Source organism: Eriocheir sinensis, chromosome 13 (genome assembly GCF_024679095.1).
Source record: "Eriocheir sinensis breed Jianghai 21 chromosome 13, ASM2467909v1, whole genome shotgun sequence".
In the NCBI taxonomy this organism is placed as follows: domain Eukaryota; kingdom Metazoa; phylum Arthropoda; class Malacostraca; order Decapoda; family Varunidae; genus Eriocheir; species Eriocheir sinensis.
The window spans coordinates 14,477,779-14,549,547 of NC_066521.1; the positions used below are offsets into that span (position 1 = coordinate 14,477,779).

General features: G+C 44.0%; 2 protein-coding genes across 2 annotated transcripts in view; both read left to right on the forward strand.

Moving 5' to 3' along the window:
- The first annotated feature begins 17,180 nt into the window (after nt 1-17,180).
- On the forward strand, nt 17,181-45,588 carry LOC126998050 (uncharacterized). Its single transcript, XM_050859367.1, has 7 exons — nt 17,181-17,311; nt 40,116-40,239; nt 41,010-41,103; nt 41,811-42,256; nt 42,911-43,140; nt 43,962-44,100; nt 44,701-45,588. Exons 2-7 carry the CDS (start codon nt 40,116-40,118, stop codon nt 44,712-44,714), a joined length of 1,047 nt encoding a protein of 348 aa, XP_050715324.1. The 5' UTR covers nt 17,181-17,311; the 3' UTR covers nt 44,715-45,588.
- A 24,007-nt stretch (nt 45,589-69,595) lies between these two features.
- Nucleotides 69,596-71,769, forward strand: part of LOC126998051 (mucin-22-like) — an 8,787-nt gene continuing 6,613 nt past the window's right edge. The window contains exon 1 of the mRNA XM_050859369.1: nt 69,596-71,769. This exon is cut by the window's right edge and continues 18 nt beyond it. Within this exon, the coding sequence (XP_050715326.1) occupies nt 71,571-71,769 (199 nt within the window). The 5' untranslated portion in view covers nt 69,596-71,570.

Consider the following 71,769-nt stretch of genomic DNA (forward strand, 5'->3'; position numbering starts at 1 on the left):
CGATATAAAAGCAAGTCCACCTGCCAATCACGCGCCCATTAAGCCAGCCAGGTGAGCGTGTGGTTACCTGGCATCCCGCGGGGCGAGGTTTCTCTTCTGAGGCGGAGCAGCGAGAGAGGGCGAGGCGAGGAGAGGGGAGGCGAGGAGAGGCTTTTCCAGGATGAGATCAGTGGTTTTTGGATCACAGGGTCAAGGGGAGGAGGAGGAGGAGGAGGAGGAGGGGGGAGTGGAAAGAAGGAATGAGGAAGACAACGAGGAGATGTGGTTACAAGAATAAGTATGTAGGATGAGGAGAAAGAGGAAGGAGGAGGAAAGTACAAGAAGAATAAGTAGTAGTAGTAGTAGTAGTAGTAGTAGTAGGAGGAGGAGGAGGAGGACACAAGAAAAATTCGAAGAGGAGGAGGAGGAGGGGAATAAGAAACCAGGAAGAGGAGAAGTAGCGAGGTAACAGGGTAAGGGAAAGGAGAAAAAAGAGAAAGAAAAAAATACGAAGTTACAAGAAAGTGGGAAAAGATCTGACATCAAGATAAAGGGAAGTACAGGACGGACGAAGAGAAAGAAAGAGGAGACAAAGGAGGAGGAGGAACAGGGAAGAGAAGAGAAGGGTATGGCTGATAAAGGCGGAACAAAGATAGGTAAGAAAAGAGAAGGAAAGCGAAGGGAAGGGGAGGTAAAGGGCAGGAAGAAAAGGGAAGAGAGGAGAACGAAAGAAAAGGAAAGGGAAGGGAACGGAGGGGAGGGAAGGAGAAAGATGGAGGGGAGGGGAAGGAAAAGGAAGGGAAGGGAATTAAGGGAAGGAAGGGAAAAGGAAAGGGGATGGAAGGGGAAGGAAGGGAAGAGAAAGGGATGGGAAGGACAAAACAGGGGAGGGTAGGGAAGAGAAGGTAAGGTAAGGGAAGGTAAGGGAAGGGGAGGGAAGGGAGGGGAATGGAAGGGGAGGGAAGGGAAGGGAAGGGGAAGGAAGGGAAGGGGAGGGAAGGGAAGGGGAGGGAAGGGAAAGGAACGAAAGGGAAGGGGAGGAAATGGGAGGGAAGTGGAGGTGAGGGAAGGGGAGGGGAGGGAAGGGAAGTGGAGGGAAGGGGAGGGAAGGAGAGGGAAGGGGAGGGAAGGAAAGGGAAGGGGAGGAAATGGGAGGAAAGTGGAGGTTATCGTAGGAGAAGAGTTGTAAGTAAAGGGAGAGAAAGGATGCGAAGGGAATGGGATACAAGAGAAGGCGAAGGAGAGGTAAGGAGTAGGATGGGGAGGGGAGGGAAGGGGAGGAAATGGAAGGAAAATGGACGTTATGGTTATAGAAGAGTTGTAAGTAAGGGGAGGGAAAGGATGCGAACGGGATGAGATACAAGAGGAGGCGAAGGAGAGGCAAGGAGTAGGATGGGGAGGGGAGGGAAGGGGAGGAAATGGAAGGAAAATGGACGTTATGGTTATAGAAGAGTTGTAAGTAAGGGGAGGGAAAGGATGCGAACGGGATGAGATACAAGAGGAGGCGAAGGAGAGGCAAGGAGTAGGATGGGGAGGGGAGGGGAGGGGAGGGACGAAGGATGAGGCCGCTTGCAACTCCTGTGACTGCAAGGAAAATTATTACTAATGGCTCGACTCCCTTACACGGCCCAGGTGAGTCTCCTTAATAAGCCGCCTGCCGCGCCGCCCCCCTCAGCAGGACAGGTAAATTTAATGTCCATTTAAACCAGCAAGACCAGCAGGTAAGTTTGCAGGTGAACTTCAGATTATTATTTATTAAGGTGTTTATCCAGGTAGCTATATCACCTGTACTTTTTTATTTATAACTTAATGCTTCTCTAATGCTCTCCGTCTCTCCCCTTCCCTTTTCATCCCTTCCCTTCTCTTAATTCCTTTTCTCCCCTATCTTTTTCTCTGTTCCTCCCTGACCTGTTATACCATTTCCTTCTCTTCCCTTTCCTTCTTGCCATACGAGGAAAGACTCAAACAGTTAAACTTGCATTCTCTAGAAAGGCGAAGGGTGCGTGGAGACATGATCGAGGTTTATAAATGGATGAAGGGCTTTAATAAGGGGGATATTCATAAGGTTTTGTTGGTAAGAGAACCGGGTAGGACACGAAGTAATGGGTTTAAACTGGATAAATTCAGATTCAACAAGGACATAGGCAAAAATTGGTTTACTAACAGAGTGGTGGATGAGTGGAATAGGCTTAGCAGTCATGTGGTGAGTGCCAATACAATTGTCACATTCAAAAATAGACTAGATAAATTCATGGACAGCGATATTAGGTGGGGTTAGATACACGGGAGCTTAGGTTCAAAGGAGCTGCCTTGTACAGGCCTACCGACCACTTGCAGACCCCTACGTTCTTATGTTCTTATCTTCTTTATTCCTCCTCCTAAGCCTATCTAACCTAATAGGAGAAACGTGCAAGAATAATAATAAAGTAGAAACATGGAGAAGAGGAAACAAGAAGAAAGAAGAAAAGTAAGAGAAAGAAAAGAAGTAACATGAAAGAAGGAGAAGAAAGAAGAAAAGAAAGTATTACAAGAAACGTGAAAAAAACTAGAAAGAATAGACGTGATAGAGAAATCGTGAAAGAAGAACAAATAAAGTATGAAAGAAGAAACGAGTAAGAATTCATATTAAACTTAAATATTCTCCTCCTTCTCAGTATAACGCAAAAAGGAAAAAAGAGAAAAGAAACTTGGATATTTCAGTGGCAAACTCCCTCGCCTTTTGCTAATCATACGGAGAGTAATGGCGATGAAAGATTAATCTGACGTGGAGAGGAGGAGGAGGAGGAGGAGGAGGAGGAAGGCGATTAGTAGTGAAGGAAGAAGGGGAAGTCTTGAAGTGATTGAGGAAGAGATGAAGGAGGAAAAAATGAAGTGAGTGGAAGACAAAATGGTGAGAAGGAGGAGGAGGAGGAGGAGAAGGAGGAGGGTGAAAAGAAGTGGAGGGAGAAGGGAGGAAAGTCTTGAAGCGATTGAGGAAGGGATGAAGAAGAAAGAAGTGGATTGGGTGGAAGAGAAAATGGAGGAGAAGTAAACGGTTCGAGGAGGAGGAAGAAAATGAGGAGGAGGAAGAGGAGGAAGAGGAAGGCGAAAAGAAGTGGAGGGAGAAGCGTTTGAGGAAAGGTGGGAGGAAGACAAGATGATACTGGACTAAATGGTTGAAGGAGGAGGAGGAGGAGGAATAGGAGGAGGAAGAAGAGGAAGAGGAAGAAGAAGGAAGCGGACAGAGAGGGAGAAGACAAAATGGTGAGGGACTAAACGTCTGAAGGAGGAGGAGGAGGAACAAGAAGATGAGGAGGAGGAAGAGGAGGAAGAGAAAGAGGAAATGAAGTGAGGAAGGGATGAAGAAGGAAGTGGAGAGAGAAGGAGATGACAAAATGGTAAGGGACTAAACGGTTGGAGAAGAAGAAGGCATAAGAAGAGTAGGAGGAAGAAGAGGAAGAAGAGGAGGAGGAAGAAGAGGGAGGAGGAGAGTATTCAACCAGCACCTTCAATTAAAGACTGGAAGCGGTGGCGGTGAAAATGAAGGAAGATGAGAGGGGAGACGCGCCACTCCCTTCACACAACCTCTCATTTCCCCTCCTCTTCCTCCTCCTCTCCTCCTCTTCTCCTCTCTCTCTCTTCCTCCTCCCTTCGCCTCTGGATTCGCAATCATTTAGTCTTCCCCGTTTGTCCAGTTTTCTCTGATTGCATTCAACTATTTTTTTTTCTAAGATTCTTCATTGTCTTTTTTTTTATCGATAATGATGTTTGTCTTTTTTTGTTTTCAAACGACACGAGATCCGTTACTTTTTTTTATTTGTTTACGTAGCTTGTTTTCTTCTTCTGTAGCTCTGTAATTGTATGTTACTTTCTACTACTACTACTACTACTACTACTACTACTACTACTACTACTACTACTACTACTACTACTACTACTACTACTACTACTACTACTACTACTACTACTACTACTACTGACTGGAAAGAGAGAGAAAAAAAGAAAGAATACGAATCAAAAGTCAAATAAAATAATATACGAAGGAAATAAGATAAAAGTTAATGAACAGGAAAATCAAGAAAGAGAGAGACAACAAAGAAAAGGAATAAAAATGGAGGAAAAGAGAAGGAAAAGACAGAAAAAAACATAGAAATACCTAACCATTTCTTTCTTTACAGACTAATACAAAAAAATTATTAATACTGGACCAACATAATTCTCCTAGTGTCCGCCATTAACTGTTGTCTGTGTCTGTCTGTGTGTCTGTCCGCGTCCGCACCGCTGGTCGTTTGGGGGTTCAGTGACCTCGTATACAAGCAGAGATGACCTACTGCTATTGTGTTCCTCCTCTCCTCTTCTTCCTCCTCTTCCTTCCTTGTCTCCTCCTCTTCCATTTTCTCCTCCTCTTTACTTCGTCTTTTTTTTTCGCTTCTTGTCCTCATTTTGCTCTTGCCAACAACGAGCGGAGGTGGGAAAACTATTCTTTTTTTTCTTTTCCAATTTATTTTCTCATTTTCTTCTCACTTTCAGCTTTTTCTTTATCATATCCCTTTTTTTTCTTACTACTATTGCTACTTTTATATTCAGTTTATTTTCTCTATCATCATCTTTATCTTCTTATTTATCATTTATTTATTTCTCTTACTACTACTACTACTACTACTACTACCACTACTACTTCCTGCTTTTACTACATTCCTCCTCTTCCCCCTCCACCTTCCACTCCTTCCTCATAAAACAAAACCTTCCACCACCACCACACCTCCCCGGCCGTCAGGTACAGCACACAGGTAGGCATACAAGACACTCCTATGTTTTCCAGGTGAACGGGACAGGTGTGCGCCGCTGCTATATATAAGAATGACCCGCCCATAAGGAAGTGAAGGAGCCGTAAGGAGCTGAAAGGGGCCATGAATTAGGGGTGAGGTAAAGGATCTAAGTCAGTGTTAGTTTATTGGGTCATTGTAAGCGGTGGGTGTTTAGTGTGTTTTATTTTATTGCCGTGTCTTCATTAGGCAGGTGTGCACAGGTGAGTAACGCCGCATTGTTCACCGCGGGAGGAAGGTAAAGGAGAGGGTGATAAAGATGCGACGTGAGACAAGTGTTAAGTAAAAGGATGGGAAGGTAAGGTAAAGGAAAGAGGTGAGAGAGAAGAGAATGAGGTGAAAAAAAGTTGAATAGAGAGAAGAGAAAATGAAGTGAAAAATAAAATGAGGGGGAAAGGTTAAAAAAAGAAGAGAGAAGGGAGGATAGAGCGTAAAAATAAAATAAAGGAGAAACGAAGATTAAAATGTAATGAAAGGAATCGAGTGAGAATTGTGAAAGATAAAAGAAAGACGGAAGGAAAGAGAGAATTGAGTGAAAAATGAAAGGATGGGGAAGAGAAGCTAAAAGAAAGGAGAAAAGAGAATGAAGCGAAAAAAATGAAAGAAAGGTACACGATAGAATAGAAAAGAGGTTAAAGGGAAACATAAGATAAAGGGGAAAAAGATAAACGTTGAATAGAGAGAAGAGAGAATGAAATGAAATATAAAATGAAGGGCAAAGGTTAAAAAAAGAAGAGAGAAGGGAGGATAGAGTAATAAATAAAACAAAGGAGAAACGAAGATTAAAAACGTAATGAAAGGAATGGAGTGAGAATCAAATAACAAGAAGAAGAAGATTAGAGAGACTTAAGGGGAATGCAACTGGGAAAAGAAAGACAGAAAAAAAAGAGAAAAAAGGTCAAGATAAAAAATAAAATAAAATGGAGGTGAAATAAAGACTAAGAAAACATCATAAAAGGAATAGAAAAGAATTGGATAGCAAAGGAAAAGAAGATTACAGAGATTTAAAGGGAATTATTTAACGGCACTGAATAACAAAGACGAGGAAATTAAGAATGAAAAATAATTAAGTGAGAATAAATAATGAAAACGAATGGCACTCAACCGCCAGTAAAGTGTGTGAACGTCCCCGAGCAAGACCAAGAGCGTGTTAGCGTTAAGGGAACAGCATCGAACCCTTCTTGGTCTCGAAAAAAAAAAAAAAAAAAAAAAAAAAAAAAAAAAAAAAGGATAAAAGTTCTTCCGGGTTCTTTGTTTCTGTGTGTGAATAAATTAAGTTGCACGGCACTGAAATGGAAGTGTGACCTTTCAGAATAGGTCACGCACGTACACACACACAAACACACACACACACACAAAGATGCACGAACAAGTAAACACATATACTTAGATAGATAAATAGACAGATAGACAGAAACACACACAAAAAAATAGACATACAAACAAGCAAACAGATACTTAGATAGATAGATACAGACAAGTGGACACACACAAACACACGCACAAACAAATACACAAACAAACCGATAATTAGATAGATAGACAGACAAGTAGACAGATAAACACACACACACACACACACACACACACACACACACACACACACACACACACACACAGACAATTCCTATGCCATGGAGGACAACATTAGCGTCAGGAAGTTAATTAATTACTATGATGTCTATCTCTCTCTCTCTCTCTCTCTCTCTCTCTCTCTCTCTCTCTCTCTCTCTCTCTCTCTCTCTCTCACACACACACACACACACACACACACACACACACACACACACACTCCTCCTCCCTCCCCCTACACAGAACATAATATTATGCTGATGCCGCGATGCGAGTGAAATAACAAGCAAGCACACACGACGGCCATCTACCCCTGCCGCCAGGTGTCCTCAGGTGTGTTCAGGTGTGTTCAGGTGTGTTCTCAAATGTGTCCCGTTTGTTATGCTTGAGGCTAACGACTAACGACTCATATAACGCTCCGCTTCATTTGGCTCAGGAATTTACGATGCTTGATTTTAATGAGTAGTATCCAGTTGTGTTGTGTCTTTCTTTCTTCATCTTACCCTCTCTGATTAAGTCTGTCCCTGCCTGTTTTTTTTCTGTTTTATTTTCTTCCATGTTTTCTTGTTTACTTTTTCGGTGAGTTTTTGTGATTTGGTTTGTATCTTTGTATTTGGTAACAACTTTCCTTTATGGGGTCCTTTCGTCCTTCTCATCTTATACATATACTTACATTTCTTCTTTGTCTCACACTCATCACATTCCCTTTCCTCGTTCTCTGCATTCACAACCAAATGACATTATCCCTGGCTGTGAGTACTTCAACGGGTCTTACTTTTCTTTTCCAACATTATCATTCATCTCACTCATTACACTCTCTTCCTCTCCTCTCAAATCACTACCAGGCAACATTACCCATGGACGAGAGTACTTAAACAGGCCCAATTTTCCATTTCTAACCCCTATCTTTCACCGTTAAGACCCTTGCTATATTGTAACTGTCAGACACATCAGTTTCACCAAATTTTATGTCCAAAAACAGAACTGGGTCTCACATACGCCTCGCCAGACAGTGCTACGGAGGTGAACACCGAGGTCACGCGGAGCTATACTCTATGCTCCCTTAATCAACCCAAACAAGACAGTGCATTTCCTCAACACGCCATGGTAGCGCCTTAATCGACGTCTCAACCAAACAAGGTCGAGCATACCCCCACCAGATAGTGCTACGGAGATGAGCACCGGGGTCACGCGCAGCTATAACGCATGCTCCCTTAAACGATAAACAAACAAACAAACAAACAAACATGAACAGTGCATTTTCTAAACAGGCCATGGAGATACCGAACTAAGTCCAAAAAAACAGAACTGCCTCTCAGATACACCTTCCCACAGTGCATTTCCTCAACAAGCCATACCAATATCAAACTATGCCCAATAAAAAATAAAAAAATAAACGATTCTTAAATACACCTTCCCACAGTGCATTTCCTCAATAAGGCCACGCGTAGCTATAGCGTATGCTCCCTCAACCGATACAAGCAAACAAACAAACAATAAACAGTGCATTTATTCAACAAGCCATGCAAATACCAAACAACGTCCAATAAGCAAAACTGCCTCTCAAATACACCTTCCCACAGTGCATTTCCTCAACAAGCCATACCAATACCGAACACTGTCCAATAAGCAAAACTGGCTCTCAAATACACCTCGTCTCACCCAAACAAGCTCGAGTTAAGTCAAAGCCACGTCAAGGCGGGGAGACAAATGAGCGACTGGGAACGAATCATCACCATAAAGGAACGTCGAGTCTCGCCTCATATGAATAACAAGGCTGCGACGCACACACACACACACACACACACACACACACACACACACACACACACACACACACACACACACTCATATTCAAAACAAACATCAATTCACCCTGTTTAAGCAAGGCGATAAAAACACGACAAATTGGAGTGCACGGTTTTAATATAAGGTGAGCATCCTTCTACCTGCGGGAAGACAGGTAAGTGATGCAGGTGCGGGGGGGGGGGGGGGGGGGGGTTGTGAAGGAGCAGCGGAGAGGTGGAGTAAGGAAAGGTAAGAGAAGGAAATGCGAGGGAAAGTAACGGAAGGTGATGAAAGGGAAGAAAAGGAAAGGGAAAGAAAGGGAAAGGAAGTGACAAGGTGTTGGAAGGGAAATTGAGGAGAGGGACTGAAAGGGTATACGTGGAGCAGAGTGAAAAGAGGAGGGGAGAAGAGGAGAGAAGAGGGAAGGGGAGGAAAGAAAAGGGGAGACAGGAAGGAGATGCAGGTTTAGTGGGGAGGTTAAAAGGAAAGGGGAGGAAAGAGGAAGAAAAGGAAGAGAAGGGAAGGGAAAGAACGAGAAGGGAGAGGAAAGAGAAGAGAGGAAGGGAGAGGAAAGAAAGGGAAGTATAAAGGAGAGGAACAGAGACGAAAGAAAGGTAAGAGAAGGGTGGAGGGAAGGCAAGGAGGAGGAGGAGGGGAGTTCACCTGACACTCTTCGGGGTGGGGTAGGGTGGGGTGGGGAGGGGTAAAGGCATGTGAATCTTCCCACCTAATTGATCTTTCCCAGGTAACACAGGTGATCACAATCTCTAAATCACCTGTCGAGGAGGATGAAGAAAGCTTACACAGACTTCGTTTTCAATAAATATTAATAATGTTTGTAAATACGAGAGAATTCAATTAAGCTATGAGACTTAAGGTATGGAATTTATTGGGTAGAGAAGGAGGAATGTTTAAGTAGGTGAATGAAGATAATTAAGCTATGAGACTTAAGGTATGGAATTTATTGGGTAGAGAAGGAGGAATGTTTAAGTAGGTGAATGAAGATAAGTAAGGTATGAGACAAGGTGTGGAGTTTCGGGTGGAGGAGGAAGAACGTTAAGTTATGACAAGTTTTTCTTTCCAATGATATAAATAATGTTTGGAAATACGAGTGAATAAATTAATGAAGCTCGTAAGGTATGCTGTTTCTTGTCTTCTTATAATGAGTAAATCCAGTGGCGAGTAACAAGATGAAGAGGATCAACATGCAGACTTGTTGTTGGGGCGGGAAAGCATGATTAATGGCGCGTCTCCTTCCCTCCCCGCTCCCCTCTCTTCCCACCCCGCTCCCCTTCCTTCCCACCCCGCTCCCCTCCCTTCCCACTCCGCTCCCCTTCCTTCCCACCCCGCTCCCCTCCCTTCCCACTCCGCTCCCCTCCCTTCCCACTCCGCTCCCCTCCCTTTCCGCCTTGCTTTCCCCGGCAGGACACACACACAGGGGAGGCTAAACTATTGGCAGGAGTTTCTCCCGTCATGGAGTCGGAGTTATCTTCGTTTATAAATGAGATGCGAGACAAGTAACTTTTTTTTTCTACGAATGACACACGGCAGAAAACAACACACAGGGAAGGCTTACTTAATATCAGGAGTTTCCCTCATCATGGACTCGGAGGTATTATCATCTACAAGTGAGATGCGAGACAACCTTTTTCTCTTTTACAAACGACACATATAGAAAACAATACACGGGGAAGGTTTAACTATAGGCTTAAAACTACCCACATGCTGTCCAGAAGACCACCTATCAACCCGGACTCTAGATTCTAGGATTAAAGATGAGCTCCGGGAGGGTAGCATGACCCAATGCAAGATGGTACCACTATAAACACTCGCCTGCGCCAGAACGGGATGGGCCGACCATCAGGCCCCACCGGGAAGAAGCCTTGGACCGACCATCAGGCCCCACCGGGAAGAAGCCTTGGACCGACCATCAGGATCCACCGGGAAGAAGCCTACCGGCGCAATAGGCCACGACGTATATATAAAAAAAAAAACTTCAGTCTGACCCAAGCTGACACCATAAACCTAAGCGTGTTCGTAAGCACAGTGCAGATTAGCAGAAAGTGCTGCGTGAGGTAAACACAAACAGAGGTTAAAGAAAACTTGGAAGCCACAGCAGTAGCCAATCAGCACTCAGCTTGCAAACACGCTTAGCTTTATGTTGTCAGCTTGGGTCAGACTTAAGTGAACAGACTATAGTATCAAAACTTTCCTTGATGATAGGGTCGAAGTTCGAAGTTATGTTCCTTTACAAATGAGCGAGACAAATAACTTTTCTTACAAACAAGACACCTAACAGAGCAATTTTATCCCCTTTCCCACCGCCATTTTATGCAGCAGAAAAAAGATAAAGGAACGCCTGACCCAAGATACTTCACTTTACAGGACGTCACAGTTGCCTAAAAAAAAGCATATAATCATAGACAGATAAAAATGAATTGCTCCGCCTCCTCTTATCGTAAGATAAATCATGTTTTGTTGCGAACTGAATTCACTTCGACCTCAGAAAAAAATACTTTAATAAACAGAAACTCAATCTAAAAGCGTTTCCACTCTCACCGTTAGAAGAAAAAAAATCATGTGTTGGCCCTTGTCGCGAATTGATCAAACCTCGAAGTCAGAAAAAAACAGGAAAGAAAGTAGAAACCCAATCCGTTATCCATAAAGATCTTATCGTAAAAACTTCATGAAAGTTGCAAAGTGAAGAAACGTAAAAAAAAAAGAAAAAAAAGGGTAAAAATATCTAATCTAAAATTTAACTTGAGTCTAAATTCTAATTCACGACCCGTTAAACTGAGTACAAACTTCATGAATTGTCGCGAACTGGACAAACGTCGAAAACAAACATAGAAAAAAAATATATATAACATCAATTGATAACCTCTTAGCTCTTACTACAAAAAAAAGTCACTAAGATACACGACAACAAAATTAGAGCAGCCAGGAGAACGACAAGCACCTGGCTCTCACCTCCCAGGACATGATCACAAAAGCACCGCCCCCATCTGCCCTTGAACCCCCGCGAGGGCATATAAAGTAAAGGTGAGATTGCCGTTGTGAAATTTAATATCGGTAAAATTATCTCTAGAATGATGTTGTAAATATCCGACAACAAGGCACTCTCAGCCTCCCTCAGGTGTGGTCATACCTGTGCTAATGAGGCGGCTTAGGGTGAGTACAGGTATGTTAGTACAGGTGTGTTGGGGAGGAGTATGAGGATGATCGGGGAGGAGGGAAAAGTATATATTATCTGCAACATAATAATAATGATAGACAAAAGAGGGTGATGAAGAAGACGAAGAAGGAGGAGAACGAGGAGGAGGAGGAGGAGGAGGAGGGGAAGAAGAAGAAAAGGAAGTAGAAGAAAAGAAGATGAAGAAGAAGAAGAAAAAGAAAAAGAAAGAAGTAGAATTAGAAGAGGAGGAAGAGAAAGAGGAAGAAGAAGAAGAAGAAAAAAAAAGAGGAAGAAGAAAAAGAAAAGAAGAAATGGAAAAGCAGATGGAGAAGAAAAAAAACAAAGAAAAAGAAAAAATGGAAAAAAGAAGATGAAGAAGAAGAAGAAGAAGAAAAAGGAGAAGAACTTGAAGAAAATGAAGAAGAAGAAGAAAAAGAAGAGAGATGAAAGAAAAAAAACAACAACCAGGCGTCAAAAATAAACAACGAAGATACTTTTGAGGCATATACAAGTGTTAAAAGAGAAAGAAGAAAACTAGAGAACAAACAAACAAACAAAGACATGTAAACAGAAGCACACACACAAAAAACGAAAGTACGAATGAAAGTTGTTTTGACACGTTTTCACTTCCCATAATAACGTCAATTTTCAGCCACTTGTGAATCCTTTAGAGCCAACACGTTCCTTTTGGCGTTAGTTTGTCTGTCACCTCACTCTCGGCAGCTTTCACCCGTGACCACAGTTTCCTTCCTCTTCGTTTTATTTTTTTCTTCTTCTATTTTCATTCACTTTTTTTCTGTTTCCTTAGTTGTTCTTTTTTTCTCTTCTTTTTATTGTTTTTTTTTGTTTTTTTCCTTCTTCTTTTTCTTCTTCTTCTTCTATTTTCTTTACTTTTTTTCTGTTTCCTTAGTTGTTCTTTTTTTTCCTCTTCTTCTTCCTGTTGCTGTTCTTATTTTTCTCCTTCTTCTTCTTCTTCTTCTTCTTCTTGTTTTTCTTCTCTTCTTCTTCTTCTTCTTCTTCTTCTTCTTGTTTTCTTCAACTTTACTTTTTCGTTTTTCTTTGCTATTTTTTTTCTTCCCCTTCATCATCATCAACACATCATCATCCTCTTCTTCTTCATCTTCTTCTTCTTCTTCTTTTACCTCCTCCTCCTCCCCGCCCTCCTCTTCCTCCTCACATCTATGCATAACACAAATCTTCTTTTAATAGACGCATTCTTAAAATACAACAGAATCTTTCTCTCCTTCGCCACTCTGATAACATTTTAATAGATTCTTAACTCATACAAATTTTTACGGTTCTTTTTCCCTCTTTGTGATAGCTTATACTTTTAAATGATACGAAACCGGTGGAATGAACGACCTCACGATTACTTCCTTAGCAACACACACACACACACACACACACACACACACACACACAAGGACGGGAGGGGGTAGTAGAGAGGAAGGTTTGATCAGCGGTTCACCAAAAGAACATTGATTACTGCAGTCGATCAAACTTCAAAATAAATAGAAGAGTTTGCAGAAGCGAGTTTTTAGACCCTGGAGGAGGAGGAGGCGGAGGAGGAGGAGGAGGAGGAGGAGGAGGAGGAAGGTCAGGTTAGGATGTTCAGTTACCTGGCTGTTTGTTAGGTGATTCTTTAATTAGTTTTCGTGTGTGGCGTCGCTGCTTTGATTTACAGCTTAATGAAGGAGCCGAACGGTGTGGCGGGCTCGTAAAGGCTTATATATTTTGACGTGGACGCCGCAATGTGTCAAGGGAAGCAAAAAGAAGAAAATGATACCACTGAGGAAGCGAATATTAAAGTTCTGTAACGGTGCAGACTTAGGAAAGGTTATATCAGTAAATCTTCTCTCTATTACTATTATCAGCTAAGCTTTTATTCTTATCCATCTTTCTATTCGTATTTTGATAGTTTTTTTGGGGGGTATAATTAATGGTCTTAGTGTTAAGGTGGTAGTTTTGTGTTAATGAGATGCCAGATTTCTCGCTTAAGATATGATAAAGAAGATAAAGACAAAAATACAAACCAAACTAATACTATCATCATCATCATCATCATCATCATCATCAACAAGAACAAGAAGAAGAGAAGCAGCATCATTAGAAAGAACAGTTATGTATCTAAATCAACAAAAACAACACCAGCAGAAACAGAATCATGAGTACGAACATTAATTATAGGCTACATCGCAATCATTGACAACAACACAATCAATAACAGAAGTAGCATTAGTAGTAAGAGCGAGTCACTATCATCATAACAACAACAACAACAACAACAATAAGAACAGCAATAAGAACAACCACCACCACCAATACCACCATCACAATCACCACCACCACCACCACCACAACAACAACAACAACATCTCCACCACCAGGTACGCCCTTCGCCCAGGTAAGCACGAATGCCACACAGGTGACCTCGACCTTCCCCTCCCTACCCCCCCCCCAAAAAAAAAAAAAACATTTCAAGGCCATTCAGTCGCCTGGTCACACTCACTCACTTTTTTTTTCATTCTTTTTATGACGCGCCAAAACACGACCCGTAAATAGAAACCACACGACGACCTCTTTGAACGGAATGAAACACGGACTCAAGGGATTTTGACTTTCTCCTCCGCGGTTCCATTCTCACTTGATTTGCTTTTATGATACCGGTGCTTTGGCAGAGGAGGGGAGGGGGGAGGGATGGGGAGGAGGAGGGGAGGAGAAACGAAGAGGAAAGGGAGGGGTAAGGAAGAAGCGGGGTGGGCAGGAGTGATGAATGAAAAGGGGGGAGGGGGAGAGTAGGTGAAAGGGAGGGGAAGGGGAAGCAAAGAAGAGGGGAAGGGGAAGCAAAGAAGAGGGGATGGGGAGGTAAAAAGGAGGGAAAGAGGAGGTGAAAGAGGAGGGGGAAGGTAAGAGGGATGGATGAAAGGTGGGGAGGGGAAGAGTAGGTGAAAGGGAGGGGAAGGGGAAGCAAAGAAGAGGGGAGGGGGAGGTAAAGAGGAAGTGAAAGAGGAGGGGAAAGGTAAGAGGGATGGATGAAAGGATGGAAGAAATTGAGAGGAAGGGAGAAGAAGGGAAGGAGGAGAAATGGATGAGAAAAGGAGAAGAGAGCAGAGAGGGGTTGGGGTAAGAGGGATGGATGAAAGGGAGAAAGAAATGATGGGAAAAGATGAGTAAGGGGTATAACAGGTGAGGGGAAGGGGAGTGGCAGGGGGTGAATGGTAGGTAAGTAGGTAGGTAAGTAGGCAGGTAAGTAGGCAGGCAGTTAAGCAGGTAAGGTATGTGTTGTTACGTTTCTCTTATTACTCTGCTTTCTCGGCCCACTCTCTCTTCCTACTCTCTCTCTCTCTCTCTCTCTCTCTGCAGGGCCGTCGAGGGGGCACTGAGTTAAAACATTTCACTCCTGGAACCCGTTTCTCCGGCCCTTCCGCGAGGCAGCTCCAGGGTTCAATCAGGGAATGTGGCTGGACGGTGGTGGTAAAGATAAAACAATAGGGAGGGTGAGCTATAAAGGTAATGGGTGGAAAATGGCGAGGGTGTTGAGAGAGAGAGAGAGAGAGAGAGAGAGAGAGAGAGAGAGAGAGAGAGAGAGAGAGAGAGAGAGAGAGAGAGAGAGAGAGAGTGGGTGTAGGGAGAGGAAAGTAAATGGGCGAAAGAGATAAAGGAAATGGATGCTAAGTAGATGTAGAGAGAGGGTAGAAAATATATGATAGGGGGAATGGGAAGTGACAGAAATAGAGGAAACAGATATGAAGTAGAAAGGGTATAGAATGAGGAGAGAAAATGCGTGACAGAGATAAAGGAAAGGGGAGCGAGAGAGATAAGGAAGATGGATGCTAAGTAGAGTGCATGTAGAGAAAAGAGAAAGTATGTGTGATAAGGATAAAGGAATGTGAAGGATAAGAGATGAAGAGGAGGAAATGGATAAAAATTAGAAGGAAGTAGAAACAAGATAAGGTAAATGGAAGGATTGAGAAAGATATAATACAAAAGAATAAGGAAGAAGAAAAACGGAGAGAATGGAAATAGTAGTGAATGAATAGAGATGAAAAAATAAAAGAAAGTACAAATATATAGCGTAAAGCTGATAATGGAGTCTGTTACTAAGGAAAGACCAGAAAGTGCAAATATGTATAGAATGTTTGGTGTATGTAATTAGGAGAGTAAATAAGGGCGTAACGTGAGGGAAAACATGGTAAGATACGTAGACTAAATTGGGATCATAAATAACCATATCGTAACGGGCACATTATGAGATGGAACGGTGAGCATGGAAATGGCATTAGGAGGAGAGGTAATAAAGGAGAGGAGAGAGGTGAAGAATGAGATGAAATAGCAGATAACAATAAGGAATGGCGGTTGGTTAGGTGAGAAGGACGCTGATATAAATAATGGAACCTTTATCTCGTTCGCTGCGATTGGCACGGATTTCCCCTTCACTGGTAGCCTGGTACCATATAGTCTGTGGTGGATAGTGGAATGCTTCCCATGTGGTATTAGTATGCTGGATATCCCCTCCCAAGGTGCATGACTTTACATTTTTCTTCATTGAATTGCAGCAGACACTTTTTGTTCCACTCCTGTAGCTTGGTGATGTCTTTTTGTAGTTAATCCGCAGTCAAGGGGTTATATAACACAGGAAGGAAGAATAAGGGAGTAAGGAAGAGAGAAGAAGAAAATATGGACCAGAGAAAAAATAAAAGGGATAGGAAAGAAGAATGAGAAAATGAGGGAATAGAAGTCAAAGGCAGAAAAGATGAAAGGAAAAAATGAAAAGAAAAAATAATTATCCATAAAGAGAGACGGAAAAATAAATCTTAGCACGAAAGCAAAAGAAACAAAAAGGAAAAGAAAGCAAATTAAAAAAAGTAAAAAAAAATATTAGGTGGAAAATAAAACAAGAAAAAAAAACTTAGAAAAATAAAATAAACAAAAAGAAAACGACACACACAAAAAAACAGAGCCATACAAAACAAAGACAAATAAAACAAATAAAACAAATATTAGGTGCAAAATAAAATACAAAAAAACGAAGAAAAAATTAAATTAAAATAAAACGACACAACACACACACACACACACACACACACACACACACACACACACACACACACAGGGACAGACAGACACACCTTCGCGCCCTTGACAATGGACGCCGAGATAACTTTCCCTTCAGAATTTTACAACGCCGCCCGAACCGCCTTTTAGAGGAGGAGGAGGAGGAGGAGGAGGAGGAGGAGGAGGCAAGGTGAAGGTGAGAGCGGGAGGAAGGCGACGGAGGAGAGGTAAGGGAGAGGAGGGAAGATAAAGGATGAAGGGACAAGGAAAGGGAGAGGGAGAGAGAGGGAGAGAGAAAGCAAGGAGGGAGGAAAGGGAGGGAAGGGAGGGAAGAGACGTTGACGTGATATAATGTGGGATGCGAGAAGGAGATAACGATGAAGAATGGAGGAGGAGGAGGAAGAGGAGGAGGAGGAGGAGGAGGAGGAGGAGGAGGAGGAGGTGGTGGAGGAGGGATAAAACGAAACAGGTAAGGTGGTGACCAAGACAGGAGGAGGAGGAGGAGGACGAGGAGGAGGAGAAAGGGAGGGAAAATGTGAGGAGGAAGGGGAAGTGGGGGAGAAGGAGAATATTAATGAAGAAGGAAGAGAGAGAAGACCAAGAGGAGGAGGAGGAGGAGGAGGAGGAGGAGGAGGAGAAAACATCATAAGAAATCAGAAAAGTAGAAAAAAAAGTAGAAAAGGAGGCAGCAGGTTAGATGGAGGAAAGAAAAAAAAGGAAAAAAAGGAGGAAGAGGAGGAGGAGGGGGGAAAACAGTCGCAGAAGTTGGAGAAAGAACGAGGAGGAAGGAGGAAGCAGGAGGAGGAGGAGCAGGAGGTGGGGAAAGGAGGGGAAAGGAGGAGGAGGAAGGAGGAAGGAGGAGGAGGCGGGTCTCAGGAGATATACCCAGGCACGGTTCTCCCAGCCAGTCATTCGAGGAGCAGCCAGCGGAACAGCGGTAGGTGGTGCCTCTCTGCTGTCCGTGTGTGTGTATGTGTGTGTGTGTGTGTGTGTGTGTGTGTGTGTGTGTGTGTGTGTGTGTGTGTGTGTGTGTGTGTGTGTTACTTGTCTACTGTATTCAATGTCTCTGTGTGCCGTTTCCTTTCCTTGCTTTCTCTAGTTCGCCTTCTACAGCACCTTCAGGAGTTCAAGTTTGTATTTCTTCGTTCGTTTTTTCTTAAAGTGACACCCTCTTCCTCTTTTTTAATTGCTGCGCTTTCCTCTTTATCCGTACATCCTCCTCTTCTTCCTCTTCTTTATGGTACACTTACCTATTCCTCACTGGTACACTCTCTTCTTCCTGTTGAGGCTTATGGTCCACCTTCCTCTTCTTTTATCGGGACATCCTCCTCTTCCTTATCCGCCCACCCTCCTCTTCTTTAATGTACACTCTCCTCTTCTTTATTGCCATACCCTTCAATCCCTTACTGGTACACCCTCCTCTTCCTTCACCCTCCTCCTCTTTCTCCCCTCCAGCTCTCCACTAAAAAGGTTCGTGTTGATGGATAGCGTTTAGGTGGTCGTCCCCGTAGCAGCCCGTCCCCTTAATACACGGTGAAACATTGGTAGCCGTCGGCGGGTCTTAAAACACCTCGGCGGCCACCCTCACATATTTCACTAGACTTTCATTGGAGTTTGGGACATTTCCTGGGGTAGTTTTAGGACCCCTCTGGTAGTTTGACCCCTCTTCTGTACCGTGAACCTAAGGAAACACTCATTAGAACCCGACTGATCTCCTTTTCGGCCTTTGGAAGTGGTTGGTGTGAGGGGTGGAGGCGTCTGACAATACCGACCTTAACCTTAGCCTGGCCGCCTCTTTCACCGCTGCTGCCGTGCGCTAACCACTGGGTCATCGCCTCCAGGATTGGCGCGCCGAGTCCTTTCTTTCTTTACTCTTCCTTTCCTGGTTTCTTTACTCTTCTTTTACTGGTTCCTTCGTTCTTCTTTTAATCCTTTACTGGTTCCTTTACTCCTATGCTGGTTCCTTTACTCTTCCTTTACTCCTTTACAGGTTCCTTTACTCTTCCTTTATTCTTTTCCTGGTTCCTCTACTCTTCCTTTACTGTTACTGTTTCCTTTATTCTTCCTTTTCTCCTTCACTGGTTCCTTTACTGTTTCTTTACTCTGGTTCATGGTTCAGCGTTTAGGGAACTTTTTTTCGACCCTTAAGCTGCTTCCTTTACTGTAAATATAATGCGTTCCTTTGCGTGCAGTTAAGAAATGTTCCTCTAGTACATTGATTCTTAACCTGGGTTCGACCGAACCCAAGGGGTTTGGCGAAGACCCTCCCGAAAGATATTGCAATTTTGCAACTGAATTTTAAGCAAATTTTCTTTAATACTTTTATGGATTAAAATGGAATCCAATCTTTGTATTATCCAAAATTAATATACACTTCAATTTTGAAGCAAATTTTCTTCCACTTGTATGGTTATATATATATATATATATATATATATATATATATATATATATATATATATATATATATATATATATATATATATATATATATGACGGGTTCGGCTACTGTGCGGAAGGTTTCATAATGGTTCAGGGCCTCTGAAAAGGTTAATAACCACTGCTCTAGTAATATGAATACCAATAATTGAAATGATAGTAGCAATAATAATAAGAGTAATAATAATAATAATAGTAACAATAATGATAATAATAATAATAATAATAATAATAATAATAATAATAATAATAATAATAATAATAATAATAATAATAATAATAATAATAATAATAATAATAATAATAATAACAGTAAAATCAATTAGGCTCAGGTGTAAAACGCATATCACAGGTCCATTATCTATTAACCCGCAGTATTATCAGCGACAGAGAACTAACCATAAAAAAAAAAGTAATTGGACTCCGGAGCGGAGTTCAAATCAAAAGCATCGAGAGAAAAAATATTATCACCTCGCCGCTATTCCCTCCACCTTCCTCACCGGTACAGTTACTCCAACAAAATATCGGTCAACGTTTAAATTTTTATACACCTTTTGATAACGTAGACCCGCAGACGTTACCTGAGCCCTTGATTAGTGCCGCGAGTGACCGGTTCGTTGATCACCTTACCTGGAATTTAAAAAAAAGAACGTATTAAGTGAACAGCAACTTGGCCGGGGATTTTTGTAACTCTTATTTTTGTTACTCTTATTTTTGCTACTCTTGTTAGGCGGTGGGAGAGTGAGCAACCGCGTGTAATGTGAAAGTCATCCACCTCGCTGAGACCTGAGCTTATTAGGGGCAGGTGAGATTTGTACTCCTGTTCACCTGCGAGGCCATACTGAGCGTGGGAAATTTTATACACGATGCTGGTTTATATTGCGACTCTTCCTTGTTCTTCTCAGCCTCCTCCTCCTCCTCCTCCTACTACTACTACTACTACCACTACTTCTACTACTACTTTACATCTCTCTTCTCTCTACGCATTGTTAAGTCTCTATCCATGTTATTGGCGACAAGCGTGAGAAGATAGTTATAGAAAAAGAGAAGTGTGAGGATGAAAAAGAGGAGTGTGAGAGCGAAAAGAGGAGGGAGGAAAAACTTGAACATCACTCCGGGCGAATGGTTCAGTTTTATTAAGTTTTTATTATTTTTTTTTACTCCGGTAGGGTTGTGGGACCAAAAAAAAAGGGTGGGGTGGGGGGGTTTAAAAACGGGAGATGGCTAAGGTATTTGGAGTTCCGGGTTCAGTGGATTGATTTTTTGTTCTGTTTGTGTTTGTTTTCGAAGTTTGTGTTTGTGTCTTCCTGTTTGTAGCTAGTCCTGTTTTTCTTCCCTGTTTGTGCTCCGTTCTGTGTGTCGCTGTTTTTTTTCTCTTTTCTTTACTCTTGTTTTCTTTGTCATGTTTGCTCTAATGTGCTTGTACCTAAGTGTTTGTGTGCCCTGGTTGTTTGTGTTCCCAGTTAGTTTGCTCTGTTTTGTTTGTGTTTTGTCTCGTTTGTGCAGTTTTCTCTTAATGCTTTTCCCGTTTAAGTTAGTCCTTGTGTGTTTGGTCCAGCAGCAAAATCAACACAAAATCATTTCCATTCTGCTAGAGTTTCCTTAACCATCTCCTTTCGTTATTCTTCCCTTCTGTATATCTTATCTTTTTTCTCTTTTCCTTATGCTATTATTCCCTTTTGTACGTGTATATATATATTCTTCTTTTCCTCCTGTTATTCTTTCGTTCTGTGCATACATCATGACCACCCTCTACCCTCTCCCTCACATCAACATCATCCTTACACTCTTATGCTTTCACTCGTGCGCCTCACATGGGAGATAAAGGAAGAGACGGAGAGATAAATAAACACACGACCTGCAGTGATGCCTTGCCTGACTTCATCTCCATTAATCATCTGCGTCGCCGAGGGAAAGCTGGATAATATGATGCTGGAATCCCGTTTTCTATGCTACTTCCTTGACCACCATAAAGAAAACGAGGCGGGTGACCAGTTGAGGAGGAGGAGGAGGAGGAAGAGGAGGAAGAGGTTTTGCAGGGTCGTGAGGCGCCTCGTGAGTGGGTGTGAATAGTTTTTTTGTGTTTTCCGGGATGACTCGCCTAAAGGGGGTCGATGGCCACACCAACACACACACACACACACACACACACACACACACACACACACACACACACCTGTCGCCCCGCCTCCACACACCTGTTGATTATCTCCACCCACCTTTAGGCTTTGTTACCTGTCCTCCTTCCTCCCTTCCACACACCTGTTGATCACGTTCGCCTGCCTTGTTACCTGTCTTTTCCCCTCCCACTTGCACACCTGTTGATCACCTCCATTCACCTTGTTACCTGTCTTTTCCCCTCCCACTTGCACACCTGTTGATCACCTCCATTCACCTTGTTACCTGTCTTTTCCCCTCCCACTTGCACACCTGTTGATCACCTCCATTCACCTTGTTACCTGTCTTTTCCCCTCCCACTTGCACACCTGTTGATCACCTCCATTCACCTTGTTACCTGTCATTCCTCCCACTAACACCACCACCATCACCACCTCACACATCTGTTGCCTTATCTTCCTCCCTTTGCACCTCCACTATTTACCTTTCACTTCTTATCCTCCTTCTCCACCACACATATATTGTCTTCTCTTCTCCTCTCCCTTTTCCCTTCATATCTATTGCCTTCTCGTCTCTCCTCCCTCTGCCCTTCCTCCCTTGACATCTATTGCCTTCTCTTCTCCTCTCCCTCTTCTCTGAGTTCTCTTCCTCCCTTCACATCTCCACCTGTACCATTTATCAGTTATCATCTACTTTCCATACTCGTCTTTCACCTCACAACTGCTACTTTCTCGTCCTTCCCTTCACAACTTCACTATCTATCATTAACCTTCTACTTCCCATGCTCCTCTTTCTCCACACACCTGTTGCCTTCTCTTCATCCCCTTCACACCTCCACCTTATGAAAATGATCTTCCTCTTCCTCCTCCTCCTCTTCATCCACACACCTACTTCCCTCTTCCACACACCTCGTTCCACAATAAACCACACTAGTTAAATTTCTTCCCTCCGCCCATCATCTACACCTACTCTTTGTTCCTGTACCTGTTATCACACACACCTCTTCTCTTCACCTCGCCTACCTCATCGAACACCTCTACCTACTTTCTTTTTTTTCCCTTTTTTTAATCTTCAACAGCACAAACCAAGGCGGGGAGAAACACTTTATTTATTTTCGTAGCTTATTTAACTACGTCACCGCAATGAAACAATAGTAATAATAATGATAGCAATAATAGTAGTGATGATAATAATAATAATAATAATAATAATAATAATAGTAATGGACCGTTTACAAGGGAAGGGAAATTCACAGTCCATTTCTGCTCAGTGACGTAATGGCTCAAGACTGTGTGCTTGGCGGGGGAGGAGGAAAGGGGGAGGAGAGAAAGGTGGGAAGGAATGAAGAGAACAGAGGGAGGGAAGGAGAGGGAGAGAGGGAGGGAAAGTACAGGCGCAGCAGAGGAGAAGGAAAGGAGGTAATGGGGGAGGGGGAGGGAGTCTTGGTGGGGGGTAACATCTTATGACCGTGTGTGGGTGTGTGAGGAGAGGAGAAGAGGAGGAGGAGGAGGAGGAGGAGGAGGAGGAAAGCAAGAGAGGGAAGGAAACAGCGCATCGGTGATAGAGGGAGGTAAGGGGTGATAGACTTGATGGGGGGTAAGGGGCGGTCAGGTGAAGGTGACTGCCAGGTGAGGTGAAGGTGAAGGTGAGACAACAAGTGAAGGTGAAGGTGGAAAGGTGAACATCCGGAAGAGTGTGAATACCTGTTGGGTGATGAGGTGGAGGGCGGGGGAGGAGGGGGGCGGCGGTGGTGGTGGAGGGGGGTGAGGTGGAGTGCAGTCATGTGGAATATGGAGAGTGGACGGAAGGTGCCGGGAACGATATATGGAAGAGAAAGATTGCAAAGAGGAGGTGGAAGAGTGTTAGGTTAGGGAAATGAGAAGATGGGAGGAGATGGAGGAGGAGGAAGAGGAGGGAGAAAATGATGAAGAAAGAGTTGAAATATAGAGGTGCTGGAAAAGATATATGAAAGGAAAAGACTGCAAAAAAGGAGGTGGATGAGTGTTAGGTTATGGTAATGAGAAGACAGGAAGAGGTAGTGAAGGAGGAAGAGGAGGGAGAAAATGATGAAGAAAGAGTTGAAATATAGAGGTGCTGGAAATGAATATGGAAGGAAAAGATTGCAAAAAAGGAGGTGAAGGAGTGTTAGGTTAGGGTAATGAGAAGACAGGAAGAGGTAGTGAAGGAGGAAGAGGAGGGAGAAAATGATGAAGAAAGAGTTGAAATATAGAGGTGCTGGAAAAGATATATGAAAGGAAAAAATTGCAAAGAGGAGGTGGATGAGTGTTAGGTTAGGGTAATGAGAAGACAGGAAGAGGTTGTGAAGGAGGAAGAGGAGGGAGAAAATGATGAAGAAAGAGTTGAAATATAGAGAGCTGCTGGAAATGAATGTGGAAGGAAAAGATTGCAAAAAAGGAGGTGGATGAGTGTTAGGTTAGGGTAATGAGAAGACGGGAAGAGGTTAAGGAGGTAGAAAAGGAGGAAGAGGTAGAGGAAGAGGAGGGGGAGAGGAATGATAAAGAAAAGAGTTCAAGTGTAGAGATGTGCAGGATAGGGAAGGAACAGGTTATACAAAGGAGGTGAAAGAGTGTGTGGGTTGGGAAATGATATGACGCGAATAGGTAGGGGAGGAGGAGGAGGAGGAGGAGGGCAAAGAAAAGAGTTCGTGTAATGTGCAGCAACCATGTCACAGTAACGGTGTTGAAATGGGTAAACATATAGGCAGGAGAGTCTGGAGGGCGGCGTATGGGTAAAGGGTTCATGGAGACACGGTAAAAGGGAGGGAAAGGCGTGCAAGGAAAAGGGTGGGTAGTAAAGGAAGAGGTGAAGTTTAGGTAGGGATGGGAGGGAAAAGATGTGTCTAGATAAAAAAGGAAGGAAAAAAAGGAAAAGGAGATAGGGCGGAGAGGAAGCAAGGGAGAACGACAGACAGGAAAGGAAAGGGAGGACAAAAGTATAAAAATCATGTACTATAAAAAAATAAGAAGGGATGAGAGAGAGGGAGAAACAAAAAAGGAAAAGGAGATAGGACGGAGAGGAAGGAAGGGAGGAACGACAGACAGGAGAGGAAAGGGAGGACAAAAGTATAAAAATCATGTACAGTAAAAAAATAAGGAGAAAGAAGTGAAGGGAGAGAGGGAGAAACAAAATAGGAAGGAAGGAACAATAGACTGCGAGTAAAAAGAATAGAAAATTATGGAGGAAAAGAGAAGGAAAGAAAGGACAAAACAAAAAGATTATTAATGAAGGAAGAAGGACCATGAGTGTAAGGAAGGACCAGGGAAGGAAGGGAAGGAGGCTGAAGTAGACGAGCAGAAAATACCCAGAACACGAGACAGGCCTTAGGGGGTTAGCTGGAGCCTCCCTGATCTTAACCGGGCATTCCAGACGGGACTCCACCCTTCCTACTCCACCCTTGAGTCATGGAGGGGAGAGGAGGGAAGGGAGAGAAAGGACGGGGAGGAAAGAAAGGAGAAAGTGGAAGGGTAAGGATGAGAAGATTAGGAGAAGGGATGAAAACAGAAGGAGGATAAGGAGAAAAAAAAGAGTGAAGGGATGGAAAGGAACAAGGAAAGAAAGGAGAAATTGGAAGGGTAAGGATGAGAAGAATGGAAGGGATGAAAACAGGAGGAGGATAAGGAGAAAAAAGAGTGAAGGGATGGAAAGGAACAAGGAAAGAAAGGAGAAACTGGAAGGGTAAGGATGAGAAGAATGGAAGGGATGAAAACAGGAGGAGGATAAGGAGAAAAAAAGAGTGAAGAGATGGAGAGTAGCAAGGAGAGAAAGGAGAAAGAAACGGAGACAATAAATAATGAAGAAAAGGCGGAGATAAAAACGGAAGAATAAATAGAACAGAGGATGATAAAAGAAGGCACGTGACGGTGGAAGGGAGAGAAGAAGAATTGTAGGTAAAGGAAGCTAGGAGGGAGACGAAGAGGGGGATAAAGGAAGAGAGGGAAGACAGGAGGAAGAAAGCGAGAGTATAGAATGAGGGAAAGAAAGGTAGAAGGGAGAGACAAGATGGCAAAAGGGAAGAAATAAAGAAGAATAAATGAGGGAGAAACGGAGGAGACAAGAAAACAGATAACAAGAAGAAACAAAAGAAAGGAGAAGAGGAGAAAAAGACAAAGAATAATAACAACGAAATTGAGGAAGAGGAAGTGGGAAACACTCAATAAGAAAAAGGAGACAGGAAAGTGAGGAAGTGGAGGAGGAGGAAATCCACTTACACAAATAAAGAAACGAAAGAAGAAAACCAATTGACGGGAAACAGGGTAAGGGGAGAGAGAGAGAGAGAGAGAGAGAGAGAGAGAGAGAGAGAGAGAGAGAGAGAGAGAGAGAGAGAGAGAGAGAGAGAGAGAGAGAGAGAGAGAGAGAGAGAGAAAAAGAACAGGAGGAGGAAGGAAGAAGAGAGGGAGGGAAGGAGGGAAAGAGAGAGAGAGAGAGAGAGAGAAGGTGAGAGCATTCAGGTGAGAAAGGTAAGGTGAGTTCAAGGAAAGAAAAGATGAATGATTGAATAAGGAAAGGAGAGGAACGTTGAGAAAGGAGGAATAAAAGGAGGAAGAGAAGGAAGAAGACAAAGGGGATAAAAGAAGAGAGCGGTAGATAGATAGACAGGAAGAGGACAGGTGGGTTCAGGAACAGAGATGGATGATGAAGTAAGGAAGGAAAAGGATAGTAGAGGAAGGACAAAAGATGAAAAGAAGGAAGGAAGACAGGGGGAAAAAGAGGAAGGAAGGGAGGTAGATAAAGACAGGAAGGAGAGGAGTAGGATGATAGTGGGTAAGAGGGTAGAGAGGAGAGAGAAAGAAAGGATGGAAGAGATAAAATAGGATGGCGAGAGGGAAGAAAGAATGAAGAGGGGAAGGAAGCTTCAGTAGAGGAAAATATATACGGAGGAATAGGGAAGGAGAGGAAAACAGATAAAATATGGAAGAGGAAGAGAAGCATAACCAAGTAGATGGAGGAATGAAGGAACACAGAGGAAGGAATCTAAATAGTGCAAAGGGATGGGAGATGAATAAAGAGGAAACATGGAAGAGGAAGAAAAGGATAACCAAGTAGATGGAGGAATGAAGGAACACAGAGGAAGGAATCTAAATAAGTGCATAGGGATGGGAGATGAATAAAGAGGAAACATGGAGAGGAAGAGAAGGATAACCAAGTAGATGAAAGGATGAAGGAACACAGAGAAAGGAATCTAAATAAGTGCATAGAGATGGGAGATGAATAAAGAGGAAATATGGAGAGGAAGAAAAGCATAACCAAGTAGATGGAGGATGCAGGGACGAAAAGGAAGGAATGTAGAAGTATGAATATGCAAGGAGGAGGAAAAAAAATGAATTACGGGACAGTAAGGGAAGCATAACTAAGTGGACGAAGGAATGCAGCGACGAAGAGGAATGAAGACAGGTGGACAGACAGGTAGATAACGGGCTGAGGTAAGCGATGGGGGTCCAGGTGACAGACGACAGGTGGGCAGGTAAGGGTGAGTGACCTGTCCTCCCCACCTGCAGGTCACGTATACCTGAGCAGGTGATCGACAGTTGAAAGGGGGGAGGGAGGGAGATGGAGGGGGGGAGTTGACTAGGAAAGGAAGGTAAGGTAAGGTAAAGTTTGGGGGAAGTTCTAATACGTTTCTCCTTATAAGTTTGAACATAAAGAAAAATAAATGACAAATCGAGTCTTTTATTCTCCCGGTCTTGTATATTTTCCATTAACTTTCGCTCGTGGTGTTTTGGCGGTGTTCCGAAAAGCTTCGTTCACCTTGAGAAGCGCCGGGGAGGTTTCAAGAGAGCGAGGAGGGAAGAGAATCCGCAAATAAAACTGTCTGAAATATCAATACTGAGACGGTGTGCATGTGTGTGTACCTGTGTGTGTGTACCTGTGTGTGTGTGTGTGTGTGTGTGTGTGTGTGAGATCACCGCCACCTTACTCGTTTATCGCTCCCTCCTCCTCCTCCTCCTCTCTCTCTCTCTCTCTCTCTCTCTCTCTCTCTCTCTCACGCACTGAACAAAGGAACAGCGACGTGGAAGCTTATCTAGCATTACCCTGTTATTATTTTCTTCAACATCGTTTAATTTCATATTCAGACCCTCTTGCAGTTTAATCTTATAGTATTGTCTTGATCTACTCAGGAAGTTCTCGATCTCTCATACTTATTTTCTTTCATTATTTTCTTATTTTCTCTGTCTTTCTTTCTTCCTCCTTTTCTTTCCTTTATTCTTTCGCTTCCTCTCCCTCTCCCTCTCTTTCTCTCTCTCTCTGCAGGTAAGGTTATGTGAGGAATTTTCAGCTCCTAACAACACCTCCCACTGAGTTATGAGGCTTACGGTAAGAGTTATAGGTGGCAGGTGTGGCAGGTGAGGTAGGTTACAGTTAGCGGTGGTGGTGGTGTTAGGGTAAGGGTAGGTAAGGTGAGGTAGGGTGTAAGGGAAAGGTATAAGGGGCATGAGATAGTGGAGTTGAGGGGCAGAATAGTTTGTGGTGATACTGAATTGCGTCTTGTTAGTGGTGGTGATGGTGGTGGTAGTGGTAGGGAGGGTAGTTAGGGTAATATGTAAGGGACAAAGGATAGTGGTAGTGATGGTGGTGGTAGGTTAGTGGTATTGATAGCAGTGGTAGTGGTAGTGACAGTAGAAGAGATAGGTAGAGTAGGAGATTGGCAGTGGGTAGTGGTAGTAGTGGCAGTGGTGATAGTGGTCTTGGTTGTTGAGTAATAGTAGTAGTTGTGGTTGGTGGTGGAATTTTTATAGCAGTGGTGGTGGTGGTTGTGGACGTAGGAACAGAGCAATTAGCGTCAGTTTAAAATCAGCTCACACACTTGATTAAACACACACACACACACACACACACACATTCTCCCAGTCAAGAAGATTTAAGAATGGGCATTGTCTTAGTGTGGGAGTGCGTGTGCGTGTGTGTGTGTGTGTGTGTGTGTGTGTAAGAGTGAAGGTGAAGGTGAAGGCTTTCGGGACAACGCCCAGTCTGGTCAACCTTCCCCGCCAGACGGTCAAAAAGATTACCAAAATATTCCCCGCAAGTTCAAGTTTTATCATTTTACTCTGCGGGGTTTTGTCGTTCTCTTATTGACACGTTCTTGATTTGCATACTTTTGTTTATACTGTTATACTGGGAGCTTTTATTTTTTTATTTTTTACAACAAAGGAGACCGCTCAAGGGCACAAAAAAGGAAACAATAATAATCAAAAAGGAAGGTGAGGTCTCATTATTAATTTTTCTCTTAGGTCTTATTATTCTTTCATAGGAGCAACGTTTAGCGAGCTTTATTTATTTATTTATTTACTTATTGTCTTCGAGCTGCTCCCGTTAGTGTAAAAATGGTTATCCTTGAAGTATTTATTATAGAAGATAGATAAATATAGATACACAGAGAGAGAGAGAGAGAGAGAGAGAGAGAGAGAGAGAGAGAGAGAGAGAGAGAGAGAGAGAGAGAGAGAGAGAGAGAGAGAGAGAGAGAGAGAGAGAGAGAGAGAGAGAGAGAGAGAGAGAGAGAGAGAGAGAGAGAGAGAGAGAGGAGGAGGGGTAGGGGGAGGGGGGGGGGGGGGGGGGACATAGGGGGTAGTGCGGTAAGGATCCACAGCCTAACAAGGTAACTTTGTAAAACGGCATTCCTCCTAAGGAGGAGGAGGGCACTGAAGGAGAGGGAGGAGGAGGAGGAGAGGAGGAGGAGGAGGGGAGAGGGAGGAGGAGGAGGAGGGGGAGGAGGAGGAGGAGGAGGAGGAGGAGGTAGCGGGATCTTAGTCTGGAGGGGGTGGTCGCTGAAGTGTAGAATTCAATATTATTTCTTGTTACACCAATTTTTAGACTTGGGAGCTTTCGTTTGTTTGTCTGTCTGTTTTTCCTCCTATAAATTTGGGTGTCTATCTGTATAATAATCAATCAATCAATCAATTCTATCTATTCACCTCTCCGTCTTTTTATTTCTCTCTCTCTCTCTCATATTTATTCTGATACCTAAAATGAACTCTACCTTTTATTTTCCCGGTAAGTTAATTCCTTAAGACTTTTCCTTTTCTCCTCCTATCGCACTATCCTATCTTCTATCGTATCTTTTCCCTCCATATCCCTTTCCTTTACTCGTTTATCCATCTTTATCTTCTCTCCATTTTCTCTTAATTTCCTTCTGTATCTCTCGTTCCTCGTTCCTCCTTTCTTTATCTTTCATTTTTTGCGTCCCCTATTTCTACATGTATCCCTGTAAACTTTTGTCGTCTTTCCTTTCTTAATTATCTGTTTCTTTTCTTTTATCTTCTTCTATCTCTCCCTCCTTTCTTTCGTCGTCCTTCTCTTCCTTCCCTTCAGTCTCCCACGAAAACCTATGAATATGTGTGTCTGTGTGTGTGTGTGTGTGTGTGTGTGTGTGTGTGTGTGTGTGTGTGTGTGTGTGCGCGCGTGCGTGTTTTGTATCGTTTATCTGAATCGTTTATATGAATGCATTTTTATATTTTTTTTGTGAGTGACAAGTCAAGCAAGAAGCATAAACGATTACTTGAGGCTTCAGTTAAATAGAAAGTTGAATATATGAATCAATAAGTGTCACTCCAGAACAGATTGATGAAAGAAAAAAAAGATTAAGGAAACCAACCGGACCTGACCTAACTTTTTACTTACGTTTTTTCTTAATCTATTCAACTCCACCAATTTATCTCTCAATTTATGCATCACATCGAGCAGACGCGTTCTCTCTCTCTTTTTATAATCTCTTCCTTCCTGGTGCCAAATGTCTCGCTATCTCTCTCACACGCCGCCACTGATTCCAGATTGCGGCAGGTCGGAAGGTGAGTCAATCAGGATGTTAATTAGGGACGCAGGTGAATCAATCAACGCAGGAGCCATGAACACCTGAGACGCTTATCTTACCTCAAGGAACTCAACAACCGGATTTAGCCATGAATTCTACGCGTTTTTTTTGTTTTAGTTAATAATTCAAGTATTCGTTTATTTATCTTTACGAAGAGATATTTTTCCTCTTTTTATATTTCTTCCAGGTCTCAAATTTTCATCTCTCTCTCTCTCTCTCTCACTTTTATTAACTTTGGCAATCCTTTTTTTTATTTTGCTTTATTTTCTTCGCTTATTGTTTCTTCTACTCGTTTATTTATCTTTACGAGGAGTGACATTTTTCGTCTTTTTAAATATCTTTCTGGTCTTAAATTTTCGTCTCTCTCACCCACACTTTTATTAACCCTGGCAATCATTTTTTTCTTTAGCTTTACTTTCTTCGTTTATCAATTCTTCTGCTCGTTTATTTATCGTTACGAGGAGTCATATTTTTTCCTCTTCTTTAAAATCTTTCTGGTCTCAAATTTTCGTCTCTCTATCACACTCACTTTTATTTATCCCTGACACCCTTATTTTTTCTTTCCTTTTATTTATTTTCATTCCTCCGCCTTCTTTTATTCCTTTCCATATTTTCTCTTTCGTTCAGTCGCTTTCTTGTTGCACCTTTTCCCTCCATCTCTCTTTCCTTTCCTTCTTTATGTTTCTTTCTCGTTATTTTATCTCCCTCTCCTTCTCTCTCCTTTCGTCCCTTTTTTCCTCTATCTCTCCTTCCGTTCGTCCTCTTCCTATCCTGTCATACCACTCACACCCCATTTTCTTCACCCTCAAAAAAAAGCTCAAAAGGGATCGTTAACTCTCCTAAAACTCTTTTGCCATCCCCATTTTGTCGTCTCTTGCCCTTTCCTATTTTGTCCTCTCCATTTTTCTTCCCTTTCTGAATTTTTTTTTCAAACCGTATTTCTTTCTTTTTCCCCTTCTCCTTCTTCTCTAATCTATTTTTTCTCTCATTCTCTCTATCTTTTATTCCTTTCCCTTTTTCATTTTTCCTCCATCTCTCTCTCTTCCATTCGTAACTCCTCTTCAAATTCCATCCCTTTTTCCTTTTCCCTTCCTCTAATCGTTTCTATCCATCTCCATATTTTTAAACGTATCAGGCTCCCTTTGCGACTATTCCCAAAGCCATAGGAAAGACTAACCGGATTTTCATGGCTGGTTTTTCCGTTCATGGCGTAGAAATCGTGTACAACTATCACTAGGATCACAAAACAAGCCTTGAAACGCCCAGCAAATTCCACGAGAGGCTCTTCGAACAGGCGAACTGGGGAGGCGATGCGTTTAAGGGCCAATTCGCCAGTTCAACACCGCCATTGTAAGCGCCCAAACCAAACTATATTCTCCACAATGATCCGTTATTTCTACTCAATACCAGATACTAGAGAGAATTCCTGTGTGGTTTCCTAAAATTTCCTCCTTTTTTTTATCAGCGCCAAACACTAGACAATGAATTTTCGTGGTATTTCGTGTTTGGTTGGGGAGCTTACGAACTTGTTGCATTGGACTGTAAAACTGGCACTGAGGGCCGTATTTTAAGACACCATCGCTTCTCACATTAACTATTTCTAAAGGTCAAAGAGGGGATCAATCTGCATTTCATGAGTGTTTTTAAGGTTCATGGGACAGAAGAAGGGTCAAACTACCACCAGGGTCATAAAACTACTCCTGGAAAGGCCTACAGCTCTAACGAAAGCCATGTCAAATATGTGAACTTGGGCGACGAAATGTTTTAAAATACGACCTTAAGACTTCGGCCCAGAGATTCAAAGAGGATCGTAAACTCTTCTACAAACAACACCTTCATCTTCCCACGACCACAAGCAACATGGCAGCCAGATAGGAGGTTCCGTTACACTGTTAATCCCTTCCCTGCCTTCCCTTGCCTCGCGCCTTCCCTTCCAGACTCCGCTCTTCCTTGCCTCATCCTTCCCTTCTATTCTCCTTCTGCCCTGTCCCCTTCCTCCTATTCTTCCCTTCCCTCACCCCCTTCCCCTTCCTATCCTCCGCTCTGCCTCGTCCTCTTCTATTCTTCCCCTTTCCTGCCTTTCCTTGCCTCATCCCCTTCCCCTTCTATTCTCCCTTCTGCCTCGTCCCCTTCCCCTCCTATTCTTCCCCCTCCCTGCCTTCCCTTCCCTCACCCCCTTCCCCTTCCTATCCTCCGCTCTGCCTCGTCCCTGTCCTCTCCTATCGCTCCCCCTGCCTCCCTCCCTCCCTCCCTCCTCTCAGCCTCCTTGTCCAGCGGGGGTCAATGTCTGTCCTTCCTGTTCCTCATGACCCGCTTCGCTCCTCCCCTCTTTGTCTGTCTGTCTCTGTTTGTGTCTGGCGGTTTGTCTGTCTGTGTCTTTTATTTTCTTTATCTCTTTCCTTTTCGCATTTTGTCCTCTCCCTTATCTTCCATTTCTGATTTTTTTTCAAACCGTATTTCTTTATTTTTCCCATTCTCCTTCTTCTGAAATCCATTTTTTTCTCTCATTCTCTTTATTCCTTTCCCTTTCTTTTTTTCCCTTCATCTCTCTATGTCTCTCTCTCTCTCTCTCTCTCTCTCTCTCTCTCTCTCTCTCTCTCTCTCTCTCTCTCTCTCTCTCTCTCTCTCTCTCTCTCTCTCTCTCTCATTCGATACCCTTACCCAGTCGACACGTTTAAGAGCGAGAGTGAGTGACCCCAATTGACCTTTCTTCCCTCTCTTCTCTCCCCCTCTCTCCCCCCTCACCTTTCCCTCCCCCCTCCTCTCCCCTCTCCCCCGTAAACGCTAACTTCCATGTTGGTTTGCTCGGTCGTTTGTTCGTGTCTCTTCACTTTCTTTATGTTTGTCCCGTGTTGTTTGGTTTTTGTTTTGTTTCCTGAGGGACGGTGGTGGTGGAGGGGGGGGGGGGTGAAAGTTCAAGGGAAGTCATTTGGTTTCTTTCAAAATAAAACTCATCTTCAGTGCTTCATAAAAAAAACTCTTCTCGTCATGCTCAGTAAAAAGGTCAATCTCTTTCAAAATAAAACTCATCTTCAGTGCCTAAAAAAGTCAATCTTCTTCACAAAGTTTTTTTTTTTTGTTTCACTGTATTCTCCTTTTATTCCTTCAATATTCTGCACATATATTATTTCTTTCCCTCCCTCACCTCTCCATCCTTGCCCTCCACTCCGTTCCATTCTCCTCCCTATATCTTATTCCTATTTTTCAGTGCTATCCTTTACATCCATTACTGTCCTACTATTCTCTATCTCCTCATCTGCTTCCTCGTCTCCCTTACCCTTCCATTCTTCTCCCTTTATCCTATCCCTATCCTTCAATGCTGCCCACTACATCCATTACTGTTTTACCTTTTCTTATCTCCTTATCTTCTCCTTCCTTGTCCCTCCATCCATTCCAATCTCCTCCCTCCATTCCGTTCCTATCTTTCAGTACTCTGCCCTATACATCCATTATTTTTTTCTCTCTTTTATCTCTTCATCTCCTTCCTTGTCTATCACTTCATTCTATTCTATTCTCCCTTTCATCCATTCCTATATTTTAGTACTAATCTCTACACCCATTACGGTCTTATCCTTCGTTATCTCCTCGTCTCCTATCTCTTTGTCCCTCACTCAATTCCATTCTCTTCCCATTATCCCATTCCTATTCTATTGCTCTCTACATCCATTAGTGTCTTAACCTTTTTTTATCTTCCCATTCCTTAACCTTTACTGCATTCCATTCTCCTCCTTCCTATCCTTCATCACCTCTCCATCCCCTACCTTGTCCTCAGCTCCATTTCCTTCCATCCTCCCTCTATCCCATTCCCCTCACTGCTATCCTTCATATCATTACTCTCAAACCTTCACTCATCTCCTCCTCCTCCTCCTCCTCGTCCCTTTCCCTCGCATTGCTTCCGCGTTGCTCCCAGTCTTGTGATGCTCCTCCCCGATCCAATCTCGCCCTTTTATGCAACTGGTAAGCACAGGTATGCCCAGGGACCCACCGACTCTTGAGACAACGTGGGTACAGTTATCTCCCTCCTCCCTCCTCCTCTTGATGCTGCTACTCCTCCTCCTCCTGCTGTTCCTCCTCCTCCTCCTCCTCCTCCTCTAACACTAAGCTACTGTTCCTGTTTTTACCTGTAGTCCCGTCCCAGGTAACACAGAACACAGGGCAAGGTTACGGTACCTACTTGTTGCTTTCGTCCCCCGACACGACTTTCTCTGTCAATTTATTCATCTATGTATCAGTCCACTCCCCCCCCCCACACACATTATATTATTACCTATCCGACTCAGGTTCCTTTTTAGGGTTAGGGTTTAGGGGTGTGTGAGTTGAGGGATCTCGTCAACACTTCACCTGCACGAGCCTCACACCTGTTGATTTACCTTCGTGGTTGCGGGAGTCGCCAGGTAAACGCATCCGTGATTTATTAAAGAAAAAATAGAAAACATAAAGAAAACGTCAAAAAGAATCCACGAGAGCCAACGAGCAAATCTTAAAAGGAAAATAATTATTGATACTTTTTTCTTATTCTGTTATTTATGTGTATATATTTTTAAAGCAGGAAGTCAGGTTGCTTCTCCACGTCTTAAGAAGAAAGTTTGTTTTCATAACGTAAGAAGGAGCAGTCGGCGGGGTCAGGAGAGGATTAGTGCGTGTGTGTGTGTGTGTGTGTGTGTGTGTGTGTGTGTGTGTGAGAGAGAGAGAGAGAGAGAGAGAGAGAGAGAGAGAGAGAGAGAGAGAGAGAGAGAGAGAGAATAACCAACCACATCCCATTAGTGAGGAACTCCTGGTGTGTCCGAGTACTTTAGCGAGACATAACGTGGAGGGAGGGGGAGGGAGGGGGAGGGAGGAGGAGGGAGAGAGTGAGAAAGCCAGGGGGAGGGAGGGACGAAGATAAAGAGAGAGACGGACCTTGTGAGAAAGGAAATGATGGAGGGATGGGACAGGGGACGGAGAGAAAGGCGGGAGGGAGAAGGAACTGAAGGACGAAGGGAAAATAAATAAAGGGAGGAAGAAACGGAGTAGAGGAGGGAAAAAATGGAGAGACGAATGGAGAGAAAGTGTCACAGAAGGGAGGATGGTAGAAAGGAAGGGTAGAGGAAAGTAGACATAAATAAGAATAGATAGGAAGAGAGTGAGAAAGCGAAGACGAACCAGATGAGAAAGGAAATGAGGGATAATGATGGTATTGAGGCGCAAAGACTGATGGGATAAAGATGGGAGAAGAGGACGATGGGATGAAGGAAGAAGAGCAGGAACAAAGGATGGAGATGGAGGAAGATGCTGGGTAAAGAGAAGAAGGGAGGAGGTTGGGAGGGGGGGGGGGCAAGAGGGAGGATACGCGTAGATGGGATAAAGAAGGAAGATGACGAAAGGGAGACGTGATCAGAAAAAGCAAGAACGTAGGAAGATGCAACGCGAGATAATCATGTAGGAGATGGAGGAGGATGCTGGGTAACGAGAAGGAGGGAGGAGGTAGAAGGGCAAGAGGCAGGATACTCGTAGATGGGATAAAGAAGGAAGATGACGAACGGGTGACGTGATCAAAACCTGTATTATAAACCAACTTGTATTATAATCGTATCTGCACGTCATCAGTTCGTCAGTTTGAAAAGCCTCTCGTAAAAGTTCCTCGGCAGTATTTTTAAACATTTCGTCGCCCAAGTTCACCTATATGGAGTTTGGGGCATTTCCAGGAGTAGTTTTATGACCCTGGTGGTAGTCTGACGCTTCTACTGTACCGTGCACCAAAAGAAACACTCATTAGAACCCTCTCGTAGAAGTTCCTCGGATAATGGGGCGTATTTTGAAACATTTCCTCGCCCAAGTTCTCATACATGACAAGGTTTTTCTAGGAGTTTTGGGCATTTCCAGGAGTAGTTTTATGACTCTGGTGGTAGTCTGACGCTTCTTCTGTACCGTGCACCTAAAGAAACACTCATTAGAACCCTCTCGTAGAAGTTCCTCAGATAATGGGGCGTATTTTGAAACATTTTCTCGCCCAAGTTCACATATATGACAAGGCTTTTCTAGGAGTTTTGGACATTTCCAGGAGTAGTTTTATGACCCTGGTGGTAGTCTGACGCTTCTCCTGTACCGTGCACCTAAAGAAACACTCATTAGAACCCTCTCGTAGAAGTTCCTCGGCAGTATTTCTAAACATTTCCTCGCCCAAGTTCACCTACATGACAAGGCTTTTCAAGGAGTTTGGGGCATTTCCAGGAGTAGTTTTATGAGCCTGGTGGTAGTCTGACGCTTCTTCTGTACCGCGCACCTAAAGAAACACTCATTAGAACCCGACTGATTCCCTCTTTGACCTTTAGAAATATGTGATGTGAGAAGCGAAAATGTCTTATAATATCGACCTTTATTTATTTACAGTAGAGGAAGCAGCTCAGGGGCAAAACAAAACAAAACAAAAATAAAAACAAAAGCAAATAATCCCGGTAAAGAAAACAGAACCAGAGGCCAAAAAGAGAGGTCAGTTTCGGATGGACTGTTTTTTTTATTTTTTATCCTAGTGATGATTCTACACGACTCATCTTGAAACGATAACAAAACAAAACAAAACAAAACAAAAAAAGAAAAAGAAAAGAAAATCCAGCTAATCTTCATCGTGGTCTTGGAAAAGTCGGGAAAGGAATGAAGGCTAAAGAAAACGAGAGACAGGAAATGAGTGAAAAAAAAAAGTTTAATAATAATGCCGTGATGGCAGCCCGATACGTGTTATATTAGTGGACCCAAGAAGAACGAAGATGGGACGTGATGGGTACCTGTCACCATTATGAGTCTGGGTACGCGACCTCCGGGCATTAATACCGACGAAAAAAGCTCACAGTGTTTGCTGGGAGAGGGAAAGTGGGGAAGGAAAGGGAGGTGAGGAGGGAGGGGAAGAGAAGGGGAGAGGAAGGGAGGGGAGGGGATGAGAAGAGAAGGGAAGGGAAGGGAAGGGAGGGGAAGGGAAGGGAAGGGAAGAAAAGGGAAGGGGAGAGGAAGGGAAGGGGAGAGGAAGGGAAGGGAGGGGATGAGAAGGGAAGGGAAGGGAGGGGAGGGGAAGGGAAGGGAGGGGAAGGGGAGGGATGGGAAAGAGAGGGGAGAGGAAGGGAGGGGAGGGGATGAGAAGGGGAGAGAGGGGATGGAGGGGGCGAGAGGAGGAAGGGGGTGGGAGGGGGTATGCGTGTGGCAGGACTGGAACAAGGAGAAAGGGAAGGAGAGGGAGGAGGAGGAAGAGGGAGAAAGAAAGAGGATGGGATGGCAACAGGGAGACAGAAGAAGGAGAAAGGGAAGGAGAGGGAGGAGGAGGAGGAGCAGGAGGAGGAGGAAGCAGGAAAAAAAAAGGACGGGATGGCAACAGGGAGAAGAGTGCGATTTAAGGACGAAAGGAGAAAGGAAGGGAGAAGGAGGAGGAGGAGGAGACAGGGGGGGGGGTGAGGAGGAGGAAGAAAGGGAGCAAGGGTTGAAGGGAATTATGCGTGTGACAGGAAGTGATTAGATAGTTACGTGACTCCTCTTCAGCACCTGTGTGGACGCCCGGCAGGTGGAGGAGGAGGATTTTAGTATTATCATTATTCTTATTACTACTACTATTACTACTACTACTACTACTACTACTACTATTTTATTACTATTATCTGTTCTTATTTTCTATTCTCTTACTACTTTACTCTTATTTACTACTCTTCGTATTCTCTACTATCTTTTCTATTTTCTTACTACTACTACTATACTACTACTACTACTACTACTACTACTACTACTACTACTACTACTTCTGCTACTACTCACACTGGTTACACTTCTTCTGCCTACACAAGATACATTTTTTTCCTCAACTCTTTATCTTCTTATAATTCACGAAGAAAACATTAAGTGAACTGGAGAGGAAAAGTCCAACAGACCGAACATAAGGCAACAAGACGTCTAGACATTATCAAGGGAATTTAGAAAAGAGAGAGAGAGAGAGAGAGAGAGAGAGAGAGAGAGAGAAATACAATTATATGCAATACGTAAATCGATCTCATGCTTAAGATACAACAGACCGCTTACCTTTAAAAATAATGATATGAAAATAATCTTTAGGTGAATTTTAAGTCCCCTGAGCGAGGTCAATGTTCACCTGGATGACAGACATACAGGTAACCTCGTAAAATATCTCTACCTTAATTAGTTTACTTTTTGATGATTGAAGAGAATTACCTGAGTATACCTGAGGGAGAGAGAGAGAGAGAGAGAGAGAGAGAGAGAGAGAGAGAGAGAGAGAGAGAGAGAGAGAGAGAGAGAGAGAGAATGTGCGTGTGTGCGTGTACTGGACCATTAAGTACGTAGGGTTAAGAGAGGAATGAGGTGAAAAGTAATTATGGAAAGGAATGATGACTTGAGGTTACGATGGATAATGGCGCTTTCTCCTCCTCCTCCTCCTCCTCCTCCTCCTCCTCTTTCTCTCTCTGGACGTCTTTTCTCTCATCTCCTACTCGTCTATGATTATTCCAATACACGATTTCATCCTTTTTTTTTTTTACTTCCAATCCCTTGCTTTCTACTTTCTTTTGTTCCTCCTCTCGCTTCATTTTCTTTTATTATCATTATTGCTCTACTTCTTCTTCCATTTCTTTTCCTTCATCATTTTCTTAATTTTCTTCATCGTCTTATTATTGCTATTGGTGGTCGTGGTACGGGTTGTAGTAGTAGTAGTAGTAGTAGTAGTAGTAGTAGTAACAGAAGAAGTATTTATCTCGTTACCAGTTAGTCAATTTCTCCATTCACTTAACACATTTCTTCTCTAATACTCGAGTCACTTTTTTTTTTCCCCTTATGAAAGTCAAGCGAAGACCGCGAGCAATGCGCCTTTTTTTTCCCCCTGCCCGTCTCGTGTCGTTCAATGTTCCCGTAATGCGATCCGGCTCTCTTGGGACCGACTCGGGGCTTTCTTCTTCCACTGACCTAACTTTCTCGTGTCAACCCGCCGCGCCTCCTCCCCCTGACCTGCCAACTCTCTCGCTCCTGACCTCTGCCTGATTGGGGTCACCTGTCTTTCTTGACCTTAATCTGTCATGAAATCTAAATATCCATGTTTTTTTTTTGTTTCTCCTTTCCTACCAGTCTATCTCTCTCTCTCTCTCTCTCTCTCTCTCTCTCTCTCTCTTTTAATCTAACTATCTATTTATCTATCCATCTATCAATCTATCTATCTATCTATCTATCTATCTGTCTACGTCTTTTTAATTTTAAGTAAGGAAAGTGAAAGAATTGCCGGAATGAATATCTAAAGCAGTAAAAGGAGGAGAAGGAGAAGGAGAAGGAGGAGGAGGAGGAGGAGGAGGAGGAGGACGAGGAGACGACCCAGATATTTCCCATTACGACGGCACTAAACGTTGAAGGAAATAGGGAAACAATGAGAAAGATGAAACAAACTTCTCCATGATTTCCCAGGAGGAGGAGGAGGAGGAGGAGGAGGAGGAGGAGGAGGAGGAGGAGGAAGACAAAAATAATGACGCAATCACAAACTCACTCAACAACGAATGCATCTTTGTCGAGTCTAAACAAACAAAAAAAAAGTCGTAAAAAAAAAAGCAATAAAAATGAGCAAGAGAAAAGAAATACGACTGTAAAAAAAAAAAATAGTGGAAGATTAGAATTATTAATAGAGACTTATTCTGCTCCCACTTTCTTCTCTTTTCTTTTCTCTTTAGTTTTTTTTATTTCTTTTCGTTCCCTGAAGGTTTCCGTCTGAAGTCATTGCTCTCAAGAATTGCTCAGATCCTTGCATGCACTAAATTGTTTCTCGTTATTTTTTTTTGTTTTTTCTTCCCTTTTGTATTGCTTATTTCCTGTGGCGAGGCTGGGAAGAGCGTGTGTGTGTGTGTGTGTGTGTGTGTGTGTGTGTGTGTGTGTGTGTGTGTTTAATGATGCTCTCTCTCTCTCTCTATCTATCTATCTTTCTCTCTCTCAACACCTTTGCTAGACACACCTCACCTGTTAACTGCCCGCCGTCACCTTGATCCCAATACCTGCCCAGAAGTGTTCAAAGCTTTATCTCCTCCTCCTCCTCCCCCACGTACCCTTCATTGCACGCCATCTATCCACCCTGTCAGCTCCCACATGTCACCTTCACCCTTACTTTTATCGACATTCTCTTCGCACGCTTCCCCCCTCCCCTCCTGCGTACCCTGCTTACTGTTTCTTTCACCCTCGCTTTACCCTCTCCAGGACCAACAGGCTTTCTTTTCCCCGCTTTTCTTTACCTTTTCACAGACCTACACCTGCAGCTTATTGTTTCTTTTGCCTTCGCTTTACCCTTTCCAACGTGCTTCTTATCGTTTCTTTTCTCCTCGCTTTAACCTCTCCAGTACTAATACGCTTTCTGCCTCCCCAGATGGCGCGTCGCGAGGCAATACTGACGGCGGTGGTGATGATGGCGGCGGCGGCGATGGCGTTGACTGTTTCCCCAGAGACACAGACATCCCCAGTGGCAGTCGGGTTGGGGCCAAAAGGCGAAGGTAAGAGGCGGATTCCTGGGCAGGTGAAGCCTCAGGTAACACAGACAGACACAGAAAAACAGACAGACAGACAGACAGACAGACACCCACACCCACACGTACACTGAAAAAACAAACTGAGGTGATTTAATGTTTTCTGTCATTTCTATTTTTTTCTTCTCTTTCCTCCCTTATCTTCTCTCTCTCTCTCTCTCTCTCTCACACTTTTCTCGTTCCATTCCTCTCCTCCACCCTCCCTTACCTCTTTTACCTTCTTCCTCTCTTTCTCTATTCTCTCTAGCTTCCTTCTCTTTTCTCCCTTATCTTCTTCCTCTCCCTCCCTCCTTTCTCGTTCCCTCCCTCTCCTCCATCCTTCCTCTCTCTCTCTCTCTCTCTCTCTCTCTCTCTCTCTCTCTCTCTCTCTCTCTCTCTCTCTCTCTCTCTCTCTCTTCCTCCTTTCTTTCATGCTCCCATTTCTCCATCACTTTCTTCCTCTCTTTCTCCCTCCTCTGTTTCCTCCTTTTCTTTCCTCAATCCTTACATTCCTACCTTGCCTCCTACCTCCCTTTCCTCTCTTCTCCCTTACCATTTCTTGTGTGTGCGTGTGTGTGTGGGGGGGGGGTGGGGGGGGGGGAATGGGGGAAGAAATTGACCCTTGATACACGAGTGACATTTTCTTCGACTGCTTCAGAAAATACGGTCCACAGGCTTCTCCTTTCTTCCTTCACAAGACATTATAAACACACTCTCTCCAGCTCTTCCTTTAATACAGTCCCCCCCCCCACCCCCAGATTGGCGTTACCCAAAATACATCGTGGACCCTCGAATCAAGTGTGTCAGCGAGGGCACCTTCCCGCACCCCAGGAACTGCAGCTGGTATTACAGGTAGGTGCTGGGGGCAGGCGGGGACGCTGAAGGTGGCGCTGAAGGAGAAGATAGGAAATTGTTCACTATACTCATTAGATCCTCTCTCTCTCTCTCTCTCTCTCTCTCTCTCTCTCTCTCTCTCTGAAGGTGGCGCTGAAGGAGAAGATAGGAAATTGTTCACTATACTCACGGATCCTCTCTCTCTCTCTCTCTCTCTCTCTCTCTCTCTCTCTCTCTCTCTCTCTCTCTCTCTCTCTCTCTCTCTCTCTCTCTCTCTCTCTCTCTCTCTCTCTCTCTCTCTCTCTCTCTCTCTCTCTCTCTCTCTCCTACCTCATTTACGGCCAATTCCTAATCTCACTCCATTATCGTCTCATTCTTGTCTTCTTGTCCCTCCTCACCTCACTCTATTCACGGTTTCTCCTAATCTCACTTCATTCTCGGCCCATTCTTGTCTCACTCCATTCACGATTCCTGCTAATCTTACTTCCTATACTCCTCCTATTCTCACTCCACTCAATGCCCCTCCTAAGTTCACTTCATTTACTCCTCCTAATCTCACTTCATTTTACTGCTCCTTCTAATCTCACTTCATTTAGAGCTCCTCCTAATCTCACTTCATTTTACTCCTCCTTCTAATCTCACTTCATTTAGAACTCCTCCTATTCTCACTCCCTTCACTGCTCCTAATCTCACACCGGCGCCGCTCACCTGCCTTTTCCCCTCAGGTGCGTGGACAGGATGAAGGTCGGCTTCTACTTCACCTACTACTTTGAGTGTGAGCCGGGGACGGTCTTTGACGATTTCCTCGACCAGTGCGTCTTCCCACACCTTGCCTCAGCCCCCTGCGGCAATATCACATTATCAACCCCAGCTCCAGTAACCAAACCCCCTACAGTTTCAACCGTCAGTACCACCTCCACATCCACGACCACAACAACCACAACAACGGTAGCACCCACAGGCACAACCCCTTCCGTAACGGTCCCCCTCACATGCAAGTTCCACGAGCGCCACTGTAAGAGGCTCGAGTACTGCCTGCCTACTAAAGTCGTGAGGAACCTGTGCACGGGCTGCGACATCGGCATCATCACCCTCTCCGCCGAACAGTTCTGTGGAAAAGCCAACACGGTGTACGACAAGGACGCCAATAAATGTGTAGAGAAGCCCCCAGGTGAGAGAGAGAGAGAGAGAGAGAGAGAGAGAGAGAGAGAGAGAGAGAGAGAGAGAGAGAGAGAGAGAGAGAGAGAGAGAGATCCTAAGGGGAACGGAGTCTCATGATGTGAAGTAACACCGGCACTAGGTAAACATCATGATTATAGTCGCGACTGTTTCGGAATGTTCAACACTCCATCTTCGGGAGTTGATATGTTTAGAAAAACCTTGTGTAACAAAAATGTCTAACATAAATGAACTGAGTAGATAGATAGATAGGTAGATAGATAGATAGATTGATAGATAGTGAGAAAAGATAGTTTTGTACCATTAATAACACTATTGCCATACTGACATTAACTGACAGTCTGATAGGGAGTAACGGGGGAAGCTGGTTGCCCTGAAGGACTCACAGAAGTAGGCTGGATAATCACATTAACGTGATCTTCTTGATGTGACTAAAAAAAAAGCCACACTGGCAGACGAAGAAGCATTTAACCAAACACTGGCATCATCTTCAGTGGTATGGTAAAGTCTTCCTTCATACCACTGAAGTTGGGTGCAGTCTCCACCGACACTGTTTAGTTAAATGGATTTTCGTCTGCCAGTGTTTTTTTTTTTTTAGTTTTTTTATTCACACTCACAGAAGTACTAACGATTCTTTCCTTCTCAGACTCGAACCTCTGCCCCGCCATCATCACCCCCTTCACCACCTCCAGCACCACCCCCAGCACCACAACCACCACCACAACCACCACCACCACCCCGGCCGGGGTTGGCGTGCCCATCACGGGCAGCAACACCTTCACGTGCTCCTACAGCAAGCCCATCCCAGACGAACCCTGGATCAGGAGGACCTTCTGCGAGAAATTTATTCTCTGCGATGCAAACAAGAAGTTCAAGGTGAGGGGAACAGCGACACATGACACACAGAGTTACGGATGCTACACACACAGACTCACGGGAAGCACCAAAGAAAGTTACACCAATAGACATACAGCACAGAAAAACAAATGGCTGGGGGGACAGGTGTTTAAACTGACACAGAAATACAGACAACACAGAACCCAGGAAGAGAGAGAGAGAGAGAGAGAGAGAGAGAGAGAGAGAGAGAGTTTACAAAGCTTTACACAGATACACAACCCATAAAGACCCGCGGGAGAAAGTTTACATAGACTTACATGAAAGTAAAGATTGCACAGACGCGTGGATGAAGTTTGACACAGACGGACACAGAAATACAGAACACAACCCTGAGAGATATTACACAGCCTTACACAGCATCATAGACAAAGCTTCCCAGGGTAAGAATTTAGAGTAAAAAAACATACGAGTAAAAAAAAAAAAAAAAAAAAAAAAAACTGATGACCCCCCCCCCCCCCCCCCCCCGACTAGACATATGAACGAGAGAGAGCCTGACTAGCCCCTCCATCTCCACCTCATCCCCCATCTCCATCACCACCCCACACCTCACCTTCCACCTCATCCTCCATCTTCCACCTCCATATCTATCTCAGCTTCCACCTCGCACCTGACTTTCTCTCCATTTCCACCTCATCCTCAACCTCACATCTCACTCTCCACCTCCATTCCTACCTCGCACCTCACTTTATAAATATATCCACTTTCCATCTCCATCTCACGCTTCATTCACTCCGCACCTCCTTCTCCATCTCCACTCCCACCTAACACTCCCGCCGCTACAATCACTCCCTCCGTTGCAGGCCTTCAAGGAGCTGTGCACGAGTTACTACGAGTGCAGCAGGACGCCTCAACAGACTTGGACTTACTCCGAGAAGTCCTGCCCGGGCGTGGACTTCTTTTACAGCTTCGAGGCGAACGCCTGTGTGAAGCTCAACCGAGGTAAGAGAGAGAGAGAGAGAGAGAGAGAGAGAGAGAGAGAGAGAGAGAGGGTGGGATCAGGGGCGCCACGGCAGAGTTTTTCTTGTTTACAGTAAATGATATGATGTAGTTTTTGCAGATATTTTTAGGCTATTATTTATGAGTCCAAAAGGAGAGGCTTGTTACTTTTGTCTTCGTTATTCAAGAGTAGTAGCTACGTAACACTCGACTTTTTCCACTTAAGAGACGTCCGGAGGAGAAAGGGCGTCAGAGACAAAGCCATTTATCTTTCTAGTTCGCACAGGAAGAACAAGAAACAATATGCAAGGGATTAACAACCTTGTATTTGGTGTACCGAGGATCGCCTTTCCCTTGCAACTTATCTTCCCTGCCTTTCCCAGTGCATAATAGAAAATAAATATGGCTTTGTCCCTTACGCCCTTTTTCCGGACGCCTCATATAACCCACACCAGTAACAATGCAATCACACCAATATATTCATCAATCAACCAACCATTCTACTCATCAATGAACGAGTGAATAATGAAAACAAAGCCATGAGCAGAGAAACAAGCGGCGGCCACGGAACTACAACACTCAACCCGTTTTCTTTCATTACAGCGGAGCTTTGCTAATGGGACGGAGACTCGGCTAAACAACACCCGCGACGCTGGGGCCAAGACAGGACTCAAGGGCGCCGCGCTGAGACCTCTGGCGCTGCAGCAGGGACCGGGGGATGATGGAGGGGAAGGGGGTGGATCTACATGTCCTCCCCCCTTTCCTTCCCAACGCCTTAATGCCCCCTAGCGTGTGTGTTTGTAATGAGGTCCCCCTGCTCCTCTTTTACTTTTTTCTCTCTCGATACAAGACTCCTACTGTTATTCCTCTTCTTCCTCCTCCTCCACCCCCTCCTCTTCCTCCTTCTCCTCCTCCTTTCTTTTCAAACTCAATACTAATTTCCTCTTCTTGTTCTATTTTTTCCTCCTCTATTTCTTCGTCTTATGATTATTACTAATTACTACTGTTATTATTAATGTTATTGCTACTGCTACTTTTACTGCTGATGATGATTCTGTTGCACACACACACACACACACACACACACACACACACACACACACACACACACACACACACACACAGACGTCTCTCCCTCCACGAAGTTTTGTTGTTCTTGTTGTTGTTTTATTTATGTTCTTGTTTTCATAATTAGCATTTACTCTATCGTTAGTGTACTCAGTGTTGATGAAGCTTTCAGTGACGTGTTATTTAATCTGTGTCTGTGTTTTATTTAATTGTCGTATTACTATTATTATTATTATTATTATTATTATTATTATCACTATTATTATTATTATTATTATTATTATTATTATTATTATTATTATTATCATTATTATGTTTTACTTAATTATCATATCCGTCTCTCGCCTGTTTTGGCTTGTTTCCCTCAGTTTAGTTCTCACGGTCGTCCTGTGCCATGATTTCAACTGTACTCATGTCAGACTATTGTAAGGAATAAAAAAAGAAAAAAAAAAACATGTCTGTATCCAATAATTCAGAACCTTACATTTCACGTTTTTCTTCTTCTCATTTTTTGGGGGGTTCAGTCTACAAAAGTGTGTGTGTGTGTGTGTGTGTGTGTGTGTGTGTGTGTGTGTGTGTGTGTGTGTGTGTGTGTGTGTGTGTGTGTGTGTGTGTGTGTGTGTGTGTCAGTGTGCGTGTGTGTGCGTGTGTTCGAGGTAATATCATATCCTCCTCCTCTCTGTCATCAAAATTCGCGATAATTAACTTTACAGCAAGACAAGAATCAACTAACAAACACTTTGCTTAGCGTCGTAGGGTACATTTCACGTCTCTTCATATTTTTTCTCTTCAGTCTACAAAAAGAAAAAAAAAAGTGTCCAAGGTAATATAATATCCTCCTCCTTTCTATTATCACATTTCGCAATACTTAGGGTCGAATTTCAAAACATTTCGTCGCCCAAGTTCACATATTTGACATGGGTTTCGTAGGAGCTGTAGGCCTTTCCAGGGATAGCTTTATGACCCTGGTGGTAGTTTGACCCTTCTTCTGTGCCATGAACCTTAAAAAAACACTCATGAAAACTAGATTGATCCCCTCTTTGACCTTTAGAAATAGTTGATGTGAGGAGCGATGGTGTCTTAAAATACGGCTCTTACTCTTACAGCAATACAAGGATGGAATAACAAATTTTGCCTGAAGTCGTGAGGTACATTTTTCGGGCTTTCAGGATAACCCGGGTAACGCGATCAATACATGTGGTTAGAAAGGAGCTCCAAGAAAATGCTTGACTGTGTTTGTGTTTTTAAGCTGAGCGTGAACGATTATTCCCACACCATCAGGACACCTCTCCTCCCGAAATTGACCTGTCTTTCGACCACTCCCCTAACTCTTTATAGGAGCAGTGAGTAGCGGGCTTTTTTTTTCATATTTGTTACCTTCTTTTTATGCCCTTGAACTGACTCCTCTGCTGTAAAAAAAAAAAAAAAAAAAAAAAGTCACTTGGATTGTACGTCACTACCTGTTAGACGCATGATTCCCACCGTTGTTCAATGACGTCATGTAGTAGTAAGGCAAAAATTACTCTTCTGACTGACTGTAACCCTTTCTTTACTGTTGGTTTACTTGTTTATATTAATATTTTTTTAACCCTACTCTTCTGTCCCATCAATGATCCAGTGGTGCCAAATTATCGTAGTCAAAACATCGCATTTATCAGTTCCAGGACCCAAAACTTTCCTACCCACACAGATAACGAAATTTCAGTTAAGGTTCTCGTTAAAAGCATAACTAATTGGCGTTAGTCTGCGATAGCTGTGACTCAGAAACCGGAAAATACGACGTGCTGAGTGGCTGAATACGATAATTTGGTAACCCTGCTTCAATCTTATAATCTTCAATATTATTTCGTCCTCTCTCTACATATTTCATTGCTTTCACTTTCATTTTCTCTTTCTCGGCGTCTCAGGTGTTTGGGGGGTGATGAACTGGCAGCTTTTTTTATTTATTATTATTATTTTTTTTTTACAGCAGAGGAGACAGTGCAAGGGCGTAAAAAAGAAAACAATAATGAAAAAAAAAAAAGCCCGCTACTTACTGCTCCTAATAGCTTAGTATCCGCGATCCTTCCTCTCTACCTGATGCGTCTCCTATAATAATGATAATAATGGATAACACGCGCCATACATCAACGCACGCTCTCCAGACTTTAGAAATATTGTTGAGTGATCAGTTTCAATAGTTACCAGGCATAAGAAAGCACGGAATAGCGACACCTCTTTCAGCCACATCTGTTCCCTTCCTGTCTCCCACGCATGGCCACATCAGCTATAGAAAAGTTTGAGAGGAAAATAATAATAGTGAGTAATACATCTACAAGCCCCGCCACCGCACAGCCCCACATCCCCAAACTTTACCCTTGTTTATGTCCCTTGTTGAGAATAGTTTGACTCAATACATAACCTGCGCTAGCTTGGGGTGGCTGAGGAGGAGAAGGAGGAGGAGGAAGAGGGAAGAGATGCCATAACAAGAAGAGGTTAATGATTGAGACAGCATTTCTGAGAGAGAGAGAGAGAGAGAGAGAGAGAGAGAGAGAGAGAGAGAGAGAGAGAGAGAGAGAGAGAGAAAATATTGCGGAGAGCGGGTCGTATGCCTCTGGTTGTGTCCGTGCGTGTGTGCACATGTAAATTAACTGATTACTACTGATTATCATTAAAGCATATCATTCGAAATGTTTTGAGCGAGGGAGCACGTGAAAAATAAAAACACAAGTAATCACATTGTGTTCCAGACTGCAAGTGTGTGTGTGTGTGTGTGTGTGTGTGTGTGTGTGTGTGTGTGTGTGTGTGTGTTGGACACACATTTCTCTTTCACTAAGTATCCTCCGGCCATGCAAAATATATACCGTAATTAAAAACGTCTTGCTCCACGGACGTCATCGGAAATAAAAATATATAAGTAAATAAATGTGCAAATTGAAAATAAAATAAAATCATGGAACTGCAGGAGTAAAATGATCTTGCTCCATAATTATTTTTAATCAAAGTGGAATAGGTAGAAAAGTAAAAATACTATAATTATAAAACTCTGTCCCCCAGACTATCCTGAGACACATAACTAAACATGTCCATCATACTACTTTAGTTATAGACATATACTGATGGTTTAGTATCTGGGAAGTATAGGGAAGATGACCGCAACTTAAAATTGATAGGAATGAAGACTTGAAAGATCTATGATCGTCAGAGTAAGCAAAAAGATAACGGTAAAGGCTGTTGGTCTGTCCACACAGCGACCGCCGGGACACTTTCCTGCACAAACTGTCACCAAGGCAGCCGCTGAGGCGTTACGGCGAGACACCACTGGCTGGACATGTTGCGTGAGTAGTAGCCCGAGCCTGACTAACTGTTCAGCACTAATACGAGAAATAATGTTGAGAGCTGAAATGATGGGAAAACGAAACGAATCACAGTCCATCTCGGTATATCTTGCACCAATCTGATATTTCGTTCCCTCTGATGATAGAAGATAGACCGACAAGAAAATCTAGTCAAATCTTTCGTTGAAGAATTCGGGAGAAATGACAAAAGGACGAGGATAATCTAATGACCATTAAGAAGTGGATTTTGGAAGCTCACATCACGGGTATACTGATGACAGATGGACAGTCGAGTTTACAGAGTGGCGACCCAGGACAGACACAGAACCAGGTGGAGATGTGATTAGAGATGTCATTTGCCGGAGAAAGATACAGTACACTAGCATCGCCTAGAGAGAAGTGGAGGATGAAGTTGGGGAAGGTATTTTACAGTAGTGGGCTAATAATGGTTAACGATGATGATGATGATGATGATGCGAGGAAGGAGGGGGAGGATTTGTAGACAAGGGCGGTAGAGTTTGTCTTAAAACGGTTTTCTCTCGTACCTTATAACATGATGATGACGAGAAAGAGGATGTGGATGAGATGGGCTATTTAGAACGGATGGTAGAGTCTACGTTAAAATAGTTTTCTCTTGTAACTATAACTTGACTGGTTTTCTTTTAAATTTAGCTATGACTCTTCAAGTTCTGAGGTGGAGTATATTGCTCCCTGTAGCTACGCGTCCGTCTGCGGTAGGGATTTGTAGCTCTCTAATAAAGGATCAGGCTGGTCCACAAAATAGGGGGCACCCTTTTAATTAGTCTTTGCACCTGGAAAGAAAAAAAATAGGAAACAGAGCAAAGTTATGCCAATGCAACCCAAAATAAAGACTATCATAATCTTTTTGTATTATTATTTTGATGACTTCGTTTTCATGCCTCGACTCAATTTCCCATATTTTTTTAAGTGATTACTAACTGAAAGAGTGCGTGCGCATTGGTGGACGTGCTTAAACAAACTATGTCTATCAGGGGATTGTTTACCGTCCCTCTACCTTTTACGTCATAACACGTGGATTGAACGAAAAAAAAAAATATTGGATAAATAAATATGTAAGTTAAGTTTGTCATTATTTTCTCTTCGTCATCAGAATCCAGTACTTTTGATTGGTGAAACAAACACGAAACAACCATATGAACTCAAATCCAATGACCACCGATTGGTAGGATGCAAAGCACTCCTTAACTTAAACAAGAGAGAGGGAAATGAAAGTTCTACCACGCTAAACCTTAAGACAAGCGAACAGGGAGTCATCAAACTGAATCCATATTGTCCATTACGGCTACTTTACCGAACAACCAACGGCATGGCTTTACGAGGCTGAGGTAGAGTCGACCTAGGCCCCCTCCTCCCCCCCAAAAAAGGTGATGGTGGAAGAGGTGAAGGGTGATGGTGAAAAGGGTGACGAGTGAGGATGGAAGGGGTGGGGGTAGAGGGAAGAGGGGAAGGGGATGGAGATGGGGAGAGGTGTAACGGGTGAAGGTGGAAAGGGTGAAGAGCGAAGGTGGATGAGAAAGATGGAGGGGAGAGGGTAAAAAGGTGGAGTTGAAAGGGGTAGAGGGGGGGAGGGAGGACGGGTGAGGTTGAAAGAGGAGATGGGGAGAGGGTTGAAAGGCAAGACTGGAAGAAGAGGAGGAGGTGAGAAGGGTGAACGGTAAGGGTGAAGGGGGTGGAGACGGGGGAAGAGTGAGGGAAAGGGTGCAAGAGGTGGAGGTGAGGGTGAGGGTCAGAAATATATCTAAACATCTTCGATAAGTTAGTACATGACTGTGAAATTAAAGACAAATACAAATAAAAAAACGCGCCAAAATGAGCAGTTGAGCTTCATTTCTTTATCACTATTCACCGTCTACCATAGTAAATAAAATGTGCTAATAGCTTAGTATATACGGGAAAAATGTTCGTCCCCCCCACCAAAAAAATAAAAGTAAGAACAGGCCTGACGGAAATGGTGTAGTTTTAAGAATTCATGATACGTTTAGGAACCACAAACTTGCATAAAGCCGTACAATGATATCCTCTTCCTCCTCCTCCTCCTCCGTCTCTGTAGGAACTGGTATTGTCTATCGTGGCTAATTTACATATTAAAGTGTCCTACGTAAAGGTCAGAGAGAGAGAGAGAGAGAGAGAGAGAGAGAGAGAGAGAGAGAGAGAGAGAGAGAGAGAGAGAGAGAGAGAGAGAGAGAGAGACAGACAGACAGACAGACACAGACAGACATAGACAGACACAGACAGACAGACAGACAGACACGACGAAGACGACAGAATCTCAAACAAACAGACGACAACCGGTAACAGCTATAAACTGAGACCGTTAACCAGGAAGAAAAAGAAGCAAGAAGGAAAGTAACCCGAGAAAACAAGAAGGAAAAAAGTAGATAAATGCTTGGAACTCATATGCACCTTAATTGCCTCAACTGATAAGGAGAGAACGCGGGACACAGGTGACGCGGTGACACATACATTCAACTTATCGTCCGCCACTTCATTGTTCCTGGTCCACTGCGCTTCATAAACAACGAGAAAGAACAAAAAATGAAAGAAAAAAATGTTCAAAATAGTTCCTGAAAGTTCCTCGCCTGGTAATTCTTTTTTTCAGCCTCGTCAGATTTCTTATCATCGTCGTTTGGTTAAAAGAAAATCAACAAATATTCCTTGACGGCTCCGATGTTGATAATCTTAATCCTCCTCCTCCTCCTCCTCCTCCTCCTCCTCATCATCATCATCATCATCATCAAGTTAACACGTAAACCAGCAAAGACAGAAACCTTACTCTAAACCTATCTGAAAACTCTCAAACAGACACACAGACAAAAAAAAGAAAAAAAAAATCTGCTTTCTATATAGGAGCCACACGTAGCGTTTTCTTTCTTTTATTTTTTTAATCCTTCAGTAACCTTTTTCCACCATGAAAATCATCATCAACAGTCAAATATATAAACAAGACACAATGCTACAAAAGTTATGTCAGAGTCGAATGGTAGAAGTAACTGTGGATTTCTGTTCTCTAGTAAGTCAATGGGATCGTCCTTGCATGAGTTGTCTCTGACCGTACAAGTGGATCCGTTGTGTGTTAATTGCTCACTCGCCTTGTAGAATTCGAACCCATGTCAGATAAAGCCAATAATCAGTTATGAAGTAACTCCCCTTTACCCTCCGGCTTTCTTTAGTACTGACACTAGACGAATTAAGTGACCCCTAACTAGTTACAGACCACTCATATAATACCAGTTAAATACAAATCATCATCATCATCATCATCGTTACACCAAGAACAACAAAAGCAACCTTGCAAAACGCCTTACCAGTTGCCTATAACTCTCTTTAGCACTTAACTGACAAACTAATAGGCCTTGCACTAATTACAGACCACATTATATCATACCAGTAAAATTAAAATCATCACCATCAACAACATTGTCGTAATTATAATCAAGTAAAACCAAGAACTGATTGTTTTTACGGTAAGGAAGGCAGCTCGTGTAAAAAAAAGAAAGACAGAAAAAGAGCCCGCAATGAATCGAAACTTTGAAAACACCTTCCCAGTCCACATGCAAAACAGAAACACGTCCAATAAAGGATGAACAATATGCAAAACAACTTCCATACGCAATATACAAACCCTATACAGACACAATGCGGATTCTGAAAAACAAAACAAAAAAACAGGAGCACACTACACGGCACTAACACACAATATAAACCACATATAAAACTGATCCCCCTCGCCCCCCCCCCCCTTACACACTCACTCATACCCCCCCCCCCTACACCCAGTCCACACACCTCTACCCCTCACACACTTACACTCCTCCCTACACACACTCCCACACACCTCTACCCCTCACACACTCACACTCACCCCCTCCAACACCCCGAATCATACCCTTCTTCACGGGCATGTCACACACACAGTATACCAAAGTTAAACAATCGACTAAATATAAAGTGTAAAACGACCAGCGCACAACGATTAACCAGTGAAATACGACACTCACATAACGAAGATACAATAAATAATATGTTGCTATTAAATCCCCAAAACACACACCTTACGCTACAGTCACACTTATGCATAACCATCATCGTGGCTCCTCGTGTGCAGGTCGCAGGTCGAGTCTTTCCGAAACTGACACCTCTTTTGGCCACTCTTCTGGACGCTACAGAGGCAGTGATTAGATTTTTTTTTTCCCATTACTGATTTTTCTTTTGCCCTTGAGCTTCTTCCTCGCTGAAAAACAAACAAACAAACAAACAAACATACACGAGGGGCACCTGTTACGCACACCTGTTACGAGCATCAGGCGTGTCATGTCCCACGTTCTATGCGTCCCACGGCTCGGTTCTTCTCCCCTCCCTCCCCCCTGCCAGGCGAGTTTCTGCACACTATAAATGGAAATCCAGGACACTTAACATAAAAATTCGCGATGATTTGCATATGAATTTAGCCGCAGCCGGACATTCGCTCACCGCACGATTACGCAATGCACAATAGTCAGACAGCGTGGTTTTGGGGTTAAAGAATGTGCTACGAATAAAAAAATCATTATCATTACGAAGAGCGCCGTTAAAGGTGTATCGAGTAAACAGCGTAATACGGTAAAATAAGGTAGTACGGTTAAACAATGTGTTACGCTTAGATTACCAGGATGAAAGAGTGGACTACTGCTGAGGCGCATTAACCAGTCAGTCACTACAATTATATAACGATAATATTGCGCTTAAAAAACTGTTACTGCGAAAATAAATTAATATGGCAATAATAAAGTGTACTCAAGTAGATGATATAATCTTTTTAAAGCCTGGTTCACCTAAATTGACCTCTTCTCTGGCCTCCCGTTCATTTTGTTGCTGTTGTTGTTGGAGCAGTGTTTAGCGGGCTTTTTTGTTGGTGTTTTTTGTTTTCTTGCCTTGAGTTGCCTTCTTTGCTGTAAAAAAAAAAAAAAAAAAAAAGCAAACAAGCAAACAAAACTATGCTAGAGTTAGAAAGTTTACATCGTTCAAACAGTGGACTAAGGTGAAATATAAATCCACGACCAAGGAATCCAACAAGAACCGGCGACGGGAAACGTTTGGGTACAGTATCAGGCTGACGTGTCTCCTGTTGGCATCCGCAGGTGTGGCCGCAAAGGTGAACGAAACACGCCGGAAATTGATGGCATGACTCACACGCCTGTCGCCAGAGTCAGGACACTTCGGGTACGTGTGAATTCTCGCTACCTTATGATTATGTGTTTGTTTGTTTGTTTACTGGGTGCGTTCCTGACTAAAGGTGTGGCGATGTAAGTAAACAGGAAAGTTAGTGTTCATACTTAAGAAATTTTACTGCAACACCACGAGTCAGTCCATCATACTTGTCAGACTAAAAGGACTCTGTTATAATGAAGACAAGCACTGTTTGGTAATATACGAGATATCTGTTTTTTAGATAGTCAATTTGCTGTGCTGTAACTGGTGTGTAATCACTTTTAGATTCAGCATTCGTAATAAAGATTGTAATAAAGTTCGCAATAAAGGTGGATTGAGATGTGTGTGTGTGTGTGTGTGTGTGTGTGTGTGTGTGTGTGTGTGTGTGTGTGTGTGTGTGTGTGTGTGTGTGTGTGTTTCTCCAAGGCTACGTAGTGACGAGGACCCAGCAAGAGGAAGTGACGTGAATGTCTCTGTGTGGGTCAGGTCACCGCCCCTAAGGAGGCCACTAAGACCACTGATTTTCATAATTCACAAAACTACATGACTTCTGACGCAAAACACGGGCACCTCATCGATGAACCAGTCTTCAAAAAGATTATCATGGACTCGAGTAACTTTCATTAAGTCTCAGAAGAACCAGTCCGACAAAACACCATCAGCACCCTGCCAGCACACTAACAGGCAACCCAGGCAGTATATGGGTTAAGCAAAGTCAGTGAGTAAGTTAATCAGCCAGTTTGATTGAGTGATTGACTGATTAGGGCAGGCAATCATGGCGGTCATATGTCGCCGAAAGCCACTTTGAAACCTAGATAGCCAGCACTAAGAGCAGAAATCAGACAAAAAGCAAGGAATTCGGCCGGACAATAAGAAAAGCAGTTAGTCAGTCAGGCAACCATTTCGTCAGCCAGCAATCCAGCCAGCCAGTCAACCTATAACCAATGAGTAAAGTTGGGGGCATATCCTATAACTGCGCGTGCCCTATGTGCTCATCTCCGTGGCATTGTCCCTTAAACCTGTGGTGGGTATAGGAACCATTACCCCGGGACACAAGACCAGTGTGACATCTGAATTACCACAGTTTACCTTCCCGAGGTTTCTCCAAGTACTCATATGTCGACCAATCCGAAAGGGAGGATGAACAGAGGGTGAGCTGCACACCGACTGCCCGGGCTGGGATTCGAACACGGGACGGTGGATTCGCAACTAGGCATGATAACCGGATCATCACGGAGGCGGGCTCACCCATACTACCCTCATAACCATCCGTTCGAACAACTAGCCAGCCATCCAATCAGCTACCCAGCCAGCGAGTCAGCCAGCCAGCCAGCCAGTCACCCAGAGAGCAAGGTACCTCGTCATTCAGGCATCACGGAAGTCAGCACGGCAGTCAGCAGAGTTGGTTACGAGAAGACTTGACATTTATTACTTCGTGGAAAGCGGGTCAGTCTGAGCGAAGACACTGCCCAGTCTAAACCTGTACTGTTATATATTTTCTCTCTCTCTCTCTCTCTCTCTCTCTCTCTCTCTCTCTCTCTCTCTCTCTCTCTCTCTCTCTCTCTCTCTCTCTCTCTCTCTCTCTCTCTCTCTCTCTCTCTCACCCTACCTCTCCCTCTCACACAGTAATATTCAGAGATAAATGAAAACCTATCCAAGCGAAAAACAACCAACGATAAACGACGAAGAAAATTTCACACCAGATCAACCACAGAATAGAAAAAAAAGATGACCCGCATGAATACCTGTCAGAATCCTACACCTTCCCAGCTCACCTTCACCTGCGCATTATTTCCCGTTTTCTTCCTTTTTAATGGCGGCTTCTTTTATCCTCCTTTACTCTCCCCAATTAAGTCACCCCTCTATACCTTCCTTCCCCGAGTACAGGTGAGAAGGTATTTCAATCACTATAAAACGGGTTAGTATCTTTGCCATCATCGGAATCAGGGGTAACTCATCTATTTCCTCATGTCTTAGTAAACAAACAAACACACACACACACACACACACACACACACACACACACGGTAGAGGAAGATTTAGTGCCCGCATTCTCATCAAACAAACGAAGAAAAAGAACTACTGTGTGTGTGTGTGTGTGTGTGTGTGTGTGTGTGTGTGTGTGTGTGTGTGTGTGTGAGCAAATCGACACGAGAAACACATTAAAAGTATAGGTCTTAATTGTGTCGGTTTGAGGAGGCTGGAAACCGTGCTAAGAGGTGCAACTGATGATAATGATGATGGTGATGATGTGGAGAGAGAGAGAGAGAGAGAGAGAGAGAGAGAGAGAGAGAGAGAGAGAGAGAGAGAGAAGAGAAGAGAAGAGAGAAGAGAAGAGAAGAAGCGAAGAAAAGAAGAGAAATGTATGGAAAGGAAAGGAAAAAAATAAAAGAAAAACTAAAAGAAAAGAAAACACAGAGACGAGATGACATAATATGAAAAAGAAAAAAAAAGAAGAAATAAGAGAAAAGTGCAATTACTACTACAAAACGAAGGACAAACAAGTACCAGTGAAAAGGTTTGAGTAGAAAAAAAAAGAGGATATAAAGACATCTTATTTTTCAGAGTCATTAAACCAGATGGAATTCGATGCCCCAGCCCGACCTACTACTCACCCCTTCATCCTCCTTCCCCCCCCCTTTGACCCCTTACCTTGCCTCTCCCTCCTCTCACCTCTCTCCCTTCCCCGGTTCAAACCCTCTAAAGGACCTGTCTCACTGTCCACGGCATATCCACCCTAATTTTCTCTCGCTCTCTCTCCTCTCTCTCTCCCTTCCTCCTCCTCCTCCTCTATCTTTCTCTCCACTCCTCCCTCACCTCTCTCTCACCTGAGCTGGCATTAAGTAGGGCGTAAGGAGGTATACAGGTGTGTTGCTGATAATAGGTCGATAGTGGCAGGTTAGGGAGGTGAATCTGGTTGTGTTGCTGGGAGGGAAGGAGGGGGGGGGGGGAGAGAGAGAGAGAGAGAGAAAATCAGACCACACAGACCCCCATGGTCCAGACTTGGGGTGTCCTTAAACCTAAGTGATTTGAAGGAGTCAATCGTGTTACTGGACCACTGATCGGAGGCGACGTTTCAAGAGAGAACATATGTTAAGGATAAAAGAATTTAGCAATATCCTTTTGGTGGGGGGGGACCAAAAAACCGCATATGGGGTCTGACATCGATGCATTGCTGTGAGAATTGAGGTTTTTGATTTTTTTTTTTGACCCATTTGACGCATTGAACGCTTTTGAGTTTATTTCGTATTCGAATTTCAACTTCTCCTCTCTTCTCCCTCTGACCTGGCACCGACTACGCTAAAGGCTATCCTACCAAGCCTTGGAGGCTTTGCCTGTCTTCAGTGAAGAGAGTTACGTAAATAATGAAGAGCACTGGGCCAAGGACCGAGCCCTGAGGGGACGCCATAGTACAGGCGCCCCCCTCTGAGTTAATCATCAAATCTACTTTTGTTTGTGTTGTTGCAAACACAATTCGATTTCGGAAGCCATGTTGTGTCCCCCAATCAATGAGTGGCTTTCAAGGTAACTCATTTGTCTTTTGCTCTTTATGCCCTCAAGTAGCCAACTACCGAAGTTAGACAATCTGAAGGGACGATGCTTGTCGCAAGGACATATTGAATACGCTGTTGGAGGGAGGAGAGATTTTCTTCGCACGGTGGGCTTTTATTAGTGTTAATTCGCTTCGCACAAGGGAACGAATGTTCTGTGGAGTGAGTAAGTGATTTTTGGCTTAGCCAGGCTTCCTTCTACGTGCTGCCCCAGACGCTGTACATTTCAAGGTCGTCATCGAGTTGATTGCGAGGTCTGTAGGTGACAGATATATTATTTAAATTGATTTGGTGTTTACGAAACTAAGGATTTTTTTTTATCTTAGGAGGCTTGGTGGTACAGTGTGGCATTTTGGTGGGATCACGTACGGGTTTGTTTGTGCTATTTACACTATTTTATTTTGAGGGGTGGAGGGAGAGAGAGGAGAGAGAGAGAGAGAGAGAGAGAGAGAGAGGAGAGAGAGAGAGAGAGAGAGAGAGAGAGAGAGAGAGAGAGAGAGAGAGAGAGAGAGAGAGAGAGAGAGAGAGAGAGAGAGAGAGAGAGAGAGAGAGAGAGAGAGAGAGAGAGAGAGAGAGAGAGAGAGAGAGAGAGAGAGAGGAGAGAGAGAGAGAGAGAGAGAGAGAGAGGAGAGAGAGAGAGAGAGAGAGAGAGAGAGAGAGAGAGAGAGAGAGAGAGAGAGAGAGAGAGAGAGAGAGAGAGAGAGAGAGAGAGAGAGAGAGAGAGAGAGAGAGAGAGAGAGAGAGAGAGAGAGAGAGAGAGAGAGAGAGAGAGAGAGAGAGAGAGAGAGAGGAGAGAGAGAGAGAGAGAGAGAGAGAGAGAGAGAGAGAGAGAGAGAGAGAGAGAGAGAGAGAGAGAGAGAGAGAGAGAGAGAGAGAGAGAGAGAGAGAGAGAGAGAGAGAGAGAGAGAGAGAGAGAGAGAGAGAGAGAGAGAGAGAGAGAGAGAGAGAGAGAGAGAGAGAGAGAGAGAGAGAGAGAGAGAGAGAGAGAGAGAGAGAGAGAGAGAGAGAGAGAGAGAGAGAGAGAGAGAGAGAGAGAGAGAGAGAGAGAGAGAGAGAGAGAGAGAGAGAGAGAGAGAGAGAGAGAGAGATAGAGAGAGAGAGAGAGAGAGAGAGGGAGAGAGAGAGAGAGAGAGAGAGAGAGAGAGAGAGAGAGAGAGAGAGAGAGAGAGAGAGAGAGAGAGAGAGAGAGAGAGAGAGAGAGAGAGAGAGAAAGCAGCATCAGTAACATTAAAGATTCAGACAAGCATCACCATCGATAAGGCTGTCAGTGCCGCGATGAACTCCGACAACAACAATAACAACGATAAATAAAGATAATGAGACTCCAACCTAAAATAATAATAATAACATAAATAATAAGAAAAAGTGAAAATAATAATAACACTACCACTACCACTTACCCTACCACCACCTCACCTCCACCACCACTAATAACAGGAATAACAACAGTAATAACAACAATAATCCCACTAACCAATAACCCTTAAGTATATCTCCCATCTAATTAACAAGAGGAACACGTGGAGGGGCTGCAACCGAGACAATGGAGCATGATACAAGTGCAGATTAATAAAGGCACAAAGGCATCATTAATTAAGATTGACAACGAACACTCAAATAAAATAAGTAACGTCTCCGCTCCGGCCTCTGATAGCCTCTGAAGAGCAAAGGAGACCCAGGATTAACTGTCAGGTCAGGTGGTGGTAAGAGGAGGAGGAGGAGGAGGAGGAGGAGGAGGAATACATAGGAAGAACAGACACCAGAAGACCTATCGGTCTATGGCGAGAGTGTCTGTTTACTACCGCTACTACTAGTAAGCTACGTGTGGTAGGACACGACAGAATAGATGAAGGCTCCTCCCCACCCACCTCTCCCTCCGGCAACGTGCCGGCAGGAAATAGTTAGAAGAGAACACCATGTACCTTTAAGGAAGAAAGGGACATGAAAATTTCACAGTAAAGAGAGAAATAAGAGGAAATTACTACCCTTAACTTACACTACTGGTAACCTAAGCTGTGGGGGAAAATGACTTCATTACATAAGAACATAGAAATACAGGGAGACTGGAAGAGGACGAGTGGCCTACACATGGCAGCCCCAGAATCCCCCCTAATACCCACGATGGGTGAAGTGAAGTGAAGTGTTTTACCGGCGGTACTAGGCACGGCACCAGTAACCTGTCACCTTACTGCACCCACACCTCACTCCACCTGTCATGCGGACAATAACTGTTGCTTTACTCTATTATTGACTTTCGCTACTTGCAATCTAGGTTGTGGGGGAGAATTATATGAATATAGGTTGAGGTCTTGCTGCAATCTGTCTGAAAACATGCGAAAAAGGGTCAGTATAATCTTATATCCCTGAAGTACTTATCCAAAGAAGACTTAAAGCTATTGATACTCTGTGCGCTAACTACTGACGGTGGGAGTCCATTCCAGTGATCGACGACTCTGTTATTGAAAAAACTTCTGCACACCAATGTGTTACATCGATTTCCTTGTAACTTCATTCCGTTGCTGCGTGTTCTTGTGTTGGTGTCTCTCTGAAATAGACTATCTGGGTTAATGTTGTCGAATCCATTAAGGATTTTGAACACTTCAATTAAGTCCCCTCTTATCCTTCGCTTTTTTAGGGAAAACATATCTAAACGCTATAAACGCTCGTCATATTGCAAGTTTCGGAGCGCTGGAATTTGTTTGGTTGCTCGTCGCTGTATCTTTTCTAGCAAAACTTGATCTTTGATATAGTTCGGTGACCAGAACTGAACGGCGTATTCTAGGTGTGGTCTTACAAATGCTAAATATAATCTCTTCATAAGTTCGGGTGATTTATAATCAAAGTTTCTTGAGATTAATCCCAACATCATATTGTCTTTTTTACTCGCTGCAGAACATTGATCACTCATTTTAAGAGTGTTACTGATAATGACACCAAGATCTTTTTCTTGTTTTACTTCGCTGAGCTCATGTCCTTGAATCTGATATTTAAAGTTAGGATTTTTTCACCTATGTGCATTACTTTACATTTATCTACGTTAAAACTCATTTGCCATTTTTCGCTCCAGTCGGCAAGTCTTATTAAGTCTGATTGAATGTTCTCGCAACTTTGACTGTTCATTACCGTACCTCCTAATTTGGTGTCGCCGGCGAATTTGACTACTTTTGACAGGATATCAGTTTCTAAGTCGTTCACGTAAATTATGAATAGTGTTAGCCCCAGGACCCCAGGAGGAGAGAGATGGTAAGAGGAACGATACAGGCACAGGTTAAGGGAGAGAGATAAGAGGAAGTGGAAGAGAGAAATAGAAAGATGACCCATTGAAGGAACCTAACTCTAAATAAAGAAAAAAAAAGAGGTAAAAGGAGGAGGAGAAGAGATGGTAAGAGGAACGATACAGGTGGATGTTAAGAGACAAGAGGAGGAAGAGAGCAAGATGAGCCACTTGACCAACTCACTCTAAAAACAAAGAACAAAAACAGGGAAAACAGCATGTCATCTTAAGATATATGTAGGTTACTTTAATATTTATGAAGACCTCTGCTTATTGATATTTTGGAGGCGTGTTTGAGTCAATGAAGACGAGTTTAGGAAGAGTTTAGTATATATTTTTTGTTATGTGCGTAACAGTGAGGTTAAATGTTTTGCCACTACGGTTAGGTTAGATAACGTTGGATTAATTGCTTTCCATTAGTGTGTGTGCGTGTGTGGCCTGATCGCGAGTTGGACTCGTAATCGCCAGCAGGTACCCTCCCGACAGAGCAAGTGCTCATTTAGTCGATCTCAGGGTATTGCCAGGACCTCACACACCACACACTCCATCCCCTTTGCTCAAGGGGGGACAGTAACCTCTCCAAGTCAATTGAAAGAATCCGGCCTGAGCGGGCTCGAACCGCCGCCCTATAAGACCGTGAAGCCTGGCAGCGCAGCGCTCTACCAGTTGCGCCACGAAAAGGCGTTGCGCCACGAAGTGGTGTGTGTGTGTGTGTGTAACGGGAACAAGCTTCTATACACTTTTTGCCTTCTCGGTTAGCGGCAGTGACAGTGGGCGGTGGATGGACTGAATCTAAATCCCTTAATGTTACCTTCCCTCCCTCATTAGCAACAGGTGATGGAGTGGACAGGTGATCGGCCTTGCCCCTTACCTTACCTTTACTTCATCCCGGTGCAATTAGCAGGTATCAGTGACCGAGAGAATAAGAGAGCAAGAGGGGAAGAAAGAGAGAGAGGGGGGTAGGGGGGAGGGGAGTCCATTTTCGCACAGGTAAACTACTCAGGTGCATCATTAACCTAACTGTGAACGAAGGTCACAGTGAAGGATGGAAGGAGTGGCGGCGTCTATGTCCTGTGTCCTGTTAAGCTTACGTGTTGTGCCTCCCCGTGTCTCGGAATGTCCTCTTGTGTCCCTGTGTCCGCTAGTTGGTATGCGAGGAGGAAGTGGCTTGAGGGAGTGTAGGGCGGCGGCGAGAGTTCACATTAATATCAAAAGCATCAGGTCTGCTCCTTAACCTTATTTTATGCTTGGGTATATCTAACGTGGTGGTGTTTTTTTTTTTATATCACACACATCAATTTTGCTCTTCAACCTCGCTTTATGCATGGGTGTAGGTAAGGCTGTAGTGTTTTCGTTTTCTCTCTACTGTCCTTGTTTTTTTTGTAGGTTGGGAAATTTGCAGCATAAAGAGAGAAAGTCCGTTGTGAGAGTGAGTGCTGGGCGACGGAGTGAGTTTGTATTTATTTTAGGTTCTCGTTTCTTGCTGCGTAACCTTGCTCTGTGATGTGGGAAATGTAAGGTAGCTTTTTGTTTTTTGACTGAGACACAAATAACTGAATAAAGCAAAAAAATGAGCTAAGTAAATGTTAGGTGGGGCGCTGAGAGACAGACAGCTGCATATATAAAAGAAACTGAGAAAAGGTAAGGTGACGGAATATGTTACTCATCACATAAAACAATTTCGCTTTAAACTGTGATAAATATGACGCTGTTTAAACTATTTTTCCCTCATAGATAAACAGGGCACTCCTTCACGTTAAACACAAGAAACATACGAAATAAACATATCTCAAGACCATCACAGCAGCTCCTCAAACCACACCTTGGCTGCGGTAAACCTATGCACTGTACTTTGCTTGTTTGTTGTTGAAGCTAGGCGAAGAGCAGCATAGAAAATGTGTTGTGCGTGCGCCAGTGTGTGTGTCCTGATCTGAGGTTATTTATGAACCCTGCACCACGCTCTTCTGTCCCTCCGCAATTGCAGCTCAGGAAATGTTTGTGCGTGTGTAAGCCTCGGTAAACAGGTGGATAGAAAGCGAGTGGGGGATGGTTAAGGCGGGGATATATTTAGGCGCATCCCTATTCGTCTTCCCCGCCAGCCAATCGTACATGCAAAGCTGTAATAAAGCCGCGAGCAGGGTCAGAGGAGGCCAATACACACATCGTTATTCAGGGTGGGTCAAAAACAGAAACAACCGCCGGCAAACGCTCCTTCTCACAAAACAATTTTATTCAATTTCTCCACCTTTGACTCTGCGCGACGAAGATAGAAAACGGGATCCAAGCGCCCCAGACCACCAAAGAAAACAGGAAAGGGACTGCCAAGCTCGTTTTCCACTCGATTCCACCTCACGTACCGATGCCAAGAGGGCTGATACGGACACGACCCGACGCGGCAAGGCTCCCCACCCCCCGCAAGTACTGTCTCGCCGATGTTAGAGTTCGCAGTCCTCTCATACCGAGGCTGTAAATTTGACCGTAGAATCTGAACCCCCGCATTTCTGAATTGTGTGTCCTGATGGGAGTTAGACAGTAAATGGTTAAAGAGGGAGCGATAGATAGAGACACACAGAGAAGAAAATACTATGATCATCCCTGTTTGTTGTCTACAGAGAGAAGGAATAGACAGAGCGATAGATAGATATAGTTAGGCAGAGATAGAGAAACAATAATATACTAAACCCCCCCCATGTTTGTTGTCCATATAGAAAGAGAGAAAGAAAAATAGAAACAGAGAGAAGGGATAAACAGATAAACAGAGAGCGATGGATGAATGGACTGAGATAAATAGACAGAGAGAGAGAGAGAAAAAAAAAAAACTAGAAAATACTACAGCTCCCAATATTTGTCGTCAACACACAAAAAAAGAGAAAACACAGAGAGAAAAAGGAGGAAGGGAACCGAACCAACATCAAGATCCTGCTCCACAAGTCCACAGCCACCGCCTCTGTGTCTGTCTGTCTGTCTGTCTTGCCCGCCACGAACCCAGCCCAACGAGATGCAGGGATGGGGCTGCTCAGGACCCGGGAAAGCCCATGAGAAGTCTGACCTGAAGCATAACTCGCCTCCCTGATGCTGATGGTGCTGGGGATGGGGTGTTCTTATGCTGACTGTGGTACATGAGCGAATAACAGATAGAAATAAATACAAAGAAGGAGGTAATACGCGGTGCTCACAAACTCGCTTCCCTGATGTTTACGATGCGGTTGATTTTTTTTCTAACGTTTTCTGCGATAGACGAGCACAAATGTGACAAATACATATATACAAAATAGAGGTAATACACTTCTGTCACGAATCAAAGGCGAGAGAATGAGTTGGGCATATAAAAAAAAGTTGGATATAATAAAATGCCCGAAAACTCTTGTCATACACATTCAAACAGAAAATGGGCACACACAAAAAAGATGAACATAATAAAAATAAGCACAATAAAACAAACTGGAGGTAATCCTACGATCACAAGCTAAACTCTAAAGGAAAGAAAATTGAGATAAATGTAAAAGATAGATATAAAATGATGCTCGAAAAAACCTTAGCAAGCGAAGATAAACACACAAAAAAACAAAGTGAAGGCAGAAAACTGAGAGTAATAAAAATAGATAGATACAAAATGATGCCCGAATTAAGAAAGATGTTGCTCCTACGTAAACAAGTAAAAAAGCACACACACACACACACACACACACACACACACACACACACACACACACACACACACACACACTCACCCCCCCCCCAAAAAAAAAAATTAAATAAAACGAATTATCTAAGTTCTTCCCAGCATCGCCTTTGTCTCATACGTCAACAACCTTCCTCTTGGGGCCTCATCATGGGAGCCCTCGCCTGCGCCAGTCCCGTGTTAGGAGATGGAAGCGAGGGTCCCACAGAATTACAGAGGCACATTAACATCGATTACACTTGATGAGAGAGCGAAAGGTGCGATAAAAGGATAAATTGATGTAGGACAAGTCCACATCGTTCATCTCAATTGCTGATACTTGACACGGGGCTTTCAGAGATGGAGTGACGAGTATATTATCCAGAAATCAAAGGAAAACTAAGAAAAAATATTAGTACTGGTGATATATAACGATAGGGGAGGAAGAAAAAAAGTGAGAAGGGAAAGAAATTGAGTCGTACAACCGAAATCACAAAACCAAAAAAGTGAAAAAAATAAGAGTTAACTAAAATCTTTCACATTAAATTATCATCTCGTTAATATCAAGTCAGCTTCCTGAGTTAACGGTACAAGAATGACGCAAGAACCTCGTTGTGGGAAAAACAACAATAACAAAAACAACAACGAAAAGCTAAATTTAAGTGTCTAACGCCTGGATTTTTATGCGTCGTAAAGTTTTCATCAACAATAATGGGGTTAATATGTCTTTTTGTTACCTGTTTTTCAAGGCGCGGTGAGTTGGTTTTGTCGATTTTTATATATTTTTATGACTGGTTTTGTAATATGTCGACTTAACTCTGTGAAAACCTAACACTCCTAATAAACTCCGTCCCGAAAATGGAGGCAAAACCCCCAACAACCCACACAACTATTAATAAACACGAATACGACGTTAACAGTATCTGGCCAAGCACAACACATTACCATCTTGTTAGTACCAGGCCCAACCGTCACCTTTCTCATCTGCAACGTCCGCGAGTGAGCACAAGATCTCGCATCGCTAATCCCCGTCACTGTTAGATAAGACGAAGCAAACTTTAGAATTCTGCAAAACTGTCCCACTTACTGTCTTCTTTTCTTGGCCTGAGGTTACTGCTTAGATAAAGGGGATGAAGAGGAAGAGGAGGAGGTGAGGCACAAGCAGGTTCAGAAGGAGGGGGAGGAATAGGGAGGAGGAGGAGGAGGAAAGATAAGGAGAAGGAAAGGAAAACAGGAAAAAGAAGAAGAAATAAATAAGAAGACGAACAGGAGGAGGAGAGAAATGCTGATGAAGAGAAAGCAGAAGCAGGAGCAGGTGCAAAAGGAGAAGGAGAAGGAAGATGGAAGATAACGAGGAGGAGAAAGAAATGAAGAAAATAAGAAATAGAAGAAAAACAAGAGGAGGAGGATCATAAGGAGAAGGAACCAAAAGTTGATGAAGAGAAAGATATTAAAGAGAAGAAGACGACAACGAAGAAGAAGAAGAAGACGAAGAGGAGAAGAAGAAGGCCATAATTCAACTGGTAGTGATTCTGATGACTGTCGTCTTGTCATATGATGGTGAGGGAGAGAAAGAGAGAGAGAGAGGGAGGAGAGAGAGGGGGCGAGGGAAAGTCAGGAGGGAGAGGGAGGGAAAAGGAGGGAGGGAGAGAGGGAGTGCAGCGCAGCGGTGTTCCTCCCACCTTCAGATCACTTGGTGTTCAGCCGTTGAAGGTGAGTCGTGGTGCGTCCAGTCCTTGAGTCCTCCACCTCCACATCTCTGTTCCACTGGCCCACCCTGACTTGTTCCACTGTCCAGAGTTCTCCACCTCCACACCTTTGCTCTACTGGCCCACCCTGACTTGTTCCACTGTCCAGAGTTCTCCACCTCCACACCTTTGTTCCACTGGCCCACCCTGACTTGTTCCACTGTCCAGAGTTCTCCACCTCCACACCTTTGTTCCACTGGCCCACCCTGACTTGTTCCACTGTCCAGAGTTCTCCACCTCCACACCTTTGTTCCACTGGCCCACCCTGACTTGTTCCACTGTCCAGAGTTCTTCACCTCCACACCTTTGTTCCACTGGCCCACCCTGACTTGTTCCACTATCCAGAGTTCTCCACCTCCACACCTTTGTTCCACTGGCCCACCCTGACTTGTTCCACTATCCAGAGTTCTCCACCTCCACACCTTTGTTCCACTGTCCAGAGTTCTCCACCTCCACACCTTTGTTCCACTGGCCCATCCTGACTTATTCCACTGTCCAGAGTTCTCCACCTCCACACCTTTGTTCCACTGGCCCACCCTGACTTGTTCCACTGTCCAGAGTTCTCAATCTCCACACCTTTGTTCCACTGGCCCACCCTGACTTGTTCCACTGTCCAGAGTTCTTCACCTCCACATTCTTTTTATACCGTTCCACTATTGTCTTTTTCACTGTCCCTTGAGTCCTCGATTTCCACTTCCGTATCCTTATTCCACTGTTCCACGACTTTGTTCCACTTCTGCTTTGTTCCACTGTTGCCCTATTGCCCTTGCTCCATTAACGACCTTCACACCTGGGTTTGTACACACTTCCACTCCTAACCTAGTCTTTCCACCCAGTTTTTCCACTGTTCCACTCACGACCTTGCTTCATCCACCTTGCCCTTAACACCCACTTCCTTCCACTGTTCCACTTCTGACCTTGCTCCATCCACTTTAAAAAGACCTTCATTCCATCCTTGTTCCACTGCTCCACTCCTGACCTTGCTTTATTCACCTCACAACGCCCTTCCTTCCATCCTTCTTCCACCGTTGCATCCCTGACCTTCCACCACCATTGCTTTCTTCAGCCTTCCTCAGCATGACCTTCACCTTCGCCTTCTTTCCCTCCTGACCCCACCGCTCCCTCCTTTCCTCTACTTGCCTCCTATCCTTATTAAGAGCTATCGTCCTTCCTTTCCCTTACCTGCTTCATCATCATCCCTAAAGAGACTGTCCTCGTCCTCTTGTCTTTAATGTTGAGTCACCCTCCTAAACGTCCGAGTCCATTTTCTTCTGGTTGTTTTGATCTGTTTGGCTTTGGGCGAGTCATCCCTTCCCTTAGGCTTCATATTTTCACGGTTCTTCATAGTTATTTTTCTTTTTTGTTTGTTTTTCTTTAGTTTTACGCTTTGACTCGGACGCTTTTCTCCTTTTTACATGCTTTCCTTTTGATATATTTTGGTTTTACTTTTACTCTTCACATTATGCTTATTGTTTGTTGTTATATTACGTCATTATTCTCTTTTCTTGTTTTCCTTTATTTTTAGTTTATCTCTGCCGCTCTTTTTCTTTTTCATCATTTCATTCCGAGTTATCATTTTTCCTTTATTTTCCTTTATTAATACATTTGATGTCTGTCGTCTTCCTTCTTTTCTTTCATCTTTCCATTCATCTATTTCTCCTTTTTTCTTTCTTTCTCCCATTCCTTATCAGTCTAACTTCTCCCGTCTTCCCATTTTCAATCCATTTATCTCATCTTTCCTAACTCATGAACTATCTAACTAAGTCTGTCTCTCCCTCTATCCTATCCCTAACTATCTAACCACTTCTTATCATTCTAACTTCTCCCGTCTTCCCATTTTCAATCCATTTATCTCATCTTTCCTAACTCATGAACTATCTAACTAAGCCTGTCTCTCCCTCTATCCTATCCCTAACTATCTAACCACTTCTTATCATTCTAACTTCTCCCGTCTTCCCATTTTCAATCCATTTATCTCATCTTTCCTAACTCATGAACTATCTAACTAAGTCTGTCTCTCCCTCTATCCTATCCCTCGCCTAATCCCTATTCAATTATTCCCCACTTCTTCAGACTCTCATTATCTCTTATCCATCAATCCCTCTTATAATTCTCGTTCTATATCCACCCTGCATGCCCTCCCTCCCTCCTTTCTACTTCCCGTCCATTAACCAATCACTCCTCAAATCACATTATCTTTTCTCCTGAGCTCAAATTTCACTGCCAAGGACGTACGCATAAAAAGCAGCACCACAGGACGAGCGCCAGGATTATATATCAAGGCGAACGAGGAAGACGAAGAACGCGAAAAAGAAACTCTCCTTCGACACCATTCCTCAAGTCGCTTCCTCTTCTTCCCTCCTGTCCTCACTCTCCACCGCCAAGGACGAGGAGGAGGGAGAGAAGACGACGAGGATGAGGATGAGGAGGAGAAGGAGGGAGGGATTCTATTTCGACATCATCCCTCAAATCCATTCCTCTTTCCTCTTGTCCTCACTCTCCACCGGCAAGGACGAGGAGGAGGAGGAGGATAAGGAGGAAGACACTCTATTTCGACAACATCCCACAAATCTATTCCTCTTCCCTCTTGTCCTCAAACTTCACCGCCATGGACGAGGAAGGCCAAGAGGAGGAAGACGAGAAGGAGGAGGAGGAAGAGGAGGAGGAGGACATTCTACTTCAGCACCATCCTTCATATCCTGACCTCAACTCTTCACCAAGGACGAGGAGAAACGAGAGGACAATTAGGACGAGGAGAAGCAGGATGAGGAAACCGGAACTCAGGACAACCAACCCTTTAGTGGCACGAAGAGAAAACACACTTAACGAACACACTTTATGGCTACGTCAAGGAGGAGGAGGAACTCATACGCACATAAGGTTTTTGTGGCAGGAGGAGAAAATTAACTGAACAAACACATTTTATGGTGCCACAGAGGGTTCCGCAATGCACGCTGAGTCCCGGAACGAAGCGCATTAGGCCTGGCGGGAGAAAGCGAGAATGACGTTGCGCAAGCCAGAGATAAGAAAAAAAATATGGAAACTTTAAACTTCCTTGAAACTCTACCTCCTCCTCGCCTTCCCCCTCCTCACCTGTCCGTCCCTCCGCTAGGTAGACGCTTCCCCGATACGTGAGGAGGCGTGGCGGGGTAACTGTGTGTCCTCTTGGCCTGGTTTGCACTGACGGAGGCGTAGAGGGTCCCGTCAGGGCAGTAAACAGCAGGAAGGATCAAGTGAAGCGGTCAGTTGGCATTGTCTCGCGATAGGACGTGGTGGTGAGCGGAGGAGGAGGAGGTGGTGGTGGTGGTGGTGGTGGTGTGTGTGTGTGTGTGTGTGGGGGGGGGGTTAGGGAGATATGTGGGTCGTGTTATCTCTGGTTGTCTTTGTTTTGGGAGGTAGATTTTTATGTGAGTAGGGGAGTAAGATAAAGAGGTTACGGGGTGTAGTGTCGTGTGTCTGTGTGTGCGTGTGTGTGTGTGAGTGTGTGTGTGTGTGTGTGTGTGTGTGTGTGTGTGTGTGTGTGTGTGTGTGTGTGTGTGTGTGTGTGTGTGTAGAGTGGATTGTGGAATGGAGAGATAAAACGATAGTGTAGTGGAATGTTTTTTTTTTTTTTTTTACACAGAGATAAATGCACCGACACGTTGGAAAAAGAAGAATCTGTGTGAAAAGCAAAAATCTCGTGTGTGGTTGTCAAGTGTAAAGCTAACTGGAAGCTAAAGTGGAATGGTGGGTCTGTGGCGTGGAATAATAATCATGTGTTTACTGGTGAGCTATGTGTGGGGCATGAGTAATGGGCATGGGGTTGAGTGGAAGCTTGAGGTCGCAGTGGTGTGGAAGGCTGGATGCACATGTGGAGTTTCAAGACTGACATGTGGAGTGTAGCTAATGTTTAAATGTGTGAAAATGGAGTCAAGTGTTGCAAGTGTAAAGTGGAGGGTTGGATATGTGGATTTAAGAGACTGGCATGTGGAATGTAGCTAAGGTCTTAAAAGTGTGAATGTGGAGTCAAGTGTTGGAAGTGTGAAGTGGAAGGCTGGATATGCGGAGTTCAAGTACTAGCATGTGGAGTGTAGCTGAGATCTTAAAGTGTGGATGTGGAGTCAAGTGTTGCAAGTGTAAAGTGGAGGGTTGGGTATGTGGATTTAAGAGACTGGCATGTGGAATGTAGCTAAGATCTTAAAAGTGTGAATGTGGAGTCAAGTGTTGGAAAGTGGCTGGATATGTGGAGTTCAAGTGCAAGCATGTAGAGTGCAGCTGAGATCTTAGTGTGGATGTGGAGTCAATGGTCAAGCAACTCCTACACCACGGCGGCCACTATAAATAAAATTCGCCTACGCAACTAACGGGCTCGGGTTGTTCAAGAGGCCCCTCAAGCGAGCCTACCGGCGTTATGAGCAGCAACTAAAAAAAAAGTGCAAAGTGGAAGGCTCGATATGTAAATTGAAGAGACTGGCATGTGGAGTGTAACTGAAGCCTTGGCGTGTTGATGTGGAGTCAAGTATTCTAAATGGAAAATGAAAATCGATGAAAGTGGAGATTTAACTGTATTTCTGAACATGCTGAGTGTGTGGAGGGCCTGAACCTGTGCAGACTGGTAGGTGGAGGGTTAGGGCTGCTACGTGCCTGACGGACGGCTGAAGGGAGGGGCGGAGAAGTGAAGGCCATGAACAGTTAAATTTATGAGGTGGAGGAGCAGAGGTGGAGTGGAGGCGGGAGGCGCAGCAGGAGCAAGCAGTGCCGTTGATAAGTTCGCCGAGTGCATCACTGAGTGAGGTGCTGCGTGGAAGGGCGGAGGAGAGGTGGATGACATGGTGGGCGTGAGGCGAAGGACAAGGCAAAGTGAATCAATGACGTGCGTGCTAAATGAGTGTTGGCAGTGACTCAACAGCCGGGAGAAAGCGCTATGGTGGTGGGAGAAGTCCTGACGCTGAGACCTGAATGTTACGACTATGGAAGCGACGCCCAATTTGGGTGCCGCTGGAATGTCCGGGAGACTTGGCGGGAACTTAACGGGAGCAGGGAAGTGAACAGGACCTGCCCCCCGCCCAGACTCCTGCCCCATGCCCCGTAGTCCCCTGCCCGTCTTGCTCTTCACCGTTCCCCGCCTTGCCTATCTTCCCCGTGTGGTCATCGCCTCCGCGGGGGCCGCTGCGTCGGGCCCGGCAGGTCAGTCACCTGGCGCGAACAAGCCCGCCGGGCACTGCAGCTCCGGTCACGGGCGCCGCGGAAATACCTCGGCGCCGCCACCGTCGCGGCCGCCACACCGTTTTTCATTCGCCGCACGCCAGGTCTTATTACACGCGCCGCGACATTACGCGTTCCCTCCTACCCCCGGCTAGGTAGTCCCTCCGGTGTTTCAGAAGAGCGACCTTGGGAGCGCGAAAACCTTATACGCGTGCATGAAGTCGACTCAGTTTTCTCTGATCAGAGAAAAACAAGATAGGAAACACATGCTTAAAAACAAAACAAAAACAAAAACAAAACTATTGTATACAAAAAGTGGCCAGCGAACGGCAAACAACGGTTATCACGGCCACTCCCTCGACCACTCCTGCGCCACTGCCAACTCCAGGCAGCGCGGTGTGGCATACTTGGTGTAGGAAACAATCGCTGCCGTGCGTCCGCATGTGGGCGCGGCAGGACATAGGTGGGCGCGGCGCCACTCTAGCACTGGCAGGGCGGCGGAGGCAGGTGCAGCGGCCTGACACGTGCAGGTGTCCCCGAGGCTCAGAAGTTTTTTGCTTGTTCCAGATGACGCGGCGCGGAGCGGAGATGAGCTTGTCAGCGGCGGTGGTGGCGGCGGCCTTGGCCGTGACATTGGCCG

Bases quoted from the DNA above. Each gene is read 5' to 3' on its own strand.
- LOC126998050 (XM_050859367.1), top strand. From the start codon at position 40,116: ATGGCGCGTCGCGAGGCAATACTGACGGCGGTGGTGATGATGGCGGCG. The intron at 40,240-41,009 runs GTAAGAGGCGGA...CCCCACCCCCAG, and splicing joins GTTGGGGCCAAAAGGCGAAG to ATTGGCGTTACCCAAAATAC. The intron at 43,141-43,961 runs GTGAGGGGAACA...CCTCCGTTGCAG, and splicing joins ATGCAAACAAGAAGTTCAAG to GCCTTCAAGGAGCTGTGCAC.